The 72,089-nt window shown below is 39.8% G+C and overlaps 1 long non-coding RNA gene across 1 annotated transcript; it reads right to left on the reverse strand.

Annotated features, from left to right (window-relative positions):
* Positions 1 to 5,055: 5,055 nt before the first annotated feature.
* LOC148217156 (uncharacterized) lies at positions 5,056 to 49,817 on the reverse strand. The gene is made up of 6 exons (XR_015797265.1): positions 49,616 to 49,817; positions 46,988 to 47,118; positions 23,863 to 23,968; positions 10,995 to 15,389; positions 9,787 to 10,019; positions 5,056 to 5,087 (listed from the first exon to the last, which is right to left on the reverse strand). It is a non-coding gene; the product is annotated as an uncharacterized LOC148217156 (long non-coding RNA).
* Between the last annotated feature and the right edge of the window lie 22,272 nt (positions 49,818 to 72,089).

A 72,089-nucleotide genomic window follows, 5' to 3' on the forward strand; every position in this document is an offset into this window, starting at 1 on the left:
CCCATTATTCTCTTCTTATATTCCTACATTTGATGACATTCTTGACTGAAATATCTTTATTGTCCTTTCTAGCTTGATGTTGAAAGTCTTCACTCAAGTGTTGTATGTTCTTGTTGTCTGAGGCTTTCATCCCAAGTCTTTCTCTAGCTGTCGTGATAGCTATTCTGAAAGCCACTTGGATCTTTTCCTCTTTGAAGTTTTGGGAATTTTTTTCCACTTCGGCTTTCATATTATCTCTTATACCCTCCTAGTGTCTCTTTTGTTTCATAAAAGTTAGATGCATTGAATCTGGTCTTTATATCAGTCTTATGTTCTGACTGTTTCCCCAGATAAAATCTTGCTGGCACACCTATTCTATTTAATTTTTCTAAGTTTAACCCATATTTTTGACACCAGTAATTCATGGTCTTATTCCACAAACTACACCTGAAAGTGCCCTAGCTGACTGAATTACACCTTTCCATTTTCCTTTTTTTTTTTTTTTTTTACACTGTCATTTTAATTCTGATGTTCTGCATCTGGTGATATCCAGATTTAGATTTTAGATTTTGGTTGATTGGAACATCAAACAAACTAACATCAAGCTAACATCTTTGTTAGCTAATTAACAAAGAATTGACTTTCCAAAATTCTCTCTTCCATTATTGCATATACCCAATCCAAATCTTCCTATAATTCCAACTTCCTCCATTTTTCCAACTTTTATATTCCAAAATGTTGAAATTAACTCCTCTTTCAGTTTGCCAGAGAATTCCTTAGAGTTTTCCACTATTGTGTTACTAAAAGGAGTATACGCTGCATAATAAGGTACAATTTTAATGTTCAATGGATTTCCCCTAATTCTAGTCATTCTTGCTTTATAGCCAAGCACATACTTAGTAATGTCCTTTTGGAATATCACTGCCACTCCATTTCTTCATGTAGCTTCTTCCTCTAAATGTAATAATCTGTTATCCCTAAATCAGCCAATTTAGTGCACTTCATTTCCACTTTGACAATTTCAAAGTTTACTTAATTTATGCTTCTGATAATCCACTTTCCAGTTGTACATACCCTTGTAAAATGTGGAGTAGGATCAGTTATCAGACTGCCATGTAGTTTTGGTCTAGCTGTGTCATCTGTCCGGGTCTGCTTGTAAGAGGTTAGTGTTCTTCTCTAGTAACTAGAAAAGCACCTTTTATTTGGAGATGTAGGGTTCTCATCGTCTGGTACCCCAACACGTCTAAATATACAAGTGTACATGCAATTTTCTTGATAATAATACAGAAATGATTTGTCCTTGTCTTCTTCTGGATTTGATTTTGACATTTTTTTCTCATAGGTAGTTTGGATTCCCCCATGCCCTCACCTGCCCTCAACCCTGTTATGACTTACCTGAAGTTCACTTCTCCCTGTTTGACCTGACTGGGAAGGATGACCCTGTAAGAAAGACAGCTGGCATCCTTCTCAGGGTAACTGAAGTGATTGAGTTCCCACACTATGTCAGGGTGGTAATCCCCTGGAAGGAATAGGAAGTTCTTAACCAGATCATATGCAGCTCCTAGAATGATTCAGCTCTAGGTCCTTTAGTGTAGTATAAGTGTGTGTGTGTGTGTGTGTGTGAGAGAGAGAGAGAGAGAGAGAGAGAGAGAGAGAGATGGGAGAAAGGAAAGAAGGAGGGAGAGAACAATTTAGAAGTGAGTATGCTAAAAAATGAAATGCAAAGAAAGAAAAAGATTGATCGACCAGTGCTTTTAAAAAAAAAAGATTTTAAAAATTGTCAGAGTACAGCATGGGCAAGCAATCTGCAAGGAATAATGTATTGATTGATTGATTGATTTTCTCATCTGATTTGTATATTGAACATCTGAACATCTTGCCAATAGTTTCCACATAGAAGTACCCCCTGCCCCTGCCACTAACCACCATGGTTCTGCACTGTCCACTCCTGTTACGACGTCAAGGAGTTTACCTCCAAAGCAATGCACCCCTAATGTTTCTTAGCAATGTTTAGGTGACCAACAGCACTGCAAGAATTGTTACTGCTATGTAATTGTATCCAACAGTTGCCAGATCGTTACAGTTTTGTTTCTATAAAGTATCATCACTATGTAAATAACTCCAGACATAATTATACAGGGGAAAGGGGGGCATGGATGGATAAGCAAGAGATGACTGCGCAGCTGCAATGACTGTGCTGGGAACTCATCCTTCAGCAGCCTAAACATTCATTTGACAACGTACACCATTGATTACTTAATTACATTTAAATATATGTGTGCCTGCACATTGCAAACTCAAAGAAGACCATTATGCTGTACTATAAAGCCATTCATATGCAAACATTCTACTTATGACTTTAAAAAAAAACTCCACAACATTAATGTATTTTCTTGAGACTGTGAAGGGTTCTTTCCTTCCTGCTCTGAAAAACATGATTTTAATGTTACAAACAGGTAAACAATTCCAAGTAACATTAGCTGTGCATGAGAGCATCTGTCTTCAGCTTTTCAATGTGGACTCTTACAAAGGGTTCTTATTCTAATGTATATTTGAACAAGAAGATCTACATATGCTTGATCTCAGTATGACCTGATTTTGTTTCCAAGGCCACCAATTAGACCAGCGCTGTTGACTACAAAACAGTCAGAGCATCTCCATTAATTTCTGGGGAAAGGATGTCATTTAACAAGCACACTGCACAGTTTCTTCTTAAAGCACAACCCATTATTTATCCTGCACACTACTTTTAGTTTCACAATCTCGTTTTAAATCAATGTAACAGGAAGCAATTGTTGCCTGTTAATCAGGGCACAACACAGTGTTCCCCCAAACTGGAACATTTAACTCCATCATTTTATCTGCAACCACAGTGACTTCAGAAGTCAAGGCAGCTTCTCAGGTGTGCACCAGAGGCTTTGGGTTCGGAATGAACATGTTCAGTATAAACATTCATTCAGTTCACTTAAGTTGGCTATTGACTGAACAATGAACTATTTCTCCCACTCTAAATGTTAAATAAAACACTTTCACCTATACGGTCAGCATTCAGAGAGTCCAGACAACCTACACTGGTATCTGCATGTGTATTCTTTAATCATTTCCTCTAGCACTCAAATTGGTATGAGATTCTTAGATAAGACTAAAGACTTACTTCATCCACTGTTCTGTCCCTTCCAGAGCCAACTAGATGTTTTAGGAAGCCAAAAGTAGGGCATAAGGTGACAGCTGATTTCCACTATTTTTCCCAGAAACTGGTATTTAGAAGCGGTACATTCCATGTTCGATGGGTAGGGAGCACAGTCCAGCATGGATTTAAGTCAAGAGTGACCTTTGGGCTAGCTTGCTTGCTGTGAGTATCGCTACCCATATGGAGCTTGTACTAGATACCATGCTCTGAATCTGTTTCCTGACTCTGCCATCACAAAGCAATGCCTTATAAGAAATAGAAAAAATCCTTTCTCACCCTCAGTCTTGGTCACCATGCAGCAATCGATAGATCATGAGCTATGACCACTTCTGCAGTGTGACCCTTCCCCTCCCCCAGTTTTAGTATGCTGTGAAAATCCAGATGGCCACTAGATGGCAGAAAAGAGATACAGTACACCCTTCTTGCTGCCTTCTAGCAATCATCCTGCTTTTTTCAGCCCAGGTCTGGTGGTCTTACTCAATACATTTTCCAAATACATTAAAAACTGCTTTCTAAAATTGAAAATCGTAGCCCATCTGAGAACAATCCTAATGAATACAGTAGAATGCACTGTAAAGCAGCCAAGATATTTCTTCAACCTGTTTCTGAACAAGTTTTGGTGTGATTCAGTTACTTTTTCAGTACTTCATCCTTTCCATCCCTCCCCTCTCTCTCTCTCTCTCTCTCTCTCTCTCTTTCTCCTTTTTAACAAAAGCTTTTAGATGCTTGAAATAATGGGCAAATAACATGTTTTTTCTTCTGGGCTCCCTCAGTAACTATACCATCTGTACTCCTTAGCCCGTCTATTATATTAACTTGAGCTTTAGTGCTGCAGTGGTTAAAAACAGAGGATGGCTGTCTCTAAATGGGGGAGAAAATGTAATAGGTTTCCCTGTTTAATGTAATAGAATTGGCAAGAGGTATTGGGAGTAGCAGCAAAAGTAGTCACTCAAGCATTGTGTTTGCATGATATTTAAATACAAGTGGCTGAGGTATAAGTACCTCTAAGTACACCTGAAAGAGATGGTGCCTTGTAATCATTGTTTCAGCAATTGACAGTTGTTTACACAACAGCCACACATTCTCTGCTGATTTGAATAATAAACATACTTAAACACCAGCTGGATAATAGAAGGATAATTGAAACATAGTTTAAAGCTCTGATTTACAGGCATTGCAGCACCACTTTTATTTGTGGTACAATGCGACACTTCTGGGCTGCCTCTTGAAAAAAAAATTAAATAGGTATTGTTTTCTAACCAGGCTCAAGATAAGAGTTCACTTGATTAATGTATGGTATGTTTATATATATATTCAGTGCTAGGCTCCCAGTTCATGTCATGTCGTAGTCAGGAGCCAGCTTCTGGTTTGGGACAAAAATAAAAAATCCTATCCAGGAAGACATTTCTTCTTCTGTTTTGTCCTCCTTCTCCTTTTTCTTCTCTTCTGTCTTCTGTTCTTCCATTTTTGTCCAGATAGTTCTTCAAAATATTATTTCTATCCCAGCCAATTCCAAAGTAGAGATGTGCATGCCCAGAGGGAGATGCAATGGAAAAATCAGAGTGGAAATTCTCCCCAGTGTTTCCATTTAAAAAAAAAATCATTTCCCAATTTTCTTTTTCTTCCTAATTCTCTCTCTCTCTCTCTCTCTCTCTCTCTCTCTCTCTCTCTCTTCCTCCTCCTCCTCCTCCTCCTCCTCCTCCTCCTCCTCCTCCTCCTCCTCCTCCTCCTTCTTCTTCTTCTTCTTCTTCTTCTTCTTCTTCTTCTTCTTCTTCTTCTTCTTCTTCTTCTTCTTCTTCTTCTTCTTCTTCTTCTTCTCTTTTTCAATATTTACTGGGGATTTTTCTCCCAGGTCTTCACAGAAACTCTGCAAAGAGTCTCACGTTCCTGAGATTTTTATGCCACATGGAAAGTAGCACTGGGAAAAGAGAAGGTGAAAATTCAACCATGTGTTTCTGCATTCATTAATCATATTTATTATTATCACTGCATTTTTTAAACATCTAAATTTTGCAAGAAAGTCACCAAAACTTTCCACAAAATCTGCAGCCAGTAGCAGTAGAAGATGAAGTATTTCAGTATTTGCAGGATGAACTAGAGTTTTCTAAGGTACTGTCCAGGTGATTGATGGACCTACTGGAGTTCCAGCAACAGCTTGGGGTTTTCCCTGAGGATCTGGTGGGCAGTTCAGTTGAGGCCCTAGTCACTGCCTGGAATGGGCAGGAATCTGGGTCCTTGGATCGTATCGCTCCTATGTGGCCTCTCCCTGTGTGCCAATCCTGGGGTGCACCTTGGTTTACTGAGCAGCTCCAGGAGATGAAATGCCAGAAAAGACGCCTGGAGCACCGTTGGAGGAAGACTCAAAGCAACTCTGACTAGACATGGTAAGAGCCCATATTAGGGATTACCTTGTGGCAATAAGGGCAGTGAAAAGTCAATATTTCTCTGTCCTTACTGCATCTGCTGATAACCATCCAGTAGTCCTGTTTAGGGTGACCCATTTCCTATTGGGTAGGGAGACCCCCCCCCGAACATCTGCTGGGCCGTTGTGAAGATTATTCACTCAGATTAGCTCTGTCTTGGACTCTGACTGGGCAAAGCAGGCTGAGGTGCCTGGAGTATGGTCTGGTGGTGTGATCTGGGATGAGTTTCAGCCAGTGACTCCTGAGGAAGTGGAAACCTGACTGAAAAGGGTCTAGATAATCTGGTTCCTCCAGGGTTCTTCTCAGCTGCAAACTGACAGCCTTCTCAACAACTTTCCCCAAGAAAGGAAGGTTGGAGACTGGTTGGTAGTTTTTGAAAACCTTTGGGTACAAGGACAGCCTCTTGAGGAGGGGGCACACCACCACCTCTTTCAAGGCTGGGGGCATCACCCCCTCCTTCAAAGAGGCCAACACTACTGCATGGACCCAACTGTGGGTCATCTCCCTGATGGTGGTACATCCATCTTGCACTCCTTGATCTTTCAGGGCTTTCAATACCATTGACCATGGTATCCTTCTGAGCCAGCTCCATGGATTGGGGATTGGGGGCACCATTTTATAGTGGTCTTCTTCCTATCTTCAAGGTTGGTTCCAGTTAGTGTTGCTTGGTGGGGAGAGATCAACCCTAGGCCACAGGGTTCTATTCTCTCTCCCCTCCTTTTCAACATCTGGGTGAATTGGTTTTCAACATTTGAAGCCTCTGGATGAGGTCATCTAGCAGTTTGGAGTTTGGTATCAAACTGAGTTTGGTACACTGATTATACCCAATTATATTTTTTTACTCCAGGCTGGCCAAGTGAGGCAGTCATGGTTCTGTCCCAGTGCCTGGAGGCTGTGCAAGTTTGGATGGGGAGGAACTGTCTCCGACTCAATCCTACCAAGACCAAGTGGCTGTGGGTGTTCGGACTGCCCAGATCTGAGGTTATTCCAACTTTAACCTTGGATGGGATTGCACTTCCCAATCAAGGATGGTGCACAATTTGGGGGTCTTCCTGGACTCACAGATCCTGCTCAATGAGCAGGTGGCAGCTGTGGCCAGGAAGGCTTTTGCCCAGCTTCATCTGGTGCACCAGTTGCACCCTTTCCTAGATCTGGGGGCCCTTCAGACAGTCATTCATGCCCTGGCCAGCTCACTTCTTGACTACAGCAACATGGTCTACATGGGGCTGCCCTTGAAGACCACCCAGAAGATTCAACTGGTATGGAATGCAGTGGTGTGGGCAGTGATAGGCATGCCTCAATATACCCATGTAATACTTCTGCTTCGTGAGCTGCACTGGTTGCCAGTTTGCTTTCAGGTGCAATTCAAGGTGCTGGTCGCTACCTATAAAGATCTATATGGCATAGAGTCTGTTTACTTGAGGCACTGCATGTCTCCTGTAGTATCTGCCCAACTGGTTCAATCTGGCAGGGTTGGCATGCTCTAAGTTCCATCAATTAAACAATGCCATCTATTGGGACCCCAGGAAGTGTGCCTTCTCTGTAGCAGTGCCTGCTCTCTATGAGGTTCCCCTCCAAATTCTAATGGCTCCCACCCTACTGGTATTTTGAAGGGCCTTAAAGATCTGGCTCTTCACCCAGGCCTTGGGAGAGGATATTGATGCCTCTTTCTTCCTGACTGTTCCCCTCTGCCATTGTTGTCCCTTTGCCTTGTGCTGTTTTTGTGTTTTCTGTATTATTTGTTTTTTAAATGTTTTGACAATTGTAAACCACCCAGAGTCACCAGGAGTCAAGCAGCACATAAATTTAATATATTATTGTTGGTCACACAGTCAGCCAGATGTTTAGGCAGGATTTGGCATTTTTATACATCTATTGAATCCTTTCCAAGGACCTGGGATAGGCAGATGTATTGTGATGAATCATCATCATCATCATCATCATCATCATCATCATCACAACAACATGAAATCACAGCTGCCAGTTCTTTAGCTGGTGTTGGCCTTCATTAGCATCGAGTTCTTCCCAACAACCTAGGATGTTGTAATGTATTGGCGTAGTATATGTGCGGATCTAAACAGGGTGGCCTTTTGTAATTGACAGATTACATTTTGCCAATGAGATTTTCTAAGTGCCATCCAAGGCTTTTTGATATGGCACCCAGTGTGCCAATAACCACTGGGACCACCACTGCCAGTTTATGCCATAATCTTTCAACTTCGATTTTCAGATCTTGATACTTCGTGATCTTCCCCAATTCTTTGTCTTCTATTCTACTATCCCCTGATATTGCCACATCAATTATCCACACAATTCTTTTCAGCCACAATTAAATCTGGTGTGTTATGTACCAAGACTTTATAAGTTTGTGTTTGGAAATCCCACAATATTTTAACCTGCTCATTTTTTATTACTTTTTCAACTATATGTTCCTACCAATTTTTCATTACTGGCAGATGATAATTTTTACAGATATTCCAATGAATCATTTTGGTGACTGTGTTATGTCGTTGTTTATAGTCAGTTTGTGTGATCTTCTTGCACAAGCTGAGTATATGATCTACTGTTTCCTCTGCTTTTTTGCACAATCTACACTTTGAATCATTTGATGACTTTTCAATTCTAGCCTTGATTGCATTAGTTTGAATAGCTTGCTCTTGAGCAGCCAAAAATCAAACCTTCAGTTTCTTTTTTTGATGCTCCAGTTGTAAGCCATTGCCAGGTTTTATCATCATCCACTTTCCCCTCAATCTTTCATAGAAATTGATTATAATTTTATATTATATAATTATATAACTGTACATATATATACATATATAATTATTATATATTATATAATTGTAGAAATTGTTGTTGTTGTAGGAAGGAGTGTAACTAGAGGAGGGGGATAAGTTGAAAGTTAAACTCTGTGCAGTTTAACCCTGTGTAGTTACAGGTCTCTTAATATTATATTTTAGATTCAAAACACACACACATTTTTATTCTGCTAGGAGTTTTAAGCGCTTTAAGCAGAGATGTACTCCAGCTGAGGAAGAAGCACCAATTCAAGGTAGAATTGTTCTGCCTTGTGAAAGAGTGGATCAACCTTTTCTATTTTAAAAGCTCAGCATCAGATAGGGCTATCATAACTGGGGCACCAAATCCAGATGATCAGTAGACAGCAGCGAAGAGACTCTAACTGTTTGCTATTGTGTAGTCATCTGGATTTTCAGAGGCCACATTCAGTAGCCCCACCAGAAAGCCTCATCCCAAAGTGTGTCTCTGGAGCTCTAGCACATTGGAAATAATCTCAGCAGAATGTATTGTCGAAGGCTTTCACGGCCGGCATACAATGGCTAGTGTGGGTCTTCCGGGCTGTGTGGGCGTGTTCTGGAAGTTTTGTTTCCTAACGTTTCGCCAGATGCCGGTCACAGATGCTGGCGAAACATTAGGAAACAAAACTTCCAGAACACGCCCACACAGCCCGGAAGACCCACACCAGCCAATCTCAGTAGAAGCTGTCACACAAAAAAAGTTTTCACTATTTATCTAATTATCATTTTGGGAAGAAGTATTGAATCCAGTGATCCTTGCAAACAGATTTAACTGGCTGTCTCACTCACAGCATCTTGAGAGAGATGTAGAGAATTCTTACTAGCTTGATCCTTTGCTCTCCTCATTGTTTCCCCATCTTCCATACATTCACATGGTGAGAAGTGTGGTGGATGTATTATCTACCTGACTGACTTAAAGATTATTTTCTTTTATGGAAAAAGCAAATGGATGAGTCAATGTCTTGTATTTTTCCTCATCCTCAATCCCCAACAGTCAATTCCATCACATTCAAGAAGGAGGAATCATTAATTATTGAAGCCACCTCTTTGCACAAAACTCCTCAGCCTTTTTGCTTGAAATCTTTCACCCTTTAAAAAGGCAAAAATGTAAAATTCTATGAAATGTGACATACTTCATTCTTAATAGCTACCTAGCTTTAAATATAATTCTGTTTTGGTAAAAAGTGATAGAGATAGAGATACAGATAGAGATAGAGATACAGATAGATACACATATACACACATATGCATACATTTTAAAAACTGGAAAGTGGCTCAAAATTTCCAGCACTAATTTTTATGAACTTTGGCATACTTAAACTTGAACCCAAGTGAGAGTTCAAATAGAGTGTCCTGGGAGGTGAAAATGCTCTGATACTACCTTGTCTTGTATTGACTCCTGATGTCAAATATCATCCTGGTATCAGTCCTGATGGCTGATAGATGAGTCTCCACAATGAAGGCATCTTCAAGACAGCCTCTCCTTCAAATCTTAATATCTGGCTTAACTGTTGCAAAATCAAATTGGATCTGTGTTGGTTGCCGTTGGTGCACTTGTCATAATTGAGTACGTGGGCTCTTCACTTAAGTTGCCCTCCGTGAATTCAGTGACAGCTAAGGATCAAGAAACACTGCTAAGGTGCATGCCTGCTCTTTCAGAAGGAGTGTAATCTTATCCAAAACAATCTGAAACCCAATCCCAGAAACCAGTTGCCTGCTGAACAATAGACCTTCCATCTTGTCTGGATTTAATTTCAGCTTGTTTTCCCTTATTTATTTATTTATTTATTTATTTATTTATCAAATTTATGTATACCACCTCTCTCACTGGATAAGTGACTCTAGGCGGCATTAGATAACGTGCTCATCCAGCGCATTATCAAACTTAGGCAACATTTAAGCCTATTGATTGCTTCCTTGGAGTCCGAAGGGAAGGAACTGTAGAGCTGGGGAACATCAACATAGAGGTGGCACTCTACTCAAAGCTCACCTTTTCTAGCAGTTTTATGTAGTTGTTGAACCAAATGGAACTGCATAGGGCATCATAGTTCAATGGCCTTGATGTGTAACAGTAGTCCCCAGTGAACAGACATAGCCCAACAGAAAGGACTGAAACTACTGCAGAATGGAACCCTGAAGTTCCAGTCTTTTCACACAGAAGGATACCAGGATATATAGTATCAAAAGTCACTGAGAAGTCCAACAGGGCTAGATAGGTAAAAGTATATTTTATGAGCTGTGAAGCTTCCTTTTGAAATACCATCCCAGCCTGAATCCACAAGGTTATTTTAATAATTGTCAGCTATATATTATCCTCTTCAATTCAAATTAGACATGACTTTAAATACATCTTTGTATTTAATATGCACTTTTTTTAAAAAAATAATCTAAAATAAGAAATGCTATAATTATTTGGATCCCTGCAGGCAAGGCCGGAAAAAAGTAATTTTCCCTCTTCTGGTACTATAGAATATGCCTTTTCTGAAGCTGTTCTTTGCATTTGCTTTAGTGTAGTAGTTTTCTTGGAGTTATTTCTATTATTTAAAAAAAAGAAACAAGACTGAAAATATGGTCTTAAATTCCACTTACCAGGATCACAAGGTGACTTCAAACTGCTGAATTTCTGAATCAACCCGATCACATCCCTAATACTGCACATGAATACTGGCAGGCAGAAACAGAATTTCACATCCTGAAGTAGGTCCTGTAGCACCTGAAACCCCATAACAGGCCCAACTGCCATAGCACGATATTAAATCTCAGTGCATCTCAAACATTGACACAAAATGCTCCCACCAGCTGGGCTTTGAGGGCAAGCAACCATTACCAGTGCTGGAAAAAAAATAGATTTTTTTTAAAAAATAGATTATCAGGAAAGTATAGCTTAGGATAGTATTAGGCAACTTTAAGATGCATGGAATTCCCCAGCCAGCATAGATAGTCCTTATACTGCTGATAGCACAGGAATTAACATGAAGACTTTGTTTCCCTTTGCTCATCTCACAGCACCATCAATAAGGGTTTTTTTCCCCCAATTTCTATTTCTGCTGAAAAAGACCTCTCAGTGACTTTTCTTCCCCTCCTATGGAAGGGAAAAAAGTAACTGGATTCAGCTCACAAATTTAACACTTATCAAGGAAACCTTGTGGTATAAGTGTGGCCAGCAATTATGTCTGGGGTTTTTAAAAAGTTTAAATACTTTAAAATGTTTGGCATACTGGTGGGAGAGAAAGGAACTGACTGCCATTAGAAGCACAACGTGGAGGAACCTGAGCAAAACCCACCTACTTAGCAGTGTTAACTAGAGCTTCTTTTTTTCTTATCAGTTAAGTATAACAAAGTGGGGGAGAATTTTTTATCAGGATAATAGGAGAGAAGAAAGGATTTAGCCTCATTTCTCAGGCAAAATGAAAATATGCATCCTCCCTTCCCTGGTGCCATGTCTACATTTGTGAATCCATGTAACACCGCCAACACCACCAAAAAAAAAATTATTTCTGTATGGCATTCTTCCAGATTGCCCTACAGAATACATGGGAGATTACAGGATTGCTTATGCATGTAAATAAAATACTTTCTTTTTGTAAAAAAAAAAAAGTCAATATACATGTGCTATTGCATTTTGAGGTTTAGTGGATTTATTTGGATTATTTCAGGATGTTGTAAGCCACCCAAAATCTTGGGAGCTGAGCAGCTATATAATAAATAAGGTGGGGAGAGAGGGAAAGAGAGAAGCAGAAGAGACTGTGCATCTTCCACTTCCTTCAGAAATTGTCCTAAGCACAGCTGGGGCATTGCATTCCAATAATCCTGCCTGCACATGGAGTATGGAATCATGTGCTCATTCCCCAAAGATCTCACATGACTTTCCTAGACAGTTCTGTCTTTGCAAGTTTGGCAAAGTCTTGAGGGAGGCAACAGCTATCCATGGGTCAGACGCTCCAGGCAATCCGGAGCTGTCGGTTGTAAAGAAGAGCTTAGGCAAGTGCCACGAGCATGAGATCTTTGTCAAACATGGAGCATGGAAATACTGTAGGTGTGGCTAGAGAGGAGCATAGCATTAGGGTAAATTCAGGGCAGTCCTGCTCCCCCACTAGTCAATACACCTCTGTTCTTATATCACTCACAGAGTAAGGAAAATGACCTTCAAATTCTGTTCGTACGTTCAAAGTCCTATAAATCTACAAAAGTGGTTTAGCTAAACCAGAATGCAGGACAGATCAAATAAGAGCAGTAAAAGAATTGAACAGAGCAGTTTTCAAGGTCCTGTTTTTCTCCAGGTATGTTGGACTACAATCCCTCTAATGCCTTGCCAGCATGGCCATTAACCTGGAGTAGAGGAAATATTCCAATTCCAAATGTACCATCTTAAAAATTAAACCAAGACATTCTTCTAAAGTATGCTATATTGAATCTTTATCCTTCTTTTCTTTTTCAGTACTGTAGGGGGAAAAATGGAAATCGAGCTCTCTTTTGCTTTCAGCTAGCAAACTTCACGCCATTATTGTGAACATATTTTATCACAGAAATGTTTTGAGTCAAAATATCTTGTTTCTAACAGCATCTCAAGAGATAGTAACAAGAGAGAGAAAATGACTTTTTTTATCAGTCACAATTCATATAATGTGACATTCAAACTCAACAAGTGCTATTCAATTGCATGTAAGTCACTCAAGGCGATCAAAACACTTATCTCTTTTATGCAAAGAAAAACAGAGGTGAGAATCCTGAAAACAAAACAAGGGAAGCTCTCACTTCAATGCATGTTTGTGTGTGTCTGTGTGTGCACAAGTCAGTTGGAGTTGAGCTCAACTCAGAGAAGTCTATCTATCTATCTATCTATCTATCTATCTATCTATCTATCTATCTATCTATCATTATCTATCTATCATCTATCTTTCAATCATCTATCTAGCTATCATCTAGCTATCTACCCATCCATCCACATGCACACATAATGTAAAAAATTCTTACAAATTTATGAGCACAAACTCCCCCATTTATTAAGGAACTGAAGATATATTTAAACACAGATACCAAATAGCTCTACTGTTAATGTACTGCATTGTGTCAAGGACAAGAAATGAAGCTGTATATCATAATCCAAACTGATCCATCCAAACCAATGTATATGTGAGCACAAAGATTGCTGGGTCATGCTAGCAATCATCAACACCTAATTTCATTATGTTCCCCAGGAGCAAAAGTTTTTTTTAAAAAAAGCATGGACTCTGTAAAAGATCAGGTAAAATGGTGCGCCTAATTTATTTCCTACTTATTATTTAGTCAAGCACAATACCTCAAAAAAATCCTAAATGGTTTCAGAATACACTTGGAGCTGCAAACTGCACAGCATGTGTAGAAATTTATACCAACTCCACATAGATTATTAGACTTCATAATAAGGGATGCTGGAAATAGTGCAAACAGCCAGGAATGTCCTCTTGGTCTTTAAAGCGTGACATCATATGATGGGCTGACTGATGATAGCAGTTCCAGCAGTTCCAGTTGCGGTCATTAGGCGGATCCCACATGGATGTTAGGTGCAGTGTCACATGATCACCATTTGCAACCTCCTGCCAGCTTCCCTGTTGACTTTGCTTGTCAGAAGCGGCAGTGAAGGTCGCAAATGGTAATCATATGACCATGGGATTCTGCAACCTTTGTAATTGTGAGCCAGTTGCCAAGTGCCCAAATTGCGATCACATGACCATGGGATTCTGCAACCTTTGTAATTGTGAGCCAGTTGCCAAGTGCCCAAATTGCGATCACATGACCACAGGTTTGCTGCAACAGCCACAACTTCTAGGACCAGTTGTAAGTCTCCTTGTTCAGCACTGTCGTAACTTCAAACAGTCTCTGAACGTGTGATCGTTAACCAAGAACTACCTGTATTACAGCCGCCCCACTGTAAAAGACTGAACAGCTTACAACAGCCAACATACAATTAAAAACATAACAACAAAGCATAGCAGCCCATACAAAAGCAGCCATAATAGCCAAAATCAGTTCATTGTGTTAAGCTGTAAAGCAAAAGTTGCCTCTACACACCTTCATAGAAGAATGGCATATTGTTCATGAAACAAGTCAACACCAGCATTGTGTCATTGAGCTTTTCTAAAATATTTTTTTAAAAATCCTTCAAAGAGACATAAGACATTTTGCAAATATTTGGAAAGAGAATTAAGCTAATATATGTAAAGATCTGCTCCTATTTGATCATCTTGATTCAATTTAATAAACTCTGTCCAGTTTTAATAAACATTGGATTAAGATTACACTTCTTAGGAACAAACTGTGTATAAACTGTGCCTGTTCTAGGTTGTTACTGTGTGGAGTTAGAGCCCCTGAAGACAGAGTGGGGGGAGGCTTACTCATTCCCTCCCCCCTCTTCTGCCACTGTTTCATCACTTCTCACATGAGTGAAAAACAAAATAACCAGAGAGATAGAGTGCCTAAAGTGGCCACATCTTTGTGGGCCAGTCTAGGCACTTGACTTTGTGTCAGCACCTGGGAAAGATAGAGGGTTAACCCTCTCTTTTGTATTTACATGACATGGCTGACTAGAGAAGTTTAACGTATCACAAAGCAACTCTGGACATTTTTGAGGGGAGGGCATGTTAAAACTAACCCTCATTAATCTCACTGCTGGCACAACCCCTGATCTCTCCTAAATTTTGTTGGAGTTTTATATATTTTGAAAGACATTTTAGATTGTCTCTCCTTTGAGATTATTACTTTTATTTATTTATTTATTTATTTATTTATTTATTTAATTTTATTTTATTTTATTTTATTTACATGCTACCCATCTCCCCATATGTCTGTCTGTCTGTCTGTCTGTCTACATTTTCCATCAGTTTGGATTTGACAAAGTATATAGAAAATCTTTCCTGAATTCTTTTCCTGGAGTTTTGTACAATTCCAAATCACTTTAACGAAATCTTCTCCAAAACATAATTCTTTGGCAGTATATAAAGGAATCTGTCAAAACAAAACAAAACAAAATGAAACAAAACAAAACAACTTAAATATTTCAATTATATGTGTATTTGTATCAACTCTCTGCAACAATAGTATTGAAAAATGGAGTAGTCCTGAAATGGACAAGAACACTATCATACTGTTGTAATATAGATGGAAGAATATTTGCAAAAATATTCTGATAGGCAGTTGAATACATTGCATAGGCAGCTGTGCCTGCTGTTCCTACGTCAGGATGCTCTTTCCCCTGTACACCACCAGAGTCAGTATGATCCAGGAAGTTTGCAAATATTGTAAAGAAAGAAAGAAATTCCAATTCCAGTGAACTGGGTGGATATTTGTTCAAATATACATGTGAACGTGCATCCTATTCTTCAGTTTCCCATTCTTATTGGCCCCAAAACATTGGGATCATTTGGTCAGAAATATGAAACGTTGCCATAATTCTCCAACAGCACTTTATAACTAAATTCTACAGTCCTTTTCAAGGGTTAGACCCAAGATCTGTGTCTGCCCATCCCTCTTCAGAACAAGCCCCATTCCTGGCCAAAAAGTTGAATTGTCTTTCCATGCCTCCATCTAACCTATCTCAGGAATGGTGACCCAGAAAAGATGCTATTGGACAATTTGATTTGAGTGCAGCACTGAACTACTAGGGGGCATTCAGAGGAACTGCACATGTGAACCTAATGTTTACAAGTCTGCCTTCAGCTAATCACTGGAGGTATTATAAGCTTAGTTGTTCCCTCCCCACAACTCCAGAAGGTGCCATCCACTCTTCTTCTTTTAATTCAGTGTTATTGACATTCAGTGCTTATTGCCATGTGAGAAGCTGTTACTCCATTATTCAAGGTTATTTTGCACCCACTCCAGGTTGCTTCTGGGTCTGCTCTATGGCTCAAGGTGTAGGATGACATATTCCTTGTCACTGGATTACATTTGGTTGTCGACACTGAAACTGAGTTAACTTCAGTTTGTCTTGGTCTCCATTAGGTTTGGATGGCTGTACAACTGCAAAGGCAGGAGTGTAAATCTAAACATCTGTCCTGGATCTGACAGTCAGGAATTGGTTTTTTCTGTTTAATTCTTATAGCATGGGTGGCATTTACACAGAGAGTAGAAGGCTGGGTTTCACCTAGGTATCTGGATTAGTCAGTTTGGGCAATCTCAGATGATCTCCTTTGGGATCACTTTTACATTCTTTGCAGGGGCATTCACAGGGAAGGTTAAAAAAAGTCAAAATGGCACTGCAAACTGATGGCCAAAGCCACACATTTTTTTACGTTTGTCACTTATGCCATATTGACCTTTGTTACCTTCTGTGAACAGGCTTTATTCGCCCTCCAGTTTTGCAGTTCCACCAATACAGCTGTATCCTTACTTTCTCTATCCTCTTAAGCCTATTTCTGTTCAGCATCTCCATTTGCATGAGTGGGGGAATGGGGTTCAATCTGCCTTAATTCTTTTCCTAGTGGTTTCTCTCTGCAATATACAACTCTCTGTTTTTACAAAAGCTTTCTTTCAGGGATTTTGATTAATTTTCATTGGTGAGTTTTCACTCAAATGCTTACATTTATATCATTCTGAAGTCTCTGTTCTCATCTTTTTAATACATTTGGTCTTTCATTGCATCTTGATTGGATAAATAAATAATTGCATCTTTTTACAACTGCAGAATAATTGTATAAATCAATACTGCAAATAATAATTTTATAATAAACTGCAGAAACTTACCAAGTCCCAACACCTGCAACACCAAAACATCTGTATCATGTTTAATTGTACAACCTTCTTTTAATAACCTTTCAGCCAGTCAAAGGATATTTTCATATGGGGCTAATGCTCAGTGTTACATGCAGAGGCAGATGGGCTCAGAGACTGCTTCTGTGGCTATGATTAGCAAAGGAGAATAATGGCTTCCTTAGGTTACAGCCTTGGCAAGCTTGCAGGAAATGGACTGGCAAAAGTGGTAGCAGATGTTTTTGAAAAGATTCATTGGCATTTCTTCTGCTGTAGTATTACTTCGGGTGCCCTCTTCTAAACTGGTCAAGGTAATGAGCTACTTTCAGCCATTTGTTGATCTGGGCTTTATACATCCCAGGTCTGCTAACTTGCGATGACCAGGAAAGTCCATTTCATTGCAACCATCTAGGTTTTGCTCAAGAGATCAAAATGAAAAGAAAGCAGCTGCTGAGAGACAGAAATTAGAACCTACATTTACCATGCACTCTTCAAGTAAAACCAAAAGCAAGTGGTAAACTTTTTTCAGCATCTTGAAAGAGGGATGGAGGGAGCATAACTGAAGGATGCTTGTTTCTGGAGGCATTGTTTTTCCATCATCAGGCTGGCCTTCTAGAATGGCCTTCAGAAGTCCATTTGGCCCCAACTCTAGTTGCTTCTCAGAAGCTTTTGAAAATGGAGCTTTTCCAAAAGGCATTTGGGGGCTGATCCCAGATGCTATCTGGCTGTTTAGGCATTTTTTATTGTTGGCTTAATCTTTATTATTATCATTGTTTTTTAAGTGGTGAACTGCTGAGAGTCTGCATACAATTGCAGCAGGATATAAAGGTGTATAAAGGTAGGTATACATACATACATACACAAACAAACAAACTTACATTCATAGGAGCAGAAATCCCACGCTATCACAAACCCAAACATGCAAAAATTCAAAGCAATGTGTTCACACAAATACAGTATTAAGTATCTTGCCATTTCATTTGTTTGTTTATTTAATTTAAATGGCCGCCCAACTTGTCAGTTGTGACTCTGGGTAGCTGACACTGGATTAAAACAGATAAAAAAACAACTGAAACAAAAATTGACAAAAAGAACATAACAGAGAGACAGACTGGTCTGGTGGTTGAAGTGCTGGACCAGGAGCAGGATGGCCATGAGTTCTGCCTAATCCTGCCTTAAGCACAGAAGCTGGCTGGGTGACTTTGGGCCAGTCACTCCCTCTCAGCCTTAGGAATAAGGTAATGGCAAACCACTTGAGCCATTGCATGTCAAGCATGAAAAAAGAATCTAATACAGCTGAGACCAAACAACCACAATCATTTTCCTAAAATATTTCAAAATGGGCTCATCGAACCCTCTGGCCCAAAAGACAGGTATTCAAGATCTTACAGAAGGCCAACAGGATCGAGACCATCCACACGGGCAAGCACAACAGATGGTATTGTTTCATAGAAGGAGCTGGAACATGCCCATCCTGTTGGATCTTGTGGGATTAGCAGAAATAATTGTAGACAGGTGGTCTGATTGGGAGCAGGAGAGAAAATTTGATGTCACTCAGGGCAGTAGAAGCATGTGCAACCTGTAACCGTCACTTGTATTCTATTCATGTCACTCAGACTAGATATCTGATAAAGATGTTTTGCATTATTTCAAAAAGTCAACTTTGCTAGATTTGATTAGGAGAGAAAAGAAAGGTAGAAACAACCTTTCTCATGATAGTTTTCGTTTTCTCAGAAACCATGGTTCCTTTTTTTGTGCAATTTATCTACTACTACAATCTCATGGATGCTAGACAGTTTATAGATATTAAAATAACAATAAAATAAAAGTACATTTTAAACCTTCAATAACAAAGCTGCAACAGTTAATACCAAATAATAAGTAAATACACATACACACACACACACACATATGTACACATATAAACACACATGCACACAGAGTTGTGGTGTTCATTGTAAATACAAGTCACCTAGGGACTGTGGTTGTCTTTTATTTGTCCTAATCTTGTAAGCTGTGTTTAAAAAAGAGCAAATCTATAAAATGCAAACATGTCTTTAAGGTACTGACAGTGTAAAGTCTCTTTTAATGTCAGAACTTTATGGTTGTGCTAGTAAAGAAATTATGGCAATGGCACTGTTCCATGAAATATTTTTGAAAGCGTACAAAGACATTGTGTGAGACCTTGTGCAGCTCCTTGTTCTGGCTTGCATATGGAGATGTTCAGCAAGACCTTATGCAAGAGACTGCAGAAAACCTTGAAGGCACAGCAGTGCATAATTGTATTAACTGTTTAGCCTTTCTGTGCATAGAAACACTCATTGAAGGACAACACTGAACCCAACATGATGTCCATACAAATTTGAATATTTAAATATTCCATTCATATTCAGATAGATAATTAGAGCATTAAAATATCGTATTCATATATTTTTCATCATTTTCAGATGGGCATGGGCAACTTTTAGGTAGCCAAGAGGTTTTGGGATTCTTGGAGGTTTTGGGTGGCAAGGTTGCCCATCCCTGCCCTACATACTTAGGACGGAGACAATTAAGACATATCTTAAAATATCATTTCTGAGTGTTTCAGCCACAAAATGACATGCTGGTTAATCAAGAATCTAGTAACACTTTTGGAATAGTTTCTTCTGGCAAGCTTCTCTAGGGCTTATCTATTTATCAATCTTTTGTTTCCCCCAGGTCCTTGGCTGAGAGATGGTGATATACAGTGATTCAATAATGATGAAAGTTTGGACAAAGTTGCAATAACTTATCTGCAAGGTTACAGATGCAAGTATAGAAGACTTGCTGTTGTTGATTAATATTATTAGGTACTCCAGATGTCACATATCATCTGCACAAAGCAATTTGTATTCTAAATAATACAGGATCGAACTAATCAGAGTAGACCTATCCCCACATAAATATGAATTCTCAGTTAAGGGTTCTTGCCATCCCAAGGAAATATCAAAAATAGATCCATCAGGTAGCCTGCTAGCTATTCAACTCTTATATAAAAAGAGGAGGAGAGAGATGGGGGTTCTGGGAGTTATAGTTTAACTACATCTGAAGTGCCATGAGTTCTCTGCTCCTATTCTAATAGTTCAAGATCACTGTTATTTGTAAGTATGTCCTATGAACTGCAATGGGCTTACTTTCAAGCAGCCTTAAAAGTTTAGAGGTTTTTTTCATCAATCCATAAAAAAGAAGGCAATACATCAGAAAAATGCACCGTTCCAGTATCTCATGGTTGCATAAAGATATATACAAAATTGAACAGGAATACAAGGTTCTTTCAGCAATCAGTGATAGATCCAGATTCTGGGCTGCCTGGCAAAATGGCTCCCTCCGAGTAATTCCTTTGACTGCTGTGAGATTAAGTCTATGCTTGATCTTAGCAGGTTCCACAAGAATTAAGGCAACCTGGATGAAGACTGTTCATCTAATTGTGGCTCTGTCAAACCAACAGGGTACAAGAGACTCTATTGTCACCTGACTTTCCAGCCAGTCAAGATGATTATGAGCCATGACCTAAAAGAATAAGGTTTATCACATGACTGCGTTTTCCTGGCAGAGGGCACATAATTAGCATTTTTCTTACCTGGGAAGTGACTTTAGACTAATCATAGATGACTGTGACTCTCAGTCAAAACAAAAAAACTGAAACTTTTTCCTTCATGCCCACCTCCTCCTGACCAGTACCTGGTCAAGATTTGGATGTTCCATAGGATCTTTGGGGATGGAGAGGGAATATTAATCTAGCTGTTCCTGAGCTTTGATTAGAGGGCACTAAACAGATTGGATATTATTGTATTTGATGTGTTTTGTTTTTAAACCTAATTACTGTATAGGGGATTCCTAGAGTCTTTGGACTGAAGCAGCATATAAGCCCATGTAATTAATAAATAAACAAACAAGGTGTCCTCTATTTTCTGTACACCTACAGCAAAAAAAATAGAACCCTATTCCTTCTCTAAAAATGTATTCCGCCAATGATTACATAAACACTGCAGTTTTTAGCATTTAAAAGGTTACACTACAATTCTATATCTTAGCCATTATCCACTTCTCAAAGTTTGTCAGCAAAGGAGATATCTTCCAAATAAGAACAGGCATTTTCTGCAAAGAATCTCTCATCAAAGACAATAGAATATGAAGGTAGAAGCTCCAGTGTTTTAGACTGCCTTCCAAGTAATTCAAAACCCTGAGGGCAACGTCTTATTCAGAGATCTGAAATACAAATGAGTAGTAACGTTGACAACCTCTATCCAAATACAGGGGACAGAGAACTTGAATGCTTAATAGAAAAGTCTTTGTGCAAAACACTTGGCTTTACATGAAACAAGAAAATATCTATAGATATAGTTGGACAATGCACATTATTCAGCTATTGAAACAGCTGGCTAATGTCCAAAAAATCCTTCATTTTCCATAGCCTTTGCTCTTTATCTGGTATACATAAATGTTAGCCAACTAACTTTGAGAGCCCAAGAACATTGTGTCCGTATCAAAACCCAGCTTGTGAAATAATAATTTAAAAATGGACATAAGCATAGCAGATGGTCTTTTTGTCTCATTGCTGTGTAACATGTTGCCGCTAATTTATTGCATAGAATCTATGTGACATATACTACATGTACTATGTTATAGAACTGGCAATTTAATTTGTCATCAGAATTGGCTTTCATTATTATAATATGTTCATATTCATATGTTCACATTATTGTTAGGGCTGCCCAGCACTTTGGATTCAAAGGCAAAAATGTGCTTCAGAGAATGCAGGCATTCTTCTCCACTACCCCTTAAAGCAGCTATGTCTTTTCTTATGCTGGACTGTCAGCCCACTAGGTAGAAGCAGACCAGGGAATCAATTTCACAGGACAGCTAAAACTATGTTTATTGAGACTGGCTGTAATAACAGAATCTTGCAAGTCGGATTGTGCTGTACCTCCTCCTTGTTCTTATAGTTCAGTGAATTAGGGAGGCATCTGTCTGAACCACTTACAAATGTTATCTGTTTTGGATTTAAAAAATGCTTCAGCACTTTTTTGCCAAGGTAACAGTTCCTGCATATCTCCATCAAGGTCATCTTCCTTACTTTCTACACCACCCTTAGGAACTGCCACATGATGCCAGGAAAAGACATGGATGGTTTAAGGAGCTGCAGACAGTACTACATTTGCATTCCCATGTGATCCATAACTTCCTTTTGCCCTGAATCCAAAACACTAAACAGTTCTGATTATTATAGCATGTCCCAAGAATTCCATGAAGTTATTGGGAGAAATTCTGTATCTTTTAAATCTTCAAGGAAAGCTAGAAAAATCAAATATAGGGAAGATCTTCCTTCATCCACTCACTTTGGAAGTAATTTTAGTCCATAAATGGGTGAGAAGCCTTTCTACTGGTAGTAAAAAAGATCATCAAATGTGGGAGAGTTCTTGTAGGCATTCCTTGATTGACCTAGATTAGTTCAGCAGTTTCATTTCACATTAGGTCGTGAGGAAGGTATTATTTTGTGCTATTTAGACTGTCTTCTTATACAAACTTCCATAGGGATAAATCTCACTGCAGATTTATTTCTGAGCAGAGATGCTGTTAGTCTTTTGAACAAGAGCTTAGGCAACACACCAGCCTCACATATCAGTGTTGTTCCTGACCTTTTTATGGAAGAGGGAACAGAAAAAGAGAAAGTGGCAAACACAGAAGATATGAGTGAGTCAAGTTGTCCTTTGGGGAAAGCATTTGGTGATCAGTCATCAGTGAGGTAAAAAACATACACCCTGATTTTATCTATATCACTTCTTAATGATTTGCCAGTGCAACATTCAGTGGTTATTATTACTGATCATCAGTGGTTCCCAAAATCAAAGCCCTGTGTAGACATCGTACCTCCTTCTGATATGATTAAAAGAACAAACTTCCTTTCACTTTCAGTTGTTTTCAAGAATATCTTTCTAAAAATTCTTCACAGATTGCAGGTAAGGTCAAGCATCACTAGACAGAGTGACATCAATATATCTCTGTGGAAGACTCTTTTCACCTTCTCTCCAGTTTCACTGGAAGCATTACTTCCATCATCACTGATCTATTCCTGCCCTTGAAAACATCCTCGGGGTACAGAAAAGCTGGCAAAAGTGAAACTTGAGCTACATAAAAACCTAACACAACTCCCAGGTAGAAGTAGATACTCCTTCTATGGGATGTCCAGAGGCTCTTGTGCAGCTCAAGTTTCACCTTTGCTGGATTCTCTTCAAAACAGATCGTGTGACTTCTTCAGAATTGTGTGTCTGTATATGCTGGTGAGTAAGTCCAAGTGAGGCAGGAACAAAAGCTTGAAGACACAATGTGCTTCCTTTAGGAAAAGTTGGGCGCTGATTATTCACAGGTCACCTTGGGTATATGTTAACAGTATTCAAAGAATTTCTACAATCAAATGTTTCAATTCAAACCTCACTGGGATTAAGACAATATTATGCAAAAAATCATATTGGCTCCTTCTACAGTTGTACTTAAATTACTAGAACTAGCTGATCACAGCCCCACCTCTGCCTGGGATCTAAATTAAGACTCCTTAATTATAGAAGAAGTTATTCAGCTACACTGGTTTAAGGACAGAGACAAAAATTACTACTTATGAAGTGGATCTAATGTGCTGGTCTTATGACTTGCAATGACTTTAATGTCTCAGTAAATCACAAAGCTTAACAAATGTTAAGATAATAAAGATTACCTGTGTGTGTCAAATTTTATCTTTTATCCATGATCATTTAGGAATGAAAAACTTGAGTCAGAAGTCACACAGGCAGTCACATGATAAGGACTTGCAAGACAACAACCTGCAGTGAGAGAGGATATAGACACACAAAGGTGTAAGGGTATACACAGTTATTAATATGGGGATTCTGGTCCCTATATGTGCACATGTATATGCTGGCATGCACACACTTTGTTTTTTCTGGGATAATTTTGCTATATAGATATTTTGCAAAACATCTTTGTGACACATGGAGAAGCAGTCCTAAGCTCTAGTTACGCTGGACATAGGATAGATTTGTACCTTCTGTGACAAAACAATGGTCATTATATGTTATATAGGTCAGAAATGGAAACTGAGTGAAAAATCTCACCCACAAAAGAGAAGTATAACCAAAGCACTCTTATCAAGGATTATGGCAGCAATGATGCCCACATGTGACCATGGTGCCAAGTGAGTGAAAACCAAATGAGAGGAAGCAAAAGTTTCCTTATGTTAATCACCTATCCCTCAAGCTTTTTGCAGGGAACACATAGCCATACAAATTATCCACCAGGAGTAGAGGAAACAAAACTTTATTTTTAAGGAAGAATGAGTTTCATTACACAAAATCTTGCACCTTTCTATCTGAGTTTTGACTCAAGTGACACCACATGGTCTAATGTGGTGTCAAATATAACAAGCTTGGTAAATTCATATCTCTGAGCTTCCTCACCAAAAGGATATCTAAGGAAGTGTTGGTATATGAAAAATCTGGCCTCAAATGGCAAGATATCAAGTAATTGTGGCTTTCTAAAGAGTGTCTAGCTCAGATTTTGTAAGGTTTATTTCTTGGGATAAGTCTCAGAAGCTTAATATCTAATGAATTGAGGGAATTGCTTCTTCAAATTATATTTCTGATTCTTAGCAAAATATATAGAGATCAGCTGGGGAGGTGGGAACATCTACGTATAATAAATTGGATTTTGAAATTCTGTTCTGATTATATGGGCCTCTATTGATTTAGTTCAAATGCTTCTCCTTAACGAACATAACTCATCCCATAGGCCAGAAGAGTCACAATGGCTACTTAATTATGAAACTCTCCAAAGTGCTTACATATTAATTCATGATCTAATGTGGTGTCAAGCTGAGGAGAATAAAGGTTAACATATTCTATTAGTCCCAATTGTCAGAAGACTACCATTGAACAATATGGTTCATTAAATGCAAAATCTAATAATTATGTTCACCATAATTGAAATTATTCATAGGAACATGATCTGGATAGTTGTGATTTATTAATTTAGACATAAGTTTAATTAGCAATTGATTTCAATAGCATTTTGCTTTGAACACTATGTTTTGTTGTAAGTATTTATTGGAACAACAAAAGCCAGACAAAAAAAGACCATACAAGAGACAGAACCCTCTATTTGTGGTTATGTAACTATAGTATCACTCCATTTTAAGAGTACCTAGCACAGTGTGCTTGCCATTCAGCCTCATGAAAAGTTCTGCAAAATCAAAAGCTTGCTAACTGCTCTTTTACTTTCCCTAATAAAAGATTGGGCAACTATGCATTCTGCCAGCTCAGTATTTTTTATTTTTTGAAAATCATGTGTTTTTTTTCCTTTTACAGGCATAGAAAAAAATAAGTGGAGGATGACTGTCAGCAGAAGGAATAATGGATGGAATTACAGTTAGTTCGGAAACCCACTTACTGTGTCAAATCAGGGGCGATGCATTAAAACAGCTTCCATATTCAGCCTTCCAGATATGTGGGATTATAGCTCCCATCTTTCCTAGCCAGCATAGCCATTAGATGGAGTCTAAGGTTACCCCGGTTCACTTATGTTCTGGCTTAGAAGAGCACAACCAAGGAGAAGGAAGGGAGGGAGGGATTTACTGCACTCATCAAATCAGGAGGAGGTGACAGGAAATTATTTGGAGTAGTATTAGCAAAAAATTTGTCATGGCATGGCCAAAGGAGGTATGTGTCCCCTCCCCTAAGCATCTTCAAGAATACAGCACGTTCTTAATTTAAATAACCCCTTAAGAATAAAAAGCTAATTGTGACTCTCGTTACTAAGTTTCATCATTTGGGGAAGAGGTTTTTTTTAGGTTGGGACTTGCTTAATGCCTTAGGCAGAACACTTACAGTGACTGGTTCTTTTTCAATTGGCATTCTGCAACAACCACTTCAGTGAAATAAAGGAGAATGAATGGTTTCTTCCACTGAGGAGATGCAGCCTTTCAGTGGTCATCACTGCAAAGCCATGGGAGTAGTGATCATCAATGAATGACCAGTCCAGTTTCTGGAATACAGTTTATGCCCACATCAGTTCTGCAAGCAGTGAAAAGTCACAGGGTACAGGGCTTACCTATGTTAGTTTCCTGTGTTAGGAAAGATCATCTTTTGGTTACCATATTAGATTCCTAAGAAGCCAGCCAACACCATACATTTCTGACACAATTCTTGATCACTTCCTGTATGATATGGAGCCTACTAGGCTCCCTTTTGTGGCCCTCAGGCACTCACCAAGTAGGTGGGGCCAAATATTTATGGCCTTTTCGCATTTTGCAAAGCTTGTAACATTAAGAAGGAAATGGGTGCTTTAAGCTTGGCTGATGCTTAAGTCACCTATTTCACCTCTCAAAATACCTGAACTTCCCTCCTCAAATGGCATCTGGTCTCATCCAATCATAAATGGAAGGGTAGTATTCAACACAGCCTAGTGTGGCCTTCTGGCTGAAGGTAGTTGCACATCCCTGCTCTATGCATCTCAAACTGCACTCACTCCTCACACAAATATGCCTGATTGATTAATTAATAAGACTTATTTGGCTGCTTATCTTATGTGCCATAATTGCTGGGCTCCAGCCCCATCCTACCCCAACATTTGTGGGGAAAGCCACCACTTCAAGGCCTTGCTGAAGGCTAAGCGGGTAGGGGCCTTCCAGATCTCAGGGGGAAGAATGTTCCACAGGCAGGGACTGCTACAGAGAAGACGCACTTCCTGGGTCCTACCAGATGAGAGTATTTAAGGAAAAGGGACAATAATAAGGCATCCATTCTGGAACTGTCTCCAACTATTTCCTAGTCATTGTTCACCAGTCCCTGCTATTTCCCTACTGTGCAAACTGAGGTATTCTCCAGCAATCCTGAAAATTCAATTAATCCTTTTTTAAAATCTAATCACCACACACAATATTTTATGCTCTGCAATGTTAACACTTCATTGCAAAATACCTCTGTTTCTGGCTTCCTGATTTCGTGTTGCCCTGTGTTAAATGGAAACCCTAAAATAATACAGCCTTCTGTATGTTTTCATGTAGTCATGTTGGCACTGCGCTGGCTAGATCTAAAAGGAGCACACTAGAAAGGTAGAAATCATTTATTATTCATTTAAATTGACCTTCCCTTTAAAATATCACCATAGAGTCTTCATTCCAAATCTTTCCAATGAAGTGCTATATCGTGGGATTAACTACTGTAAGGCTGTTGCTCTTCTTCTTTTTCTCCTCCATTTCCCAAGCTCAGCCTTGCAGCAATAAAATCTTGGAGACTTCATTACAGTTTCAAATTTTGAAATGAAAATTGCTATTACAGTTCCTGGACTTGTCATTCCATTTAAATGTGGATGAAAATAAACACAAGGATGCAAACAGGCATGTTTTGGTAAGGTGACAATCTGCCTCTATATATCTTGGTATGTGGAGAGGACTCACTGTAGAATAGTAGGAAAGTCTATGATTGCTTTCTAATAGTAAAAAAAATTGACTGGTTACTTTCAGCAGGAATTTTCTGCCAAATTACAGGAGTTTGTATCTGGCCATGCTGACTGGAGCTTTTAGGAGAATGGGTGAGGGTTGTGGGGGATACTTTGGGAGCTACAGTTTCCCATGGCTGGAATGATGAAAATGTCACTCACAGATTCCACCTAGCAATAACAAAGAGAAGCACAAAGCAAGCATTCTGATGAGTTGTGAGAAGGATGGGAGAAAGATTAAATAGATAAGGCGTAAGAGGCTTTATTTTCTCAGAGGATGATCAACTGTTTGCAGAGGCTCCTGTCTTAGCGTATAATGAAGATTCTTGACTAAGTATGCCCTGTCAACTGTCTAGGAAGCTTCTGCCAAATTCAAGCTGTAGGACAACATTACATTACGTTGGAGGTATGGCTCCAATGGCACTGATTTTCAGCACTTCATGGCCTATTGACAACAAGAGGGCAGCAGGTAGTAGATAGGATTAATATTTTGTCTGTCATTCTTCTTGCTTTTTATCTTAGAGACTGCTAATCTGAGATCACTTCCTTCTACCTTTGTTCCCAGGCACACGTGCATGGAGCACAGGATCTGATTCTTCTCTTTGTAGGATGTAGCTAGCTGGATATTCCTATAATATATTTCTCGTAAATAAGCCTCCCTTCTGTTACAGTTGTAAAACCTGCTTCACCAATCCTTGCTCAGGTCTGTTCTCAGGAATGCTCACAGATTCAAAAAGCATCTTTGTACCAGAAGGTGAATTAGTTCTCTAGCTCTCTACCTTCACAATGAGATCTTTGTGGGACCCAAGGCATTCCTGCAAATAATTAAGTTGTTGGAGATGGGTGCTTTGCTTTGCAGCAGGACAGATTCATGTTTTATTTTATTTTATTTTATTTTGGTTTGTTTCTGTGTTTGTTTATTAAAAGGATCTTTAAAAGTATTGGGGAGCGCAGGGGATTTTGTAGGTCCCAAGGGAGGTGTCTGAGGACTCATTCATAATAACGAGCAATACACTGCCTACCTCTGAGCCAAATTCATATTCCTACCACTTCTAACAAGTTCTCTACAATGCAAGCTAATAGTACCTTCAGTTTTCTTGTACTTCAACTCCATAATCATCAAGCATTTTGAATACTACAGGTAGTCTTTGACTTACAACAATTGGGACTGGAATTTCCATTGCTAAGTAATGCAACCACATCACTTAGCAACGGCAATCCCTGAAGTCCCCGTTGCCGTCCTTAACTGAATCCCACTGTCATTACGTGAGGCAACTTCCTGCTGGCTTCCCACAACCAAAGTTATCGGGAAAGCCAGCAGGAAGTTGCAAGTCCCCAGCCAGCAGGCAGGTAAATGGCTGCTGCTGGGTGGGGGACGGAGTGAAGGGATGCCTGAGGGTGTGGGGGAAGGTCAGGGAGGGTGCACGAGGGTGCGAGGGAGGGTCAAGGAGGGTATGTGAGGTTGCAAGGGGAAACATGAGAGGCACGGATCAGGAAGGGTGCATGAGGATGTAAGGGGATGCATGAGAAACATGGCATGGGTCAGGGAGGGGTGCGAAGGGGTGAGCGGGTACGCAAGTGGCTGGTGGGGCATGAGCACAAAGGGGCTGAGGGAGGGTGCACAGGTGGGGGAAACTTACTCCAGTGACTTGTGACCTTCCCTGCTGGCTTCCCCACTAACTTCCTGGGAAAGCTGGCAAGGAAGGTTGCAAATGGTGATCACGTGATTGTGGGGTGCTGCAACCAGTCATAAGTGTGAGCCAGTTGCCAAGCACCCAGTTCGTGGTCACATGACCACAGGGGTGCTGGGACAGCCAGAACTCTGAAGACTGGTCATAACCATCATTGGTTCATCATCGTCAACACTTCAGATGGTTGCTGAAGGAAGAGTCATAGATTGAGGACTACCTGTAACAAATCAGAAAATAGTTCCCTTTTCACTGAAATCAAAGAAGTAGCCTAATGTATAAAGAGAAAATGCCTGCTATCACCAGCTTCAAGGATCTTCCACTGCAAGACATGGGAAAGAAATATCCAGTGACCCACATTTTAATATAGATAGCAGTGAAATGAATGAATCCGTGGTCAATAGTATTAGCTAGCTTCACATATACAAAGGATCAACTAGAGGAGCCAGTATCTCCACTTTTAGAGTCCCAAAAGCTGTGGCCTAGTTTGCAAAGATCATAAAATGGATGTTATCTTCAGATTATAATTGAAAATTAAAGTTACCTGGATGCAGCAACCATCATTTTATGAGAGATGGGCTGTCATACGTCATTGTGAATCTTCACCACAAAGGCAATTCTAGTTTCTGTCATGAGGTAGTAATGTAGCTGCATGCTGGACATCAGCAAGCATTATTGTCATTGTGTGCTTATGTTTGGGATCCCTAAAATATAATAATGAATTAGGCTATTATAGATGTTCCATCTTCTAGAAAACCTTGACAAGTGGGAGAAAGAAAATGAGCAATTTCTTTCCAAGGTGATTTTCAGCAGATTACAGCAGGCCAACGACCTCTAACTGTTAGAAGTATCATGTGGGAATATGGGTGAAAGGACAAAGTCAAAGACTTGGAATGAGCATTGAAACAAGAACATCCACGAAGCATTAATTAGTCAGCTAGTGACCAAAGGGGAGAAGATTCTTTAAGGCGGGGCATCAATTCAATGCATCCCGAGGCCTGCCAGCAGCAAAACAGTCAAAACAAATTGGAGAAGACAAATCTGAAGGACTCCCTAGAAAACACAGTTCAGCCAGCCAGTACAGGGTCTCGGACCATGTTTGCCCTGGGCAGTGTTAAAAAGGAAATATTATACCATGAGCACAAGTTCAACACAACTTTGTAAACAATGCATAGAAAAGAAGGACAGGCAAGATGAGATTTCAGTGAAACTCAGCTATCCATAACAAATGTACATCAGTTTGAGTATATTACTTTGCAGCGTGATATCAGCCGAGCATATCTGAATGTCAGCCTAAAATCTGGTTTTACGTCAATTATCTTCTCTTTTGTTATTCTTTTATATAGATAATACTGAACAATAGTTATGTATAATCTTATATTAGTCATCAAATAGGTCAGCACTAGGTAACCATTTTTATAGGTGAACATCCATTTGCAGCATAGATTGAGAGTTATTTGGTTACTATAATAGATGAATGACTAAACAGTTCTTTAACATTGTCTAATTAAATGTTTTGGCTTCCTTTTTCATCAGGAGGAGAGTTGGGATTTTAACTGTGAGCACTAGTAATGTATTCTTAAGGAATGTGGCATATGCAAGAGATTGTTAAAAAGTAAATAGATGGTTGGGGCCAGGGTGTTGATCGAGCTGGCAAAGTGTGAATGAATTATGGATGTGAGTTTTACTGGGGCCTTAATGTAGTTGTTGGGTTTTGTTGTTGTTGTGCGTTTGTTTTGTTTCAAATAGTTTTTTGTTCTAATTGTGTTGGGTTTTATTCGTCTTTGCATGCAGACTTCCTTCTGATAGATGGAACCAAAATAAATAAATCTGTTTAATAAATAATCTGTTGCCTTTCAGATTAAGCCTATGGGGTGTTAGAGTCTACAGTTTATGTATCCAGAATTTCTCTCTTTTTTCTAATACCCCTGGATTGTGGACCTTTTGAAAATATGTCCAAATTGTAGGTGTAATAGTCATCATAAGGAAATACGTTTTGATACAGGCTACTGTATTTAGCTTCATGATCAAGTTTTTGGATTGTATTTCTAAATTGTATAAGATTTTCTGTTGTTGTTTTTCCAATGTACTGGATGTGGTATCCATGGCCACTATATTCCATATCATATTGTAGTTTCACAGATGATGATTTGTTTAATAAACTAGATCTTACTAATGGTCTTGTTTTACAAGAATGAGGTAACCCAGCCCAGATAGCGTAGATATTGTAATGTTATTGTGTCTCTCACCAACAGTGTAATTCATGGAAACATTTTGAGTGCAGTGTTTGGACACTTTGCATCAATGGAGGACCAGATTAATTGATGGATCATCTTGCTTTGGCCTAGAAACAAAATAATAATGAGGCTTTCAACTATTATTGTGTGGTAATTGTGGTAATTAGTGCAAAGGATCTATTTATTTATCTATTTATTTAATGAATTTACATAGCCATCTTACTCAGAACACAATTCAGGGCAGTGTACATAATCAAAAACAGTAATAATCAATAAAGTCCCCATAATAAAACAAACCATTAAGACACACAAACACACACAATCCAAAATAGCAACATACAAACATATAAGTGCTGGGGAAGAAATCCTCCAAAACAGGTCATATTACTCCCAGACTCAGTGGCAAGGGGGAAGAAACAGGTCTTTAATGCCTTCAAAAGGCAGGCAGAGTTGGAGCTAACCAAATCTCAGGGGGGCTATCATTCCAAGGGTGGGAGCAGCAACAGAGAAGGCACCCTTCCTGGTCCCTGTCAAATGATATTGCCTGAGCAACAGGACCTGAAGCATGCCAACCTTGTTAGCTCTTACTGGATGGGCATATGCAATTGGAGATAAATGGTCCTAAAACTAACCTGGCTCTGCACCACAAAGGGACCTTCAATTGCACCCAGAAGCACACTGGTAACCAGTACAACTTACAAAGTAGAGGCGTTATTTGCACTTACCAAGATACATCCATAGCTACCCATGCTGCTGCATTTTGAACCAGCTGAAACTTCCCAGTAGTCACCAAGAGCAGCCCCATGTAGAGCGCATTGCAGTAATCCAACTGGAGGTCACTAAGGTGTGAGTGATCATGAGCAAGGCCTCCCGATTCAGGAGCAGGTTCAACTGGTGCACTACATGATGTTGTACGAAGACCTCCTGAGCCAGGGCTGCCACCTGTTCTTTGAGCAGGAGGCTGCAAGTGTCAGAAGACCCCTAAATTGTGCACCAGGTCTGTTTGGGGCTGTGCAACCCCATCCAGAACCAAAGATGGAAAGTCCCTGAATCCTGGGGGCCTCACAGTCCACAGCTGCTCAGTCTTACTTGGGCTCAAGACTTTTTCCCCCATCCAGAGCCCTACAGTTGATAAAGAGGGGAAAAATATTTTTAAAAAAGGCTAGAGAATCTCCTCCTGTTTCACCTTGGTGCTTTGAACGGTTATATTTCTTTGCAAAAATAGTTTTCTAATTAAAAGCTAAAAGTTACATTTCAACTGGCTCAGTGAGAACTGTAAGCCAGATATATGCAGTCAGAAGTGAATTCAAGGGTGTAGACTTGTGGTCAGAGCCCATAATCTGAATTTTAAAATATTTTATTAGTGATTCAGTTGTTTATATTTTATAAGGGAGTTTATATAATAGAATGAAATAGCATAAATATCCTTGCAGAGTGATTATAGAGTAATTAAGTAGATTTTCATCATGAACTTCTGCAAAATTTTCACTCCATTAGGAAATTCAAGTCACTTTCATCATTTTTTTCGGGGGAGCCAGGGTGAAATGAAACAATGGCTTATTGATGCCCTTGCAAAGTGCTGTAACTTTCCTAAATAGCCAAATGATACTAGGAAATATTAGATAGTGGTTAAAAATGGTTTAGCGCAACTCCTGGTGGTCTCCCATTGATGTACTAACCAAGTTCAACCTTGTTTAGCTTTATTTGAGATAAAATTGAAGAAATGAATCATAAACAGTTACAATGCTTTCATCTGACATTTCCACTATGTCTGTTGACACCTTCTTGGGTTTGAAAAGAACAGCCTCTCTGGAGAACAGATGTCTGGTAGAAATTCTTTTTCTGTCTAAAACAGTATTTCTCAAGCTTGGGAACTTTAAGATGTGTGGACTTCAACTCCCAGAATTCCCCAGCCAGCATGGCTCACTGGGGAATTCTGGAAGTTGAAGTCCACACATCTTAAGGTTCCCAAGCTTGAGAAACACTGGTCTAGAAAGTATGCTTTGAGATGAAATCATTACAAATGCATTCAACTGATGACTACACTTCTGTATGGCTTGTCATCAATTTGGAGCAGATCCACAGTATCCATATTTACTGAAATTTGAATTCTTTATATCCCAAACATATCAATAGATGCAAAATCTATAGCCGCATACTCCAGTTCCAACAGTTGGAACTTCAAATCTCGGCCAACACAGGAAATCTGGGATTAGCTCTATGGAAGATTTTCCTAGCCATCCCTGTAGCTACTAGAAACTGAATTTGAGCCCTTCTCTATGGAATCCCTGGGCTGCAGGTCTTCCCTCCCAGGTTAAATTTAGAAATTATATATATTTAGAATTTTTCAATGCAGTAAAAGTATGTAAAACAAAACAAACAAACAGATAAAAAATAAGAACGTTAACAAAAGGAAGGGAATAAAAAAAGAAAAGAAGATATACAGTTAGGCCTTCTGCCCTTCTTTCTATCAAGTAATTATCATCTTAATCTTTTCCCATCCTCTTCATCCCTTTTTAATCCCCAAAATTTAGAAATGTTCTTAACCATTTTGTCCATTTGGAACAAATAGCCTTCAGGATCTGCCTGTAAGGAATTTGTCTGAGCACACAGAGAGTCTAATCCAGACAAATTAGTATAGCTGGGGATCTCTTTTTACCTATACCTGTTTTTCCTTGATCAAGGAGACTGGATCCACCTCTAAGCAGGAGGTGTTGCACTCGTTAAAGTGTTAGTAGCTCCATTATAAAAAAATGTAGCATGCAAATACGCCATTATTTTTGTGACCTGTTCCTATGAATATTCATAAATATAAAAATAGTCTAGGATTATTAAAAATATTTGTTAATGAAGCAAATGTTCACATAGTAACATTTTTCCTTTGCTAATTCTAGGTTTTGCAATAGCAGAAGGTTTTTTGTTTTGTTTTTAAAAGTCTGTCTTGATTTTGCTGGGCAGTCTGTGCTTAGCAGGGTTCCGTTTTCCCACATGTGCCTCCTTCGTAAAGCTGCTAGCTGGTTTTAAATAAATGCAAGAAAATGATTGCCGAGAGCCCCGCCATTCATTCGGCTTGATCCAATATTTCTATGAAGATATAGAAAGCAAAGAATTGGATTCCAAGTTACTGACCCAATGAAATGGGATGGGGACTAGGACCACCCATATAAATGAAAACATTAAAAACATAATAATGAAAATGAGAGGGATTTTTAAAATCCAGTATAAATAATTTAAGCAAAGAATTAGCATCTTCTAATAATCTTCTATTCAAATTATCTTGTTTTGCTTTAGTTTGTAGATTAGCTCATGATTAAAGTATCTCTCCAGTCAAGCTTCATTGTCTTCTGGTTCCTTTTTCTTTATAATACAACCCTGACCTGAATGCACTTGTAGCTTGAGTACAAGATTTGAGAGCATGAGCAGAACAATCATTATTAAGTGAAGTACTTACAGTTTTACTGCAAAATCAGTGAACTTCTGAAGTGATTTGACTGTGTTTTGCAGCTGTTGACTTTGCCTATGAATGTTTATCACAACACTAGTCATAATATTTTTAGAACAGACAGCATCTTTGAAAAGTGTCTATTTCTGCTTTTTTCCTTCCAGATCAGGCTTGTTATTTCCCCAAATGTCTTTTTCCCCTCTTGTTTTTCTTGTATACCTCTGAAAAGAGTTTGTCTAATAGATGACAAAGAAAGGAATCAGAATCTTACTTTGTTCTTTCCCATAATGTCTTTAATATGAATAAACAGAATTCCAGGATTGCATATTTCATGGAAGCTTAACTGTATGCCTGGAGGTCTGCAGGTACCAGCATCAACACTTCAATGTGGAAGGACATGCTGATTTCAAAAGCTCCTGCCCACCCCCCAATCCCCACCCCCCTTACCTGTTCTTCCTCTACATGTCCCTGGCTTTTTATATCAGGTGTGTAAGCAGTGACAATAGCAGAGAGAAAGAAACAGATGCACCCATTTTCTTTTCTGCTCCTTTTGGATAGTGAGGCAGACTGGAGAGAGGATGAAAGCAAGCAAATGGGCCGCTGTGGCAGTGGCAAGGAGGTGGAGACACTATGAATATCTCTTGCCCAGACACACCGAGAGTGTATTTTTCAAGAGGGATTGGATTCCTGATGCCTTTATTTGTTTATTTTGATTTATATAGCCACCAATCTCACTTGCATTACTCTGGATGGCCTTGGTTTTATCCAAGATCTACAGTTCCCTAGACACTTGATAGCTCCAATCACTTTGGCTTAACTCTTACATGGAGCTCAGTTAAGTCTATACTCCCAATTATTCCTCTTTACAAATAGTAAAATCCAAATTCCTGGGCAATGCTTCTGATCTCCAAGTGCATCTCTACTTGTGTCCTCAGAGTTTCATGGTGCAATTTTAATACGACTAATAAACAATTAGGGCCAGCTTCACCTCCATGGTTTTTCTTCACATTTTTTCCTTCTATTTGTATATGCCAATCAATAAAGGCCAACACTGAAATACAGTGGTACCTCGGGTTACGAACTCGCCTCTACTTACGAACCGGATCCGCAGCCATTTTCCCTGCTGCCACGCGGTCGCGGCTTCCTGTGGGAGAGGTCGCGGTAGCAAGGAGATGTTCGGTGAGGCTTGTGGTGTATTTTGTGGTGTTTTGCAAAGGTTTTTGGTGTGCATGTTAGCATGGCTCCAAAGAAAATGCAGAGCAGGCTTGGCGGGAGTAAGGCTCTGAAGAGAAAATTGCCTCGGGTTGCGACCAAATTCGGGCGGAGGGTGGAACGGATTAACCGGATTTACATTGAACCTTATGGGAAACTTTACCTTGACTTGAGACCAACTCGAGTTGCAACCAGAGTCACGGAACGGATTAAATTCGTATCCCGAGGTACCACTGTAATTAGGAGGCAAGTGGCCCCCAATACCAACATGTGTTTTAAAATCTCTGATATAATAAAGAATAAATTTAGAGGAATAAATAATGCCTGTCTTGCCTTGAGCTCTACAAATGTGTGTTTACTTCTGTAATTCTATTATATCTTAGATACAGTTAATTCTCTGCAATCAAAACATATTCAGTTGTATTCTGTAGCACTGATACTATCTTTTTATTCTTCCTCTTATTTTTTTTATTCTCCTCATCATTTTTTCATTCACTATGTCATCTTTTAAATTGTGTCCTACTTTTCAGAAGCAGTTCTCCTTGATTTTAATTCCAGAAGTATGTGAGGGGAAGAGAGAGAGAGAAAATTATGTTTAAACTAGACTTTCCTAGCCTAGATATGCTAGCTGGAAATACTAGGAGTTGATGTTTCAGTGGCTCAAGAGGCATCAGTTGCAGATAACTATCCAACAAAATTCATTGACTACCAATGGCCATGTGGAGAAATACTAAGAAGCAGGGACAAATAAATAAATCATCAGGGCCTGCTCTAGCTAGACTTTCCTTCTAACACAAGCTGCCTTGTAAGAAGGATCTTGATAATTTACTGTATGTTGATACATTTATTATATTATAAAATGCATTTTAATGTTACTTGAAATCACCTTGGAACAATTTACACCTGAACATACATAAATGAAAGATTAACAAATAAATAACATCTATCTTAACTGGAGAATTGAACAGAGGAGACATAAGCACCTATAGATGCTCGCTGTCACTCACACACATGCACGCATTTCTTGATACAGGTGATTTAATATCACAGTAGCCAGATCAATGGCATTCAATGAAGCTTCTAATCACCTTAATCATTTATTTCCATAATTAAAATACATGCCAGGATCCAAAACATTATAGGTGCTATACTGTGGAAACTTGCTTAGAGCCTGTTGGAATATGGTGGCATAGAAATGTTAGCAATAAATAAATAAATATCACCATTATGTTAGGCTTGAGTATCAAAACTTAACTGAGCTGACAATCTTTTCCCCAGAAAAGTCAGTCCTGATGTTTTCAAGCTTTCTTCATTTCAGCAACTTAATTTACATGGACAATATCATACTGTTGTTGTGACTGATTCATTGCAAATTATCCAGGGATCTACCAGTAGGTCCACTTCCTATCCACCCTTGTTGTATAATACATCATCTTGTTATATGAAAACTTCCTGCAGTTGATAAAATGTGTAGCCCAGTGTTTACATCTATCTTCTATGCAAATAACAGGTCCATTATAAATGTACAGTATATAATGCCATGATAACAAGACTGCATGAATCTCATCTGTATTTTCCCTTCAATTAAAAAAAGACTGACAACTTTTTCTCATAGCAAAACAGCAATTCTTAAACTCCTTTTCAACCCAGATACATTAATTCCTTTATATAGTTTTATTCTGCTAACCCTTGTCCTTACCTCAGACTTGCTACAAATAATAAAATGAAATTGCAATCATAAGTTTGCACAGGTTCATCTTCATCTTCAGCCTCAGATACAAGAGTAGCAAATTCTTTTTACATTCTTGATGCCTAATCAAAATATTTCTTTTTGCCCAAACATTTTTAAATGGCAATGATCTTAATTGTTCTATTTCCTTGCTCATTTGCTATTATAATAGTGTTTATGCCTTTTTACTGATCTCATTTTTATTATATTGTACTTATGCATATTATATTACCATATATTATTTATATGAATGCTATTCTATGATTCCTTGTGTGCAAAACTCTTTAGTTCAGCCAGCCAGAGATCTTCCAACATAAGCATGGTTCCTTTAAAGCCAAATCATTCTTCTCTAAGATTAATGAGCTGAAGACACTATTTGGGTGCAGGACTACTTAAACTCAGTGTTGACAAGAGATTATTGCTGGAGTGACCCTTCAAGCAATTTATTGCCTTTCCATTGCTGTCCTGGTGAGCTGTCTATGGTCCTGACTCATTTGATACTTAGTCTTTTCAGGTCCTTTCATACTTGATCAGATAACCCCTTTGGCTCCAACTTGTAACAAGAATACCATACACAAGCAGAAATATATGTGTCTGTGTGTCTATACATTTGACTATGAAAAAGATCTGAAGTGATGTGGATCTATTAGAAGTTAAAATAGATCTATTAAAAGATCTATTACACTTTTTAAAACAGGTCTAGATAACATAAATCATAAGAAGCTCTTTTCAACTGAATCAGACTACTGGTTCATTTTGCTCATCTATCAAAGTCTACACTGAGTAGTAGTGACTTTTTCTCTGCTCCCTTTGGAGATGCCATGTGATTGAACTTAGAAGTGGACTATGCTTCTCTCTGTCTCCCATAACATCTAGTAAAACAGAGCACAAGTTTCAGTATGGCATTGCACTGTGAGTTTTCCATTTCCCTTTGCCAGCAAAATGGAGAAGAGACCCATAACATGGACAACTTATACATTTTTACTAGGTGTTACACAGCAGGGAATAGGGATGGCTATTTTTGATAGCAGCCACATATTGCCCACCCCATTCTTAAAAACACACACACACATAGAGCTGCATCTATCTAACTATCTGTCTATCCATCTACCCATCCATACAGAAAGAGAGAGAAGGGTGCACTGGGGAAAATAATTAGCTATAAAAAGTGATCTGAATCCTTTTGTTTTGCTACAAACAACAATGCCACCTTGCCTTGACAGACAATCCTGCTCTCCAACAAATATATTTTGGAACAAGCCGAGAAGATGCTTCAGGGAGTTTCTTTGCTGTCATTTGTTTCCCAACACACACACACAAAACAAAAACTCCAAACAGACCCACAAAACTCAGACTAATTAAAGACAAATCATTAACCCTGTTCATCCTGGGAAGGTTGGCAAACTCTCCCATATTGCAGAGACCTCCTTGGCACTTAAATGGTTAGGGACTCTATCTCACAACATTGTTCTCATCTCAGGGTACTGGAGAGCTCTTGAGAATGTTATTAGCTGGGTGTTCGCCTTGCCGTTTTTCCACATGAGGCAGATGGGTAATTACGAAGCTAATAGTCTGATTGAGAGAAATCAGATGCAGTGGTTTGCCCAATTAGATGATACATTAGCTCCTTTCTTTGTAAGCAGCTAATGTGTGAAGCAAAGTGGTATTTTGGGGGGTCAGAATCCTTAAACAAGTGCCGAGTTGCAGATTATTGTATGTGTGTGTATGTATGTGTGTGTGTATCTCTCTCTCTTTTTTCTAATGGAGGAAAAGTGCTAAGTCTTTATTACTAAAAGCATAGAAAATGCAAATCAGGCTCTGAAACAAAAGAGTGAAGGGACAGGCGAGAATATTTGGTGTCCAATGTGTCAACCTACAACATCAATTACATTGAAATGCAATGCATGGGAGTCTAATCAAGGATAGTATAATTGTAATAATTGCATGCTTTTGTTGGAGCGCTGCTGCCGTTGTTATTGTCAACCATTTGTTTCTTTCTATTGTTTAAGGAGGTGGGGGATTTTAAATATACATGTCCATCTGAAAAAGTATGTAGGTAAAAAGGCTCATACAATTGCTCACAATGTATGTCTTGCCTCCTGGTTTCTGGTGGGTGGAGAAGAAACAAGTTCTTGCAAGCTGCAAAGTAACCCCAAAACTAAATACTATATCTAGCTTAACTTTGATAGAGCTAATTGGATCATTACCTTGTTCTTCTAGAGAGAAGTTATAGTCATCAACAAATGCTGGAGAAAAGGATGCTGATTTGCTATGCCTATAATATAGCAATGTTGTTACCAGCTTACTTTTGTCTAGACAATATAAACATGCCTTCAGACTTGACCTTCTGATAATTACTCAATCCATAACAGAAAGAAAGAAAGAAAGAAAGAAAGAAAGAAAGAAAGAAAGAAAGAAAGAAAGAAAGAAAGAAAGAAAGGAAGGAAGGAAGGAAGGAAGGAAGGAAGGAAGGAAGGAAGGAAAGAAAGAAAGAAAGAAAGAAAGAAAGAAAGAAAGAAAGAAAGAAAGAAAGAAAGAAAGAAAGAAAGAAAGAAAGAAAGAAAGATGTCCTTCTGTACATGGAGGCACCTTCTGTTCACAAAAGGGCTTCTGCAGTTTTTATGAGAGGGCTGCAGAATGAAAAATTTTCCCATGTGTGCAGAAAGTTGTGCAGGCATGAACAGGAAAGTGGGCTCTAACTTGCATCTGTTATAAAAATACTGGCTAAAATCCTGTGCAAGTTTCTAGTCAAAATTTGTGGGACAACAATATTGGCTCTTTCTTGTCTGCTCATGCTTCTTCTGCACCAAAGTGGATGTAGGAGAGTTTACTTATATACAGATGCCTTAAAATTACACATACTGGAACTCACTACTGACTAGCAGCCATTCTCCAAAGTGTTTCTGTTCCCCTGAAAATGAAATGCCTCTCTTTTAAAAGTCTTGGGAACTCTTCCCTCTTTTTTAGCAGCCTATCTGCCCAGTGTCAAGCATTTGCCATGCACTCAGGCTGTAATTTTTCTTTAAAGGGTCTTCTTTATAAGTAGCATGAATGTAATACCAATTCACCATGGATTTCACAGGGAGCAGGTTTAGGCTTTCCACTCCCATTGGAACTAGCATCTAAGTCTAGCTAGCATTCACCTTTCTCTGGTTAAAAACAATAACTGGCAAAACCAATACTTCCTGAAGGTTCTGTACAAATAGTGGAGGGAAAAAAGAGCTTACATCAAGGAAATTGATGCTAAGGAAACCTGCATCAGGAACTGGATTTGTTAAAAAAATCAAAATCCAACCTGTTTGTGTTTTTAAAAGTTCTCAGTACATAAATCCAGGGGAAATGCACACAAGGAAATGTTATGAATGTAAAGTTTTAAAAGTTTTCTTTAAAAACTGTTGGACCTGAATACTGCCCTCCTGTCACAAGTAGTAAAGTGGACTAGATTTTTACTCATCCACACATCCTTAAACAATAAATTGGAAATCTCTCCTGGTTTACAGCTTTGAGTTCCAATTTCCTGGGTTGCTATAAAGTGTTAATGGCTATCTCCCCATGCCCGGTTCCAAGTGTAAAAATGCTTTCAAGGTGTGCCAAGCCCATAGTGTCATGCCTGATGGGAGGATCCCTCTCTCACTGGCCAGTTTGCTCCCCGGATCATACAGCAGGGGCACACAACTTTCTTTTTTCCCAGCTGGGGGCTGCATTTTATTTTTATTTTTACTTTTTTCTGCTTCCAAGGGCTGCAAGATATGTGTCTGGTGGAATGATAATTCGTGTCTATTTGTCTGGGGACAAAATAAGGCAAAAAAAAAAAACAAACCACAGTGTTGAAATAAGTTCTGCCCTGGGCTGGGGCTGGGGGTGTTGTGAGTTGACTGCTATGTTTTTTTTTTAAGTTTTTGTACTTCTTTAGCAGTTGCTTGTTATGTCTGCTGGTTTTTTTCTTATATTCTCTTGTTAAATTTTTCTGTACACCACCTGGGGTCATGTGATGATTGGGCAATCTCACAAATCTAGTTAATGACATCAGTAACATAAGTTCTGGAGGCTGCAAAGAGTAGGTTAGGGAGCAGCCTGCACAGGACAGAGGACAGGCATCATCCTCAATGGACGTTTGTCACCTAATGCTCAAGAGGGAGATCTTTGCTTCTCACAATAAACTTGAGATTCCTCAAGACTATCTAGCTTAGGTTATTTATGCCAATACCATGAAAATCTGTACTGTGATCATTCTCACCAAGGAGCTTCAAAAAGGATACTGCTGAATTAGAATAGGTGTAGAAAAGGGTACCCCAAATTATGAGGGGCTGCAGTAATACAACCACAAAGGTTACTACATTTCGGGCATTTTAATTTTTGTTAACGGCAAGAAAGGTTAGAATCATGGTGTAAAGAAAGTATGAGGACTCAGAGGTATCCATGAAGTTGAATGAGACCAAAAAGAAAAAGAAAAAAGTAAAAGTATTTCACTCAGCACATTGATGTGCTCAGGGCAATCAGATTGCCTGGCTTTAAAAGAAGATTGACTAGTTACAATGTTAGGTGTTCAGAAATGTAGTCGTTGTTTTTGATATTAAAACAAGAGCAGAAACTTACCTTTGGTAAGAACTTTGGCAAGAGCTATTTGTTAACCATGCCTATCCCCCACCCCTGCACTGAAGTGCTGAAGAAAAATTATCCAAAAGAGTCGCAAAAGAAGGAGAGAAAGCAAGAAGTGTTTTCTTCAGCTGTCAGTTAAGGAAATGAGCACCAGTCTAAAGAGGCCACTCAGTGTTCATCAAGGTCCCTGGAGTTGCATTTCCTCTTTCTTTATGTTAGTTAATGAGATGCCATTGAGTTGGGTTCAATGCCTGGAAACTGCATGGATGAATACTCACCATCTCAACCTACTACTAGTGCAGACATTCTTCTGTAATCTCTCTGATATCATCCATTGGCCTCTATTAGACTTCTTCTATGATTATTCTTTTGAAATCCTCCTTTAACTGTACATTTTCCTATAATTTTGCTGATCTTCTTAAAAATGTATGTCATTTTACTTTTCTTTTTTCTTTATTTTCTTTGTTTTGTTATTTGCCTCCTTTTCTTGGCATTTTTGATGGAGAGATTTTCTTTCCTTTTCTTCTTTGACATTGTAGGTCTGCATTCAATCATTGTATGCAATTTTGTGACCCAAGATTTTCATTCTAGGTCTTTCGTTGGTTATCATGATACTGTAGCTTGTTCTGAAGCCACTTGATCTTTTCTCTTTGAAATTTTGGGCTAAGGCACCAGGCTAGAAACCAGCAGACTATGAGTTCTAGTCCTGCCTTAGGCATGAAAGCTGGCTGGGTGACTTTGGGCCAGTCACCCTCTCTCACCCCAACTCACCTCACAAGGTTGTTGTTGTGGGGATAATTGGAGGAGGAAGGAGTATTAAGTATGTTCACCGCCTTGAATCATTTATAAAAATAAAAAAGGCGGAATAAAAAAAATCTAAAAAAAAAGTTTCCTCTTTAGTTTTTAGACTATATTTTATCTTTTCCCATAGCTCCTTTTTTGCATAGGTTATGCTGAATCTGAATCTGTACCTTACACTGATAGCATATTCTGATCGTATATACTCCAGGTGAACTCCAGGTACATTGACTGCCTCTGCTTGCAGAGCCCCACTGGCTCTCACTGCTTTTGTGAATTACTCTGAGCTTCACCCCTCCCTTGTTGATGTTATCAGCAAAGGTGACAATACCTGGAGCTCATGCTGCATCCAGCATCAGAATATTAGGGTGGTACACTGAGAAAAGATTGATAGTCAGCTCAGAAGTTAAGTCCTATTTACTTCAATGAGACTTCTTCCCAAGCAAGTACATTTGGAATTGTATCCATATTTTCTCATGCCTGCTGAGTTTTTCCAGCCAGCTGAAGCAGAATGGCAGAAGAGCAATGAGATGAAAACGTTTAACAGTACCGATAAATCTCATTCACCACAGCTTGAAAAAGAACAATGCCTAAACCATCTTTTAGGGAGAATGTATCATCCTTCCACAGCAAGCTTTGTGTAGATCACAAATGGTCCTGTACATACTCCAAAATTCACCCTAATTAAAAGCAAATAATCAAATACATTCCATTTAAAAAGTTGGCAAACTTACATGTATTATTGTGTTAGCACCTTGGCATCAGAATGATCACATCATGCTAATCTCATTGTACAGGAGAGCTTTTGAGTGGGAGATTCACAGAGTCTGTTTTATTCCCCTCCAGCTCTTTCCTTCTTCCTTCTCCTCCTCTGCAAATTCTTCCTTCCTTTTTAACCAGATCTCAAAGAAATAGCTGCCAAGAAAGGATGCTATTCTCCACATATTTCTTGTAAAGCTTAATTCAAAACAAACATTTCTTTTCCCCTTTACTGGTTTAATACATCTGTATAAATATGGCAGAGAATCTGGAGCAGCTTTAGGCAAGTTAGAAGCGGAATGCACTTGTAGAAGAAAATGCGAATTGCTTTAAAATAATGTGGAGCCAGTGACTGGGGAAGTAGAGGGTCACTTCCTGTGAGTCTATTTGGAAAGAAACTCAACCTAATTATACCTGAGTGCACATCCAGGCTGGCCATTGGACCATCATAGGCAGGAAGACACTATGCCAGCTAAACTTTGCTTCAGCAACAGCCTCTTCTTTCTGAGCCTGAGGATGTTCCCCCATCCCTTAGCTGCTCCTTCAATGTGGACAACATTTGTATTTATTCTTTTTTCTTGGCTTGTTTTTGAGTCTTAATTATCCTTTGTTCTTGATTTCTTTTTTAGTCTCAATTGCTGTCTTCCTCCTATAGCTTATCAAAGCCTCCTGCCCAGGGCACCTTCCATATAGTAACCAAGTGGGTCAGAAGGGTCAGCAAACTCCAAAATCCACCCTACATTTATTCTATTCTTGGATCTCATTTGAAGTGGCTAGATCAACTGCATCCAGGATCAAATGGAAAAAGTATATATCTTCTTTAGCATTCTATTTTCAGTAGTTAGGATCTCCTGGGGCTGCTTGAAGCAGTGCATCAACTGGAAACTCTTCCTTTTTCTTTGTCTCCAGCAACTGAAACACAATGCTTTGGGATATCCTTTAGCTGTTGAGGATGATGTAGGCCTTCCCTCATGAATTTGTCAAATAGTTTCTGAAAATTAACAATCTTTACTGCAGGTATTGGCACTGAATTCCACAAGTGAGAGATGAAGGAACCTATGGTTCTCCAGATGCTGGTGGATATAAGGTGACTCCAACTCCAATCAAGATGGCCCCTAATCATGAATGATAAGCATTCTAGTCCAGGAGCTAGTAATTTGTTTTCCACCCCTGCCATGAGCAAATTGTAGGCAAACAAACGAACAAGTAATTAAATGGCCTTTGTTGTGTGAAGAGGTTTTTCATGTTGTCTTTCTATTACCAGTCAATTTCTTTAGAAAACTATCAATTCTAGTACGATGAGAAATGGAGAAAAAAATCTTCATATTTCTATAATAATGATAGCTTTTTCTTTAATTCTGTGAACACCAAGGGAAAGCTTAGTCAGGGAGTATATGTGAAATTCAAAAGCACTTTCAAAACAACCTTTGTTTTTAAACCCTAGAATAATGCTTGCAAATTTAGGGAAGTTTCTGATCCATTGACTTCACTGCAGAAAAAGTTAACTTTCATTACAGTAAAAATAAGTAACAACTAGAGTTTATCTGACAGGGTAAAATCACACTTTGGCAGATGTCTTGGCTGTGTTGGACTATTTACAAGAACACAACACAGATCTGCAAATTGGGAAATTTCATCTAAAGCTTCCAGAAGCAAACTGAAGCATTATCTGGGGCCAGGGGGGTGGGGTATAGGAATTCCAGAGAGACCATGCTGGGAGAATAGGTTGATAGAAGTGCTTAGATTTGATGCAGCCAACAGTGGGACTTTTACCCTTTTCTAAGCAAATGACGTGAAGAGTGCAGAGTTTAGAAAGGTTTAGAAACAGCCCAGTTGCTAAAAGGTGTAAGTAGACTTCTCCTGTGAATTAAAGCAGGCTGGTGCAAATTCTTGTAGCCTTGCTGACAAGTCTTCTCCAGAGATTTGTGTGTGTGAAATCTGTATCTCAGGAATGAAATCCTCATTTAGCAGCAAGAGCATCATGTATAGAAGCCTTTCCAGCACTGTTTTCCACTTGCCATATGGCTGGCTTCACAGGCATTTATAGCAACTGATGAGCAATGCTGCAGTGCTTTGAAAGCGTGCGAGAGAGAGCTGCAATGGAAGCCTCAGACAACAGACTGACCCTCCAAATAGCCCTGATTTGGTAAGTTGGCAAAAACACAGCTATTGTCTACACTGCAGGCACTTGTGTTTCAGAAGTACCGATTATTATTATTATTATTATTATTATTATTATTATTATTATTATTTCAATTGCTTACCAATGAGCTTACATCAGTGGATATTGTGCAATAGCTCCCCCCATCTTGCTTTGTCACCCACCTGTGTACGTAAGTCAGAATCTGCGTCTGTAATGCAATTCTGGTTATAGCAAAGCTCTGCCACTTCAGAATTCAGATCTTTAATTTGAAATTGTAATTACATCCATGTAGGCATATTTGACTTTGACTTTACTCATAACAATAAGCTATACTGTGTTTAGACATGGTTTACTGAATAAACCATGACTGGCTGGGTTCTTTCGTATTATGCCAACATGCACTATAGTTCACAAACCACAATGGCTCAGTTCACATGACAAACATAACTAAAACCAAGTAAACTACACGCTGGCTCAATGCAATGTGTGAATGCAGTCTATTAGAAAAGAAGATTTTAGGCTTTGTTTTATGGGAATTTGTTCTACTGAGCTGTGTCCCATTATAACATGCTCCCCCCTTGTTTTCCCACAGCCCTAGGAGATGTCAAACTTCTATTGAAGCTCTTTCAGCTTTTCTCAGTTTTCCTCTTGGAGCTATTTTGTTTTCCAGGTGTCTTATTCATCTGTATTGCCATCCAGGAACAGCAGAGCTATAAATGTTCAGAGTATTTTCTCCTCCTACCTTTTCCCATGAGGTCCATCTTAATGCTGTCTTCTCATTTGTCCATCATTCTTCAACCTCAGATGAATGCTAACATCTCCCCCCATCCCATCTTGCCAAGCTCTAAGCGTGCTTCTTTTCTTTCTCCTTGCCTAGAGGAAAAAGGGAGGCCATGTTACCCAGGAAGAAACACCAGTGAAATCAGCATAACTTGTTTCTGAATAGACCTGGACACACTTACATTGTCTGTTTCCTAGTTAACTGAGAAGAGCCACTTTAATTCAAATCAACAATCTCTGATTTAGGTCAGTAACTCATAGGATAAAGTCCACCCTTGCTTTGAGTGGTAGATGCAAAAAATAGTAGATAATATCAGGACAAAGTGGGTGGTGCAAAGACAAGAATTAAATTTGATTGAAATAATTTTATATTTCATTACAGTAAATGAAATTAATGCACTTAATATGACTTCCAATGTACCAAATATTTTCCCCTTTTCTCACATTAAAAATTAAGAGTTCATTCCTATATTCCTGTCTTGAATTTACATATAACACATTGTATCTACTAATATAGGCATCCCCAGGAATGGAAAATCCTTCTCAGGCTTATCCACATTCCCAGGTTGCCCCATTGCCAGTACCAACTAGCAACCATGTTTGGAGGGCAGGAATGGAAGGAAGCTTGTGCTTTGGACGGAATATCTTGCAAGCTGCTGCCTAAGGATCTCAGTCCAGCATGTTTTTCTTAAGTCAGTTTAGGTCAAACCAGCATGGGAACAGGAAAGGAGCAGCTTAAAGGTGTCGTGCGGACATTCCACCAAAGAAGTTTCCTTCTTTGTTCATCCAGGCCTATATTCCTATCTCATGAACGGGGACCTCTGTGTTAAGAGGTCTGGGAGGGCTTGATGGTCTCCCACCCAAAAATGAACCAGCTGTGATCCTACTTTACTTTCTACTCTGTACAAGCCATAGGTCCAGCTAAACTGCCTAAAATGAATGGTAACATTAATTTAATTCCAAGAATATAGTAGGATAATTATTTTGTTGAATTGCTCTTGCTAAAGATGCCATTTTTTCCGACTGCTATGTGAAGGGACTTTTTTGAAAAAGAAACTAGTACTTGACCTATTTTTTTCTTCTCTCCCCTCATTATTTTTGCTAATTAATGATACTGCCAATATTTGCATGGAAGCTTTCTTCCCCTTTTCCCCAGAACCTTCCCCCCCCCCTTCTTCACTTAATTTTTTATGGGGAGAATCATAATCCTATGTTTATTTCAGCACGTCCTCTTGGCAAAGAAATTATTGTAATATCACAGACTCAGTTCTAGGAGTTTGCAGGGACATCAGGAGAAACAGAAAGCCAGCACCAATTGTTAGAGTTTTCTAGCTTTTTAACAGTGGTGTTGGTGTTCTCTCCTACATGAATGTCATACAAGCTAAAAGAGCTTTATTTAAAATTGGATTTTATTCAGGCATGCAATACATTTGCTCAATGCTGCTTGCCAATGTCTCTAAGGCTAACTTTGGAAATACCAGCTTGAAGGCCTGGTCTATATGTATAGAGCAGAATATACTACCAGAATATGGAAGTGGCAGGATGGATGAAGCTGCCATTCTATATCACTTTCTTGCTAGTTACTTCTTGCTACTTGCCCATAAAATTCTCAAGCAATTGAAAATTAATTATCAACTCAGCTAGATCTTTTCCTGAGAAGAGGAGGCAGTGGCCTGATTTGGTATGACAGCTTCTTCACTTCCTATTGTTTACACACACAAAACAAACATTAGGAAATTCACCTCACATCCTGAATATTGATTTCTGGCTCCAAGTCCACCAAATAACGGTCTATTTGTTTCTTCTGAAGAGTCAAAGTGACATAAATGATGGTTCTTCCCTTTTAAGCTTGAAGCAACTTTGTCAGATAGGTAAGAAGAGAGTGACTGGCCCAGGTTCATCCAGTGAACTTATAGCCTAGTGGAGATTTGAATTTGTACTTTCCCATTTCTCATCCTGCACTCAGAACACCAGAGATATGCATGTGTATAAACGAGAAGCATAATTCTCAGAATAAGGATGGCTAAAACTGACAGTTTTGCTCTCTCCCACATTTTTTAACCTCAAGCTTCTAGCATTTTCTCTATCAAGAAATGTTTGAATTTGGGTAAGATCTTATCAAAAGGGAATTGATCTTCATCCATCTGCATCAGCCAAGTTCAATAAATACAGTTGTTTCCAGCATGGAGAGAACCACAATGGACATCTCTGCCATGTAGCTAGTAATATGAGGAGGGTACATTTAAAATTCCAGACATAATTTAGGAATTCTCAATGAGTCACATCCAGGTTAAATACTCTTGATTTGATTTCAATCATTTGATTAAAAAAAAAAACCTCACAGAATTCAAGTTTATTTCGTCCTGTTCAAGAAGAAATGTTCAAATTCTATCAAGTTCTGGTTTTAAAAAATGAAGTAAATGAAATAAATGTAAACCCATCCTAACCAAAAGCCTGATTCTATCCTATCCATATTTAGAAACAATCAAAGGCATCTTTTCCAATAACATCACAGCATAGGCATTCTCAGGAAGGACAAGTGACTAAATATGCACAAATTTGACTTCATAAAGCCAACCCTGCAACTTACCTCTTGTCATTTTTTGCATCATTATAGCTAGCTCTGGAAAGCCTATGCATCACTGTTGCTTGAAGGATGGTAAAACTTGCTTTTCTTGGTTGTCACAACTAATCTTCTTTGTCCACCAGAGACTGCTAGAGTAACTCAGGGCATTCCCACCCTCCCAACACTTTCACTCCTCAAGCCTCTGAAGTCATTCGAAAGCCATTTAGCTGACCTGAAAGATGGAGAAGAAGAAGCAAATATCACTGACCTGAACTATTACAGCTGTTGCCACTACATTCCTTCCCCCCTCTCCTGCTTTATACTAAAAGAAAAGAAAATTATTTGGCACTAGTCTCCTCTGCTGAAAGGAAATTGACAAAACTCCTTTTGTCCAGGCCATTGAAGGACAGCTACAAAGCCCTCAAGCTACCATTTCCATTATAAGACCTGAAGGTGAGTAGCCAGGAAGAGGGATGAGGTCAAAGTTCCTATAATGGGAAAATAGAACCATAGCATCCCAAAAGGAAAACTAAACTTGCAGTAGTTTCAGGTAAACCACAGCTGAGCTGGAAATAAATCAGTTCTAATGTTTTAACCATTCTAGGATCATTTCATATTACTTAAGATAAAAATAAATTATAAAACTTTTCTAGAGGAGGAGTTTGACGCTTTCCTTTTTTGACAGGGGTGTCTTACATTATACATTTGCACTAAATTCCAAGTTTTCTGATTATTTAAAAGGACCTGGCTTTCTTGTGAAGCACATCATGGATGCTGTCCTTCTGAGAAGCAAATTTATTAAAAAAAAGATTCTCTCTAATGGCCTTTTTGAGTAAACATGATGTTTCTGAGCTAAACATATTACTAAATTTTAATTTTCTGAGTGACATGGAGGTTTTTATAAACACACCCATCTCTCTTGGACCAAGTCAGCTTCTTTGTCAGCTTTTCATAGTACTTTGGGGTTCTTGAGCTACCCTAACAATTTTGAAAAACCTGTAATGGAGCAAGTGAAGCAATTCATGGACAATTTCTGTAATCAGTTAAGAATGGATTCGTTTAGGAAAAGCAAAGAGGGAGAGAGGCAAGAAGTGTCTTCAGTAATTTCAGTTAACATACCCAACGGCCCCAACTATGCTTGAAAAATCACATCTCATGTCAGATCTTGCTGGGGTGGATTATCCCTGAAGACTTAAATTTGCCTCCAAAACTAACACTAGCAGCTGCATGCTTTAGGTTAACCCTTCACCTTCCTCACAGCTGCTTTCATCTGGCCCTGAGTCAAATCTTTTAAGGGAGGGTTGACTAATTTCAGAACAGAAGACAAGAGAGCTGGGGGATAGATAATACTCAGTGCAAAACAGCCATACAGAAGTTTGTCCTTCCATAGGACATTCATAGGAATGTCCCAAGGCATGCTGCTTGGTTTTATTCTGAATTGACAATATTATAGGCAGTGCTACATGTAATCAAAAATAAGGTATGGCCCATCCAAAGCTATGGGCTTGTAAGCCTGAATGGTTTTGTTGGGAGAAAAAAAGGAGTGCTTAGAATCAGCAAGACTAAAGATGTAAATGGTTTGCTGAATTGTGCCAATAATACTCATATATATTAAAATCTTTAAAATTGTTAAGAGAGGACTCATGCAGATGTTACATGCGGACACACAACACACATTATTCCATTATTATATATAGATGGGTACATTAAATAATATGTTGGTTATTATTTGTGAATCTATACCTTTTATAGACTGAAACTGTAGGCCAGGACTGAACTGGGCTCTTGTTCCTTTTTTGACTGCTACTAGTGTTAAAAACTCATGCCCAAAAGGTTTTTGCCCACCACAAACAAAATCGTTAGGCACAATGTTCTTGTTGTGATTATACCGTGGGTACATCATAAACTTGCAGAGGTAACTGTCAACCATCTATCGATAACCTTAACCTTTACCCTAACCCATTTGACAGGAAAAAAAAGCATGAGACGCACCAACATAAGCAGACATAATCAATTGGTGCACAAAACTCACTGGTGGACAAAAACTTTTTGATGGTCAAAAAAGGAACAAGAGCCCTAAATTGTTAAGATATTTACTTTCCTCCAGCAATACAAGCTGGCATAGTTCACTAAACGATTCTTGGCTATTTCACTAGAAAGGCATATGTGACTAAACTAATTTATCTTTGAATCATCTATTGTATATAGATTTGAACTCCATTCATTTAGCAGGACATTATCTGCATAAGGGCAGTGTAGCTAACTAAAATAATTGTGATAGATTTTAGTTAGTTAAAGTCAGAGCTTAACCATGCTTTCTTGAAATCAGTACACAAAGTGATTACTCATGTTCTGGTTCTTCTCTTCCTTCTCTTATCCTCCTTCTCTTTTTTGCTCTCCTTTTCATCCTAGAGACTGAAATGCAGACAACGAGAGGACCCAATCTATCAGTTTGTCTGACAGACCAGTTGACACTGTGTTCATCCAAAGCATCATTCTTTCCTGTGTCCAGTCTCCATGCTCATATGGAATGACTGACTCAATGTTATCAGTGTGAGAAATTTTATATACAGTTCAATGTTTAACCAATTTTAGATACATAATAAATAGTAGCAGGGCTGCTAGTTTTATAGTGCTAACAATATATAGAATAACTAAGGCAAATGCCACAGGTTCTGGCCTCCAGTGAGTTTACTATCTCAGTATATTTTAGCTGAGGGAGAAGAAAAATAAGAAAGAGGAAGGATAGTAAGGGACAACCACAGTTGGAAGACCTTATCCATGAAATTTACTAGATGGTCCTGGACAAGGCGCTATTTTTATTATGCAGTGGAGCCTAGTGAAAAACTAGTTATCTGATCTAAGTTCCTTCAGTCACAGGCCCACAAAGGATCTAAAAGGTTGTTTCTGAGTCCTGCTTAGCTCTGAAGGAGGCTTCTATGGTTGACTGGTTTCAAGTCATGGTGACCCAAATTATTTTCTGCTGTAGCCTCAGAGACCGCTGTGGAATTGTAAGAGGTGAAAGCGAGTTCATAATTCTGGTTGTCTTTGTTGCCAGTGGCTATTGATAGCACAGGCTATCTTGTACCTGCTGTGAAAATAAATAGGGTCAATATGGTAATCCATCCTTTTTGTGCATGTACCTATTTTCCCTTGATAGACTGGAACAAAGCTAAATAACTCTTTCCACTCTGTTACATGTTTCATTTCTTTTCTAAATACACCATAAATATACTAACTTTCATAAAATAGTATTTGGAAAGAAATAGAACTTCAAATATAGAACATTTGGTCTTAGCCAAAAGCCCAAGAAGCAATAAATCCAAATATAGTGTATCATCAAATCAGTTGGGCAGAGTATTTGTGTGTGTTTGTGCATTCGGTTCATAAGAACAATCTTCTTAATTATAGATATACTCTTCACTTGCAGACAGGCATAGCATACAACTCCCTTTCTTCTCAGTCACCCATCATGTAGTAAAAATTAAATAAGAAAGTATCAAAGTCATATTCCTCTTTAGGAAATACACAAGCCAAAATACACTACAATGCAAGCACTATAAGCTTTACACTACTCTCTCTCCGCCACTGCCTGGTAGTTTTCTACATTCCCAACCCCCCAGAACAGGTTTTGAAACAGAGAGGATATTCTTTCAGCAGGACATGTTAACTCAATAGCACCCACAGAAGAAAGAGCCTTGACTTTCTCCACACATATCTGAAGCACACGTGTGCCTTTTAAAACTGTTGAAATGCAGTTAATTAAACAGTAGCATAAAGGACTAACAGAAGCAGTGTTGGATGGAGTTACAAGAAACTAAGAACTGCAAAATGACAACAAGCTGGACCAGGAAAACTGACTACAGGCTCAGATGTTTTGGTCTCCATGTTGCCAGTACAGCTCAGACGCACAAGTCCTGTAACGGCCTGGGCATTGCCACTCCACAGCACCCCTGACAGTAGCTGGAAGAACTATATTTCCACTATATTTCTGCTAGAAAAAAAAAATCAAGGACTGTAAGAAGTTGGCATCATTTGGTTATTTTAAGCAACTAGGTTTTGATGGTGAACTGAAGAGAACCAAGGAGAAATCCAGATATATGCCCTCATTGATGCCATGGAGCCATGGGCGTAACTCTATTGATTTTGCTGCCATTGCAAGGAAGGATGACTATCTTCTTGGCTTGGGAATATTTGATGAATATTTTGTGCCTGGGAGGAATTTAATCTATCAGGATGCTATCAGGATCAGAGCACAGAAACCTGGGAAATGTCCTGAGGCCTGTATAAAGTGGGTCTAGGAGCAGGCAGAGGACTAAGTGTGCAAACAGCAGAAATGGTGCTATCAGGAACAGCCTGCTTATGGACAATTTGGGCAAGTATTTATTCCTATAGAAACTGCTTTAACCTTAGAAGATGCCGTAAAGATGTTAAGAAATAGGAACTAATCAAGGGCAGGGCCAGAACAAAGTAACTTAACGGGGCTTCAGGATGTTGTCAAAAGACCTCAGCCATCCAAACAAGCTGATAGAGGAAAAACTGGCAGAAAGCAAGGCAGACAAGTTTTGCCCCAGAATGAAAGCAATCTGTAGTAATACACCTCACAGAGTGTAAGATATCCCACTAGGATTGCTGAATGCCTTAAATATAAGAACGTAGGTCATTCTGCAACTGTCTGCCATCCTCAAATGGTGAAAGACAATGCAGTGATACCCATCAACATTTCTTTTTGAGGAAAAATGGTATGGTCTGATGATTCTGACAAATTATGGGAAACATCTTTCCAAATCAGTGGCTGTGCAGTTGCATCGCTTGTAGGCCCTGGCAGTAAGATCTGACATTGCCTAGTATACTTTATAGACAATACCCAGTACAATGGCAAAAAATTTAAGCTTCAAGTACATTCTCTTGTAGTTAGAGAAATTATCTCTTGAATCTAGAGGCATCTATTACAGTGGATCTGGTATGACACATGGAAGATGTCCAGAGAGCTTCACAAGAAAATTTTAAATATTCCTCCAACAAAGAGAAGGCCAAAGGAAGAGCTACTCTCTATACAGCCCATATTAGTTTCATTACTCCACAGAGTAAAAGGAGAATCAGACAGTATGGTCTGAACTTTTGAGGGATGGTTGTTGAGAAGGTGGTCAGTCTATAGCTGATGAGTACCCTGGAAGAAATGGATTATCTAGACCCATTTCAGTCAAGTTTCAGGCCAAGATTTAGTACTGCGACAGCTTTAGTCACACTCGTAGATGACCTGTGGCAGAGCCACAATGGCAGTAGTGCATCCATACTTGTGCTCCTTGATCTCTCAGTGGATTTCAATACCATCGACCATGGTATCCTTCTGTGGGGTGCTGCAGGGTTCTGTTCTCTCTCCCCTTCTTTATAATATCTACATAAAACCACTGGGTGAGGTAATCAGCTAGTTTGAGGTTCAGTATCATCAGTATGCTGATGATACCCAATTTTAACCTGGGCCAGCCAATGAGGCTGTTGAGGTTCTGTTCCAAAGAGGGAGGTGGTGCAGGTTTGTATGGGGAGAAACTGTCTTCAACTCAATCCTACCAAGATTAAGTGGCTGTAGGTGTTTGGGCTGCCCAGATCTGGGGATATTTCATCTCTGACTTTGGTTGGGGTTGCACTTCCCCTTTCAAGGATGCTGTACAGCTTCAGGTCTTCCTGGACTCACAGCTCCTGCTCAATGAGCAGATGGCAGCTGTGGCCAGGAAGACCTTTGCACAGCTTCATTTGGTGTGCCAGTTGTGCCCTTTCCTAGATCTGGGGGCCCTTCAGACAGTCGCTCATGCCCTGGTCACCTCACGATTTGACTACTGCAGTGTGCTCTACACATTGAAGATCACCCAGAAGCTTCAACTGGTCCAAAATGCAGCAGCACAGGCAGTGATGGGCATGCCTCAGTATGCCCATGTAACACCTCTGCTTCTTGGTACAATTCAAGGTGCTGGTCGCTACCCTACCTACATGGCATAGGGTGTGGTTACTTTAAGGACCACCTCTCTCCCATAGTGTCTGCCCAGACAGTCCAATCTGGCAGGGTTGCCACACTTCAGGTTCCTTTGATTAAAAAATGCCATCTATCAAGACCCTGGAAGAACACCTTCTCTGTCAAAGTGCCTGTTCCCTGGAATGAGGTTCCCCCTGCTGGTGTTGAACTGCCCCCACCCTGCTGGTTTTCAAAGGCCCTGAAAGACCCAGCTCTTTGCCTAGGCCTTTGGTGAGGATGACTGAAGCCTCCTTTTACCTGAGCCTTGTTTTCCTTTGTTTCCCCCTGGATTGTCATCCTGCCATCTGTACCCATTTTTTGGTTTCTTGTCATTTTTAATGTTTCAAACAATTTGCAAACCACCCAGAGTTGCTTGGAGTCGGGCAGCATATTAATTTAATAAATAATAACAATAACAATAGTAATAGTTATAATAAACAGATTGCAGTTATCAACCAGTGTACATACTAATAGATCTCATATTCCAGCAGCCTTCATCTCTCTGGCTTCCTGCAAATATGTTAGACTGCAACTGCAAGTCACCCAAACTCCATACTGATGTGCATTTTGAAGGCGTGTGTCAAGCCAATGCACAAAAGAGATGTCATGTCTTGACCATTCCCACTGCTCCCCTGATGACTTCATCACATCACACAAACCAGGTGAAAAACATTCGCTCTTGAAGGCCATTGAAATCCACACATTTCAGGGACATCCTGCTAAAAACAGAGGGCAGTCCTCACCCAGCCACCCAAATTGTGATTATTTCCACTATTCCAGGATAGATGGCAGATATGGAACAGACATACTAAAACACTGAAAATCCTAGAAATACATATTCTTTTGACTGTATTTTTATACAAGGCTGCTGTGCTGTTTCCCCAGCATCATCTCCTTTTCAACATAATTTAAATACAAGGACTTTCTAAAAGGCATTAGGAAGGGGTTTTTAAATATGTATTCAGCTTTTCCATCTTATTGCTGCTGCAACTCAGAAGTCAAGTAACATTTTGATTTCACCAACTTTGATTCTCAAATGTCTTAGGAACCTTCCTCAGACAAACATGTTAGAAGTATGGCACCAAAGCACTAGATATTTCCAGGCAGACAGGAATGTGTTTTAAAAGTCAGATTAGACTTTTGTATCCCTAGAATATGTTTATTAAGCCAAGCTTTCTTCAACATAGTCTTGTAAAGAATAAGCTGAAATTTGGTCCTTGTTCCTTTCTTTTTTCTCTTTTTCCCTCCAAAAGTGCTTGTTACCATATCCCTCCAGGCACTATATGCTCTTCATAGGCATAGTGTGAAAAGAAACATTTTTTACTTTTACAAACTTCAGGATAAAAAAAAATCATTGTAAAGCCTCACCCTCTTTTTTCCTTTCTCAGTTTAAATGGAATTAGGCAAGCACTTCTGTACTTGTTTAGTTGGGAGTGCTGCTGGTGTACCAGCCTCCCTGCTGCATAGCAGCCTCCCTGCCTGAACTGCTGGAGGCCATCTCGGGGTTGGCAGTGGAGTTCCCCAGACTTATGGTCTTGGGGGACTTTAATCTGCCATCCCTGGGGTTGGCCTCAGAGGCGGCTCGGGAGTTCATGGCTACCATGGCAGCCATGGGCCTATCCCAGGTCATCGATGGCCCGACTCAGGAGAGTGGTCACACTCCAGACATGGTTTTCTTGTCGGAGCAGTGGCAGCATGATCTGGTGGGGGATTTTACATTATCCCCCCTGTCATGGTCAGATCACTCCCTGGTGGCGGCAGGATTCTCCTATGCTGCTCCCCTCCGCAGGGAGGCGGGACCTATTCGAACGGTCCACCCCCGGCGACTGATGGACCCGGATGGGTTCCAAAGGGAGCTGGGGGTTGTTCCTGAGGCCTTGCTGCACGGTCCAGCAGAGGCTCTGGCCACAGCCTGGAACAAGGAGGCGGCTAGGGCCTTGGACAGGATCGCGCCTGTGCGTCCTCTCTTGGCCCATCACTCCCGGTGCTCCCCGTGGTTCACGGAGGAGTTGAGGGAGTTGAAAAGGGCTAAGAGACAGCTAGAGTGCCGCTGGCGGAAAACCCGGGACGAATCAGACCGAACACAGGTTAGAGCGGCTATTAAGGCCTACCTAGTGGCAGTAAGGGTGGCGAAACGTCAATATTTCTCCGCTCTTATTGCATCCTCAGAGTGTCGCCCTGCAGCCCTGTTTAGGGTCACCCGGGCCCTCCTGGGAAAAGGGGGGGCGGGGGACTACTTGCAGGGTCATGCAGAGGAATTTTCTGAACACCTGATGGATAAAATTGCTCAGATCCGTTCTCAGTTGGAAGCCAAGCGTGGAGTAGGTCCAGAAGAGTTGCCCAGGGAGCGTTCTTGCCCAGTTATCTGGGAGCGGTTTGATCCTGTTGTCCCTGAGGAAGTGGACAGGGTCCTCGGGGCTGTCAGCGTGGCCACCTGTGATTTAGATCCGTGTCCCTCCTGGTTGGTCAGATCCACCAAGGAGGTGACCCTAGGGTGGGTCCTGGCGGTGGTTAATTCATCCTTGCAGGAGGGGGTGTTCCCGAAGCCTTTCAAAGAGGCTTTGGTCCACCCTCTCCTCAAGAAACCGTCGCTAGACCCCACCCTCCTGGACAATTTTCGTCCAGTCTCCCATCTCCCCTTTTTAGGGAAGGTGGTAGAAAAGGTGGTCGCGCGGCAGCTTCAGAGGATCCTGGAGGAAACGGATTATCTGCACCCCTATCAGTCAGGATTCAGGCCTGGTTATGGGACAGAAACAGCATTGGTCGCACTTTTAGATGATCTCTGGCGAGAGCGGGATGGGGGTAGTGCATCCATCCTTGCTCTTCTTGACCTCTCGGCGGCTTTCGATACCATCGACCATGGTATCCTTTTGGGTCGGCTGCAGGAGTTGGGTTTGGGTGGCACAATGCTGTGCTGGTTCAGCTTCTTTCTCCAAGGCCGAACCCAATCGGTGTTGATAGGGAGTGAGAAGTCCAGCCCCCGGCCCCTACTGTGTGGGGTGCCACAGGGGTCAGTGCTTTCACCGCTCCTATCTACATGAAGCCGCTGGGTGAGATCATCCGGCGCCATGGAGTGAGGTATCATCAGTATGCTGATGATACCCAACTATACATCACCATCCCAGGTGCCTTAAGTGATGCTGTGACTACCCTTTCGCGGTGCCTGGAAGCTGTGGGGGCCTGGATGGGGGACAACAGGCTTCAGCTGAACCCCGGTAAGACGGAGTGGCTGTGGATATGGGGAGCCTCAAGATCTAGGACTTTGTCATCTTTGGTTCTTGACGGGGTTGCACTACCCCAGACAGACCCGATGCGTAATTTGGGGGTTCTCCTGGACTCACGACTCCTGTTCGAAGAGCAGGTGGCAGTCGTGGCCAGGAGGGCCTTTGCACGACTTCGTGTCATGCGGCAGTTACGCCCCTTCCTGGATCAGGGGGACCTCCGCACGGTCACTCATGCCCTGGTCACCTCTAGGTTGGACTACTGTAATGCGCTTTACATGGGGCTACCCTTGAAGAGTATCTGGAAGCTACAGCTGGTGCAGAATGCGGCGGCACGGACAGTTCTTAATGCGCCTAGGAGGGCACATATAACACCGCTGTTGCGCGAGCTGCATTGGTTACCAGTTTGTTTCCGGGTCCAATTCAAGGTGTTGGTTATCACCTTTAAAGCCCTTCATGGCACGGGACCAGGTTATCTGAGGAACCGCCTCGCCCTGGTCACTTCAGCCCGTCCCACTCGGTCCAGCAGAAGGGGCAGGTTGCAGACCCCACCGGTCAGGGAATTTCAATTGGTGGGGTCTAGGCAGAGAGCCTTTTCTGCTGTAGCGCCCGCCCTATGGAACATCCTGCCTCCTGAGGTCCAGTGTGCCCCCTCCCTCATGGCCTTCAGGAAAGGTATTAAATCCTGGCTTTGCCAGAAGGCCTGGGGGCCAGAGGGGGGCCCGCACCTGTGGAGATGGCTGGTGGGATGATGGGTTGCCCCCCCCCAGCATCTTACAGATTTTTATAGGGCCAAAATTAGAGGAGGTTTTTTACGGTATTTTTAATATGTTTTTAAATTATTTATAGTTTTTAGCCATCTTGGAGAGAATTGTATTTCTTCGTTTTTATTGTGAGCCGCCCAGAGTCACCCGTGGGGGAGATGGGCGGCATACAAGCCGAATAAATAAATAAATAAATAAATAAATAAATAATGCGCCAGCCCAACAAAGAAGACTAAGCAAAAAAAAAAAATGGACATTTTTCATTCAGTGTCTCATGTGCTGCCCTACTTTGCATCATTGGCAAGGGTTTTTTTCCCTTAAAGTCTGCTGAAAACTTCCTTTCAATCAACACCTTTTGCAAGAAAAAACGTTAAGTGGTTTTCCCCAATGGTATGTTTCTTAATGTGTACATTTTTGCAGTTTTAATATTGGATAACTGTACTGCAAAATTTAGAAAAGTGCAAATATTGAAATGTAACTGTGTTATTTAATAGTTATTAGATATCCTTGTATTATTTAAATACGTTTGCATTGAAATATGAACTCCCTTCCTTTGTGGGTAAGACACTGCCTGGAAAAATATACACTTTCCAATGGGGGTGGGGGCTTCAATAATATATGAAAAAAAATGGAGAAAAAATGCTAATCTGTTACTTGACTAAAACAGCTGTGGAAACCTAATCCATAGTCACGATTCCATGAATCACACATCTTTAGTATACATAAATAATAATAATAATAATAATAATAATAATAATAATGAAAATCAAAAAATATCAAGAGCTGCAAATAGAAGTAGAATGACTATGGCAAAAGAAAGCAAAGATAGTACTGTGAGAAAATATAGTTATAGGCACCTTAGGTGCAATCCCAAAACATCTGGAGCACCACTTGAAGATCACCAGCATTGACAAAATTACCATCAGTCAATTGTAAAAGGCAGCTTTACTTGGAACAGCTTATATCCTATAACAATACCTCTAACACCATCAAACATCTGCCTATCCCAGGTCCTTGGGAAGGACCTGATAAGAGGATAAAAATGCCAAATCCAGTCTAAACATCTGGCTGACTATGCAACCAACCATAATAATAATTTATTAATGCCATTCCCTTTTGGGATAAGCAAGATTACGCAGAATGCAGAAAGACTAAGCAGTGGGCAAAAGAAACTGAAGGCAAGAGATAGGGGAAAAGAAAAAAAGAAAAAGAAAAAGTTTAGTGGTTAAAGCAGCAGGCTAGAAACCGGGAACTGTGAGTTCTAGTCCCACTTTAGGCACAAAGCCAGCTGAGTGACCTTGGGCCAGTCAACTCTCTCTCAGCTCTGGGAAGAAGGCAAGGACAAACCACTTCCAAAAATCTTGCCAAAAAAAGTGCAGCGACTTATCCAGGCAATCGTCAGGGGTCAACAATGACTCAAAGGCACAACAGAAAAAAGTCTAGTTTATACCAATATCATTCATAGTACAGTGGTACCTCTAGTTACAAATGCCCCTCCTTACAAATTTTTCGAGATACGACCAGCTCCGGCCCCAAAAATTTACCTTATGTTGCAAACCACCTCGAGTTAGATCTGGGCCATTTTCCCTCCTGTGACACGTGGTCCATGGCCATTTTTCCGCCCTGCTGCGTGGTCCGCGGACGCCGGAACGGATTAATGGTAATTACATTGAACCTTATGGGAAAATTTGCCTCGTGTTGCGACCAATTCGAGTTGCAACCAGAGTCACGGAACGGATTAAATTCGTAACTCGAGGTTCCACTGTACCTCTCCATAATTTTTGCTCTTACAAACTATCCTTCCTTGTACCACATCCACACACTGCTTCATATATTGCCTTTTGTTCTTTACACTGCTCTCTGTTTTATGATCTGATCAACTCCATCCAACCATGACTTTCTTGGTCTCCTCCTTCCTCTGGACCTATTCACTCTTCATATATTTTGGTTGGAATTTGGTCTTCATTCATTCTCTCTATATGACCAAACCAAACCACCTCAATGTACTTCTTTTGTTTGGGTCATTCATATTTTACATATTTAATCCACATTCATTCATCAGCCATTCAGTCTTGACCCTCTCTCTTCTTGTCTTGACCATACATACTTCCTAAATAACTTATTCCCACTTTATTCAACTTACCTTTATGTTGTACTTGACATTTCCAGCTTTCACTTCCATATAACAAAGTAGCTAAAAGCAAGCTTTTATACACAGCCATTTTCACTTCTTTCCACAGTCATTCCTCACAACAGGCCAAACGTTATCTTTCTACCAGTATTTGCACATCTCATACTTTCTCCATCCATTTTCCCATCCAACGTTCAATGAAGGTACACAAATTCATCCACTTGTTCTATTTTTTGTCATTTAGGTATAACTTGCAATGTTGGTTCCATTTACTCTATCAGACATAGTTGTTATGGTCTTTGAAATATTAATTTTCAGATCCATGCTCTTCGTTACATCATACATTTTAACATTCTGTGCAAATCATTCAGGTTCTCAGACAACAACCTAACATCACATGCATACAAAACTACACATATATTCACATCCCTGGCAACACACTTCTTACATCATCACAAACATTTTTATGCATATATCTATAAATGCATTAAACAACCAAGGAGACAGTACGTATCCTGTCTTACTCCCTGCTCACTGTTGAATCACTTGTTAAATATTCCATTTATTCTCATCCTTGCTTTACTTTCATCATATACCACTGCCTATGATGGAAGCAAACCATGCATTCAGCATTCAGCAACTCCATATTCATGTAAAACATTTCATAATTCCAGCATATTCACTTTATCATCCATTTTGTCTAAATCAACAAATATGGAATACACTTTCCCACTTTCATATGTTTCTCAGCGACCTGCTGAAGAGCAAAACTCTGGTCTGAGCACCCCTAGCCTGGCATAAAGGTACCCTGCAATTCCCAAATTTTGTTCAGTGTCACTTCCCATACCGTTTCAATCAGAATTCTGCCAAACACTTTCCCAGGCACATTTAACAAACCAGCACTCTGCAGTTTTTTCTATTCGTTCTTAATACTGTTCCATTTGTATAGAAGAAGAAGAATGACATTCATCATTCAGCATCCATTCTTCATGCACACATTAAACAAATGTGTGGTGTCACTCTTTATCAAAATTCATAAATGTAAGCTCTTTATCCAAATAAATGCTGTGCAATCCTATCCATGTTTATTTGGGAGTACGTCCTCTCTTGTTAATTGAGGCTTGCTCCCAACTAGGCTTGCAACCACAACTTATAAAAATAGATATAGCTGTATTTTTCATTAAGTCCTCTCTCTGCAGCCTGGATGTATTATGTTATGTCTACTTCTGAACCACAGTATAACTGCATTTCTCTGGACAGTGCTTACATGAGTTCTACTTCTGAATCAGAGCATAATTGCAGTTCTCTGGATGGTGCTTACATCAGTTTAAAACATAATATATAAATAAAACAATATTAAAGCCAACCATAAAAAACATGTCTTCCTTTTCAATATCAGTGCACAAAACAGCAGGACTGGGATTAGTGACTTCCCAACCCCCTCCATCTTTAAAAACTCCCCTACAAAAAAGCCCCAGTGCATATCTGTTTAACATTTGGCAGGCTATGCCTGCAGATGTCCTCTAATTCTGTCAGAGAAAAAAGGGGGAAAAAGTTTAGGCCTTTTTTAAAAAAATATACCTGCACTTTCTGTTCTGAAATTTGGCAGGCTTCATCCTTTCAGATGAGTCCTCTGGAGCTGCCCATTTCATCCCAGTCTGTTAAAAAGGAAACAAAGTTGAGCCATGTAGCTTTTCCCAGCCTAGTCAATGGGAAAGGAGAGGAATCTTTGGGTTTTTGTATCAGGCAATTTCCAATTCAGTTTGACTCAAAACACGTTCTTGTGTCCCAAACTGAACTTTATTCTAATTTAATTTAATAGGACACTTTCCCATACCCCTGTAGATTAGGAGTGGGAAGCCTATGGTTCTCAAGTCCTATAATCTGTAATTATAGGACTATATTAGTCCTATAATCTCAGACCATTGGCTATGATAATTGAGACTGAGGGAGCTGGAGCCCAGCAATAACTAAAAAATAACTAAAAAAACAAAATTTTAAATCCTAACATAGAGATTTCTGAATGGTCCACCATTTGTTCTTCAAGGGGCAGCAGTTCTACCTAGATGAGCAACATTCCATAACAGAAAAGTTTCAATTATATATCACTCAACTACAAGTTCCAAGACCCTTCTGGGAGGACAGAGAAACCCAAAGTTAAATTAGTACCGAACAAATTAGTCTAATATCCATGCATTCTTTGTATTAACTACATTATAATGGATGGTGCTGCACCTGAATGTTTTCTTCCTCTGTACAATTACATAGCAGCATCATATCAGCCCAACCAGGATAGGCTGGATCCAAGCCTACTAAAACAGACCACTGGTGATAAGAGCTGGGCTTTTGCAGTATAGCTGTTACACAGAAGGTGTACTTAGCATCATCTCTAATATCACTGTCACCTTTTGTATGGAATCCACATATATTTACATTTGCATGCCCCCATCTCCAAGCCCAGGCCTCTTTATAATGAAAATTGATGCAGCAGCATTTGCACAAGCAGAGAGGCTTGCCATCTGATTTCCATTGTGTTTTGGCGCAAACTTTGATCTTCTGACTCACAGATGCGAGAGTATGTTGATATTCCTTGGCTCATTTGATCTCATCCATGCATCTGGAATGAAATCTAGGTCTCATATACATTCTTGAGACCAGGTTAGGCATTTATAAAATACAGGATGGGATTGTTAAGCCTCTTATATTTTTTTTTATCAGATTCCATGCACCCAGGACACAAATTTATAGCAAGGGTTGCTATTATTATTAATTTTCCCCCCTAGTAAGGATTATAGCTGAGCAAGAAGCATGAATTTGATAATGGATTTTCAGCTCTATTTTTCCGAGGTTGTTTTTATTTGAGTTTATGGATCACACAGTAGCTATAAAAATTCATATTATATTTTCAAGGTCTGTTTCATTATTTATGATGTACAGTTGGAGAGGGCTAGCTAGCTGTTGGTGGACTGAACTGAACAAATAGATACCTGGGTCGAAATGTTTGGGGAAACAGTCACAAGTATTGTGAATGGAAATAGACAATATTTTTAAAAATATACCCACACTACTGCTCTGAAATTTGGCAGGCTTCATCATTTCAGAAGAGTCCCCTGGAGCTGCACTTTCCATCCCAGTCTGTTAAAAAGAAAACAGAGTTGAGTCATGTGGGCTTTTCCCACCTTAGTGGGAAAGGGGGAATCTTCAAAATGGATGTGTACTATATCAGCATGAGCAGTAATATGCATATGTGTTTGTGTGTGCACACACGTGTGTGTGTGTGTGTGTGTGTGTATCTCAAATTTGTCACCGCCCATCTCGTTAAAAAATGACTCTGGGCGGTTTACAAAGCAGTTAAAATCAATTAAAAATACAATATAAAATAATCCTGAATAATAGAAATTCTTGTTTCACATTATTTATGGATGGTTTTTCTGTATATGTACATTCAAACCCATTAAAACTTCACTAAACAATTAACATGTAACTGATGCATCTGTATCCAGAAGCTGGGGCTCTGTAGGGTCCGGAATGGGTACGAGAGCTAAAACGAATCACTGCTCTTGTGTTTTACTTATCTCCCTCCACAATATTTAGTGGTAGATATGCTGGGCTATAGCTTCAGCTACTCACCACATCTATTTCTCTAGAACGTCTTTGGGACCTCCTACATCAGGAGTCCCTGCATTATTTTTTATGGCAGAGGTCACACTTGACCTCTGAGTGTTATGTCAAGGGCAACTCTCCAAAATTGATGGGGTCAGGGAAAAACAAAATGTTATTAGATTTTGTGAAGTAAATCAAATGATATATAGTTAATGTGCTGACTCCTTGTGTATTTAAAAATCCTTTCCATCATATTAAAAATTGCAATTTAGTGTCAACTTCAGAGCTGCAAGGAAAGCTCTTGGAGGCTATTTGCATTCCTGGACTGCATCATACACCAGAGATGTTCTGTAAAGGGAACACGATAGGCGGTGGCTGCTTCAGTCTATGCTTTGTTTTGCAGTTCATTCTACAGCAGTCTAAGAAACAGGTTATTTTTACAAACGTGAAAGAGACAGCCTTTCCCAGCATGATAAACTTGCAACAGTGAGTAAGGTTTATAAGCACTTCTCTATGGATCTATCAGACCTGGTACCTTTTCCAAAAAGCAAAGTCCAGAACAATAAAACCAAAAAGTTACTAAAGTTCTGGTTCCTATTTAAATAAATGTAACCCTGTGTGTAAAGTGCAATCAGGTGGTAAAAGACCGGTACTAAATGCAACTGAACGTAGCTACAGCTTCCCTGCAGATCTTCCCCCTTGTGGTGGTGAAAGGGGGGGGGATTCTTGTCCCCCCTCCCCAGTGTCTTCTCTGTGTGGATCTTTTTCAAACACTTGAGGGGGACTTGATTGTTAATTTCACATAGGCATAGTTAGAAATAACTGGATCTTAAGCTCTGAACAGTCTGGCCTGGAGTAACCTTTTTGTCTTCTTTCCCTATACCTATTCTTCTATTTTATACCACTACATGGGAGATAAAGAATGGGAGATAGCTGTCTTTTTCTGACCATCTATAAATACATGGCTAGTTAGGACTCTAAAAATAGAAAATTGAGATTGCTGTTGATTTTGAAAGAGGAGTAATTGAATAGTGGGACTGTGGGAAACTTCAAATCAAATAATATTCTGCTGTTTTGTCTTACTTTATTCCCATGTAATGCTTTATTCTGAGAAATACTCCTAAATGTGTTGATTTGATTTTGTTGCCTCCAATCTTCTTCCGTATTAGTAATTGAATTGCAAGGTTGGTAATTTTTTTCTCAAATTAGAAACATAGGTCATCAGGTTTTGACTTAGTATCACCAAAAGTCAACGTTGGAGTGACTGAAACAGAACGAATATTGATTAGCCTCTCTTTCCTCTACCCAGTCAATGTGTAAGCAATAAGTGAACATTAAATACAGTATAAAACCTTTCAGTAAACAAAGCTAAAAATGGGGAGTAGTAGCAGAGAGCCCTTGTAGCATAGAGAATTATCTGGAATTCATGGCATGTGAAACTTAGCTACTGATCACGTATGTATCATTGTACGCTGCCACAATGATATTTGGACTCTCAGAGGCTACCACAGAATCTGCCTTGCATGAGATAGGTAATTATGTCTTGTAAATGCTAGTAATTGTAAGTAAGAAACATAGTTGCTGACTCATGTACACTTTTTAAGATTAATCTATATGATCTTATTTCTGTGCATGGGACATGAGACATCCAAAGGCTCCATCATAAATGTGCCTTGCCCAGGAACAGCCAGGCAATGTTGGGACCTCCTTTGCAGATCAATGGGTAAAATAACAACCAATAAACTATTTCTTTTCCTCTAATTTAGGAGTGATGGTAATCTTGGAATCTCCCAAACTGGAGGGGTGGGGGTTGTACAGGGGGCAGGCTCTACTTGGGGAGCATGGAACATTCTAATGCAGTGTTGTCCAAACTTGGCCACTTTAAGATGAGTGGACTTCAACTCCCAGAATTCTCCAGCCAGCCATGCTGGCTGGGGAATTCTGGGAGTTGAAGTCCACTCCTTAAAGTGGCTGAGTTTGGACAACACTGTTCTAATGTCTCCACTCTGTTAAGCATGCTGCAGAGAGTGAGAGAGCTATTCAGGGCACAGTTTATGCAATTAACATCTTTTGGCCATTGAGTGCTACGCTTTCTAGAGGGTTTCCTTTCCCTGGCATAATACAGCTTCTTAGCAGATACTCCCATAAGAGAAGCAAAAAATATAGGGCACTTTATGATGTGAGCAATGAAGAGAGCGGGAACAGCAAATGTGGGCAAGGCTAGTAAACAGGGAAACAAGATCTTTTTCTTTGGGAGAAGAGGTCATTCAGAGTTGAGTGCTAGTTGCTTCTTTTTATGGAAGTGGTTTTGATTCTGCTTTTAGTTCTGTTTATAAGTCATTTGTTTATGGTTAATCAGGGGTGACCAACCCCGGTAAAATTGGCAGGGCTTCAATCAAGCAGTCACGGTCACCATCTTGATTTTTGGATGCTACCTGAAATGCCCCTGGGCCTAATAACAATTCTGTGTCTAACTTTGCTTTTGTCATTGTTAGCTACCTTGAGTGCCAATTTTGGCAGCAAGGAAGAATATAAGTATAATACACAAATGAATGGCTGGAGAAAATACACTTCCACTGTGATTTATGGTGGAACTGATAAACTCCATATTCATGGCCTGATGTTCTACTCCCCTGGTGGGCTTTTGCTACCTGACATGAAAATTGGAATAAACAATGTTGTCTTCTCAGGTTCCGGGGCAGACTTGAGGTGGTATATGGCCTTTGATGCTCACTCTGCTGATCTTTTCTGCAGTACAGTTAGATCTGCTGCTCCCTCCAAATAATACCACATCACTTTTATGCAAACCCAGAATTATTGCTTACTTGCGGTGATTCCTCTACCATAACAGGAACAGGGGCGTGTATTAGAGCCTCTGATTCCTTCTCCCTGGTGCTCACTACAAAAGCCCTCCACCTGCCTGTTCTCAAAAGGGTTTCCTGATCTGTGAAATGGATCCCCAATCTGCTTTAGAGCTCTTCAGGTACCTCCATATTTAGAACTATGCTGCCTTCCCTTCTTTCTACCCTCTGAGATGCCAGAAGTTCAGCAGTCGTACTTCTATGCAGAACCTCTTTGCAGTGTGAGGCTCTACCTTCTCCGAGCAGCAGCCTCAGAACATGGGTGAAACTTGCCACCAACCACTGGGTATTTGATTTGAGGGATAGGGAGCAGGATTCACTGGGCTTGAGCAGCACCTGCAGTATCTCTACAACTTCCCCCACTCTCCTGGTCTACAACTGTAAGGTGGTTGCTTACTGACGCACTGCATATTATTAGAAAAATATATGCTGCCATGCACTTTATTAAGAATGCGAGCACTCACATTCTCTAGAACGTGCATGGTACTGATTGCCTTTCTGTGTGGAAAATCAAAATCACGCACAGCAAGCCTGAGGATCCAGGGCCACGTGTGATACAGTGGCCTTGCTGGATAGAGGATTATGGGAGTTGCAGTCCACCATATTTGGAGTGGGCCAGGTTAGAGAAGGATGGACAGCTTAGGTAGGGAACAGTTTTCCAGGGTATCAGATTTTTCTGCAGGAAAAAACCATTGTTCACCCCCTGAGTTACAACGTTGAATGTGCATAAAAGGCAGCCAGCATTCTCTGATCCCCCATATACTTTAACGTAACTTCTGTATGGCCCTGTTGTTAAGGCACATTAAAATGCCAGCATTTCATGCTCACAGGAGAAGATGGGCATTATCTCTGCATTCCTCCTAAGTTGATTGATCCTTTCTTGATAAGGCTTTCTCTGCGTTTGTGGCTATCCAGATAGCCCAGTTCCATGCAGTTGGCCATGGCTTCCCATGAAAAAATTCCCTCCATTTGTTCCCAACTACAAAAGCTCCCATTAAGAGCCCATGGATAGCAGAGGTAAAAAAAAAAAAAAAGTGAGGGGGGGGACAATAACCCAGAGCTTTTAAACGGCACAAATGCTAAAAGGTAGAGAAACGGGAAGCAGCAGGCCACTAAAAGCCATCTGCCATCTTGGCCTGCCCAGGCATCCCTTCCCCCCAGTGCTGTTTTATATTATCACTGCCGTCTCTGTGCTGTGTACAACAGAGACTCCGACACAGGCAGAACAGCATTGCTCCTTCCAAGACGAAGATGGAGGATGCTCCCTGCTCTAGAAATATGATACGGCTTGTTCTCCCACCCACAGAAGGCCTAAGAAACAAGGCACAACTTATGGGTTCCTTGGTGGTCATTCACCATTCAATGTTCTTCCAAATAAATCCAAACTGTAACAGATACAAAGATTTCAATAGCAATTTCAGGTCATACGCACATGAGCACAAAACATCACCAGACACTGTTGCTATGAACTTTGAGGTACAGAAGACTGCACTCGAGCAGATATTGGAAAAGCTGAAGGAAACTTGATCTGGCTTTCTGACAAGGAATATTTGGGAAGCATGCATCTCCAAAGTCATCATTGTTTTAAAAATGCTACACAAACTTTCTTACAAAAGATATTGGGTGACTGCAGCCCACTGCCCCCAAATAACCTGTCCCAAATAAAGACAATCTTTGTTGGTAAAAACAAAACTGTAACTTTAAGAGGATAGAGGAAGTGATATAAAGCAATCTTTCCAGTTTGCTTTCCAACAAATGGATGTTTTGTGACTAGCTGTGCCTCTCATGGCAGCCATTTTGTGCATGCACCCATAACATACTGCCCAAGTTACAGATGGGCTCTCTGAGCTCCCCAAAAGGGCCTCACTCTATTTTATATGTTATACAGGCATATAACACATTTTGCAAGCTTACCACTGAAATCATATATTATACTGGCAGCTATAGCATATTACAAACATACAGAGATATTTCTGAGTGGACTTTCAGAAATTCTTGGATCAGAATTGGGATTCTCACGTTGTCCAAGGGTGAGCCTCCCTCCATGCATTTTCTTTTGGAACAAAGTTTGCAGTTTGAAGAACTCTTTCGGAAGAGGAGGGAACAGGGAAAATTAACACTGGCAAATGAGGCCTCTGGATTTTCTAAGTTAGGTATAAAAGCCAAAAGAGACAGATCTTCTGCCCTGAACAGGAACGTCTGTGGTGTATTGATTCTCAAGCATCAGCTAATGATGAGCAGTTTACTGGGTCACCCTCATCAGTATTCACTGAGGCTCACTGGCAGCCCACTTCAAGCCGTCATTTCACCCCTGGCCATTATGCCATTGCAGGCAAGCAACTAGGTTATTCTATGGGCATATACTTTTCTGAATAGTAATTGTTTTTTATATGTTAACTGTTTTATAGTTTTATTCTATGGCACCCAGAGTCACTTTTTCATGAGATGGGTGGCCATATAAATTTGATGAATAAATAAATAAATATGCCAGCCCTGAAGCAAACCATGACTACATTTGTTTTAAGACTGAAGACTCTGCAAGTGGACCCCACATCATTCCTGCCTTGATTGTAGTTATGCTGCTGTTACCATATATTGATTCAGGTGTTTAGCATACCGTTGTAGACGTTTCAAGCTGTGCTACCAAGATTGCTTAAATTCAGGAAGGTAATCATATAGCATAAATAATAGTATGCCTTCCCACAGAGATGTATCTGTGATCAGAAAGCCCTGTTGTTTGGTACATGCATACCCTGTTTCTTCTGTGATATGCTCAGAGCAACCCATGTGGTTTCTTGGCTGTCTCCCACTAAGGCATTTTAGAGGACTATGTCTCCCTAGCTTCACAAGTAGAATTGCCAGTACAATTAACAAGCCAAAAGCACAAACTGAAAGTGATAAACTACGTTCTCCCTTTCACAATAAATACAAGAACAGTTGTGGAGGATTGTACAAATTTTGGTATGTGTTTGTACAGGTGTATTTTTAAAACCACCAGTTTATGGCCATGATCTTACAACAGATCTTACAATGCATTCAATCATGGATTTTTCCTTAATTTATTCTTTTCTTTTTCTGTTTCAGCTTAGCAGATGGGGAAAAAGGAGAAGTGGAGCAGAAAGTGACAACCCACAACCTCCTCCATAGAAGCTTGGAGGAGGGTCAAAATATCTATTGCAACATAGACCCATATCCCCATCATGTACCATCAAGCTAGCCTCTTGATTGTTATCAGGGAAGACTGGGTGGTTCATGTCATGACAAAAGGGCCAGTTTGAAAACCCAGCCATTCAGAATAGTCCCAGTACTCTCTTGTACTCTTACTTTAAACTCTGACCAAATCCAGTCCTTTATGGTTTCTAACTTCATGTATATGAGCATACGTGTGTGTGTGTGTGTATGTATATATACTATGTATATGTGCATGTGTGTATATACACACACACAGACACACACACATTTCCCATTTTGTAGATGAAGCAAATGTATTCTGAACACTGTAGAAATTATACAGAATTCAGAACAAGACAGCATTATTTAGGCTTGCCACATGCAATGCAAATTCAGAGAATCTCCATTGGGTGCTACTGAGCTCCATAAGGCATGTAAACAGGACAATGATATGGATCAATGGGGAATAGTCAGATAGAAGTCACAGGCCTTCTTCCTGTCATCTTGTTAATAAATTGTCCAAAATACTGAGGATTAAATGTTAGCAGGCTGTGCTTCCAATGTGTTATTCCAACAAGACCAATTTAAGAGCTTAAAGAACAAATCTAGAACAGGTTAAGCCTAAAATATGAAATTTCAATAACATGTTGTATCTCAAAATCTATTGGTGTGATTTTTGGTTGTTCTCCATTCTCTTTTCAATTCTGAATAGTCAAAAATGGAAAAATAATATAAAA

The sequence above is a fragment of the Python bivittatus genome, unplaced genomic scaffold (genome assembly GCF_059951505.1).
Source record: "Python bivittatus isolate LINGU-HERP-01145 unplaced genomic scaffold, Pbiv_v1 ctg000020_np1212, whole genome shotgun sequence".
In the NCBI taxonomy this organism is placed as follows: domain Eukaryota; kingdom Metazoa; phylum Chordata; class Lepidosauria; order Squamata; family Pythonidae; genus Python; species Python bivittatus.